The sequence below is a fragment of the Struthio camelus genome, chromosome 11 (assembly GCF_040807025.1).
Source record: "Struthio camelus isolate bStrCam1 chromosome 11, bStrCam1.hap1, whole genome shotgun sequence".
NCBI lineage: Eukaryota > Metazoa > Chordata > Aves > Struthioniformes > Struthionidae > Struthio > Struthio camelus.
Genome location: NC_090952.1, coordinates 13,135,388 through 13,207,005, shown reverse-complemented (window position 1 = coordinate 13,207,005; position 71,618 = coordinate 13,135,388). Strand labels below are relative to the sequence as shown.

The following is a 71,618-nucleotide window of genomic DNA, read 5'->3' as shown; positions in this document are numbered from 1 at the left end:
GGGAGATGCCATCTAATTAAATCAGAATTTTTAAGTGCCAGACAGCATGAAGACCAGTAACATGAGACCAAGATCTGTCTGTCTTGTAGCTGGAACGTGGAACTATGGTATGGCTTTAGGCCATATTTAATTGAGTAGTTAAATTATCTTTTCCAGACGAGAAAATAAATTATTGCTCATCTTTCCAATTTATTTTAGCCTCTCCACATTCTGTTTCCTGAGGGAGTATAGGACATCCCCAAATACACCAGGGATTATTTATTCTCCCTGCACGGTATAACTCTTCCCTTTAAGGAGAGTGGCTTATAAGCATGTGAAAACTGGAATGTATGTAATAACAGCTGTCCATTCCTTTTTTTTTTTTCTTTTCTTCTTTTAAAGGACATACTGTTGATCAGTGTGGTGGGATCACAGAGATCCAGATATACATTTATGTATAGCCGTACATTCTTCAGCCTCCGTGTGTGACCTCAGGTTGAAGACTGCTAAGCCATTTCTGGATGTGAACTCTTAGAGAAAGCGGCGAGTGCTGAAGGACCCAAGAGCTGGCAGCGTCTCTCGCTTAGTGGCTGTCCTGAAGGCACTTTCAGGGTGATCAGAGGCTTGTGTGCTCCTGGAAAGGCCCCTTTATGGCTACGACCTAAACAAACACTAAAGCGCCCAGGGTTTTTTCTCAAGAAGAGAGCACAGAAGAGGTTGGTATTGCTGCCCAGTTAACTTGTGGACCTTGCTGCTCTGGGATTTGCAGATGCCAAAAGTTTATAGGAAGTGCTTATAAAAGTCATAAAAAAGAAACACATTCAGATCAATTAAATGCAAAGATATTCACCTCAGAGGAGGTTTGCTGCACTGACAGAGAGAGCATCATGGTACATTTGCCTTGGTCCCTGGGCCTCTGCCATTGCTCCTTGTAGAAACTTGACCTAGGGCCAGCTGTGGCTCATCTCATCCTGCACAGCTGGACTGATGGGAACCTAACAGGGGACACACAGGTGAGGAGAAACCTTTCATTCTGGGCAGCTTTTCATGCTGGAGGTGACTTCTCCCAAGGCCTCCGATATGAGTCTAGGTGTGAAAGACCTGATTCAAAGCCCACTGAGAGGAATGGAGAGATTGACTCCCTTAGCTTCCCTACAGATCAAGAGGTAAGGAAAGCTTTTCTGCATGAAATTAAAGCTGATTCTAGATATAAGGAGGTGAGAATGACACATAAAGGCTATTGTACAGATTCAAGTGTTTTTCATTGTGTTTTTCATTTTTCATTAATTAAAATGCTGAATAGGAATAAAACTTAGGTCAGAATTATTCCAGTCCCACTGTGCCTTATTTTGGGCAAATGTGCACATAACATGCAGGAAAGACATTGCTGATTCAGATTTCTGCAACCAAAGCCAGGCCCTGTGTCCAGCTGGGGGCGTGCAATTGGGCAGAGAAGTTTTTCAAAGCTCTGGGACAGTCTGAAATCTTCACTTGGACTCTCAGCTTTTTGTAGCAAGTGATATTCAGGGAGACTGTGTCAGCTTCCAGACTGTTATTCCCCAGTCTGCCCAAAGTCAGCCAAATAACCACACAGAAATATGCAGTATTCTGCCCAGTGTGTGGGAGCAGAGTGTACAGTATTAGCGGAAAATTACAGTTCATGTCTCCCCATATATTAATATTGAATTGACATGATATCAGGTCTCCAGGCTGCATAGATGTTTTCCACAATCAAGTGTTCGCACACAGTTGCATTTGCCAAAGTAGCCAGATTCAGCCATGGGATAGCATATCAGCTTTTGTGCTTTACACTATCTGCAGGAGCACAGCTCCTTGATACTTGATCTGGTGTGAAGTCTTCTGGGACAAAGTCACCTCTTTGAAATTCTTGAACAGGTTTGAACCAGGTGGGTGAGCTGGTACCAGGTTGGTGCTTTTTTGTCACGTGGCTGTGATGTTTTTGATTGAGTGCTCTGAGCCTTAAAACTGAATTTACCATCTCGTAGAATCACAGCCTGCCTGAATTCCCAGTGACTGTTGAATATTTGTGAACTTAGTAACAGTCCTGTATATGTGGCAGAAAGCTGAATTCAGCCTCCCCACTTCCCAATAAATTCACAACTTATTTTCTGTTTGGCCAGTTCTCCTCCTAGCTGTGGGTCTCTTGGCCATATGCCAGCTCAGTAATCACATTCGCCCTAAAACAACTTCTCTAGAGATGCCTAAATCCTAATAGGAAGAGGACGGTGAAGTAATTCTATGTGTATATATAGCTTTTAAAGCACTTTAGGAGCAAAGGCTCTATGCTAGTGCAAGATGATCTTGTTGTTATTGGAATATTATTACATCTGAGAATAACTTAAGGGAGTAGAGAAAATGACTTTTAAAATTGTAGGTGGTCTATTTTTCCCCTTGGTAAAAGCACTTTGTTAAAAGGCAAATAAAAGATTACTTTTAACGAATATGGATGCTTTTATTGTATTTCCCTGAAATTCCAGGGGTTGTATAAGAACATGGTTTCAGGAGAAAAAGCTAACTGGAAAAGCACACCTCGCAAAGTTGATATATCTGAAATGTTTCTCTCCAGATATGTTAACTAGAGAGTGCTTCCACGCTACAGAAATGCAGCAAAGTTGACGTGCTTGATTTGAGTTTTAGCTGTGCTGATGCCTTTAGCCATCACAGATGCAAGCTCAGTGACAGCTGAAATTCTTTGCATGTGCCCAGAGGTGTTTAATAGAGAAACAGAGTCATTTCAACGGGCAAGGAAAATTTGCTTATCCGCTGAAAGTCCAGGTCCTTGTGTTTGACTGAAGTCCTAGTGGACACTTTAACGCCGTAAATTTGCTCTGTGAGCAGGGAGTCTCTCCTAATTGTCTCTTCCACTCTGGAATCCACTTGTCTGCTTTGACCTTGACCATGCTTTCTTTTTTTTTTTTTTATGTTGAAAATTCAGCAGTCCCTCCCACGAGGAAGAGGTCTGCTCTTCTTTGCACAGTCCCTCTTTCAAAGCCCTGCAAGCACTTCAAGTCAAGCAGACTGTACCTTCCAGGCGTTGATGGCAGGGACTCCTGGCTGCAGCCATGGTCGTGGTCTCCAAGTAGGAAGGGGTGAGAAAAGTCCAGCCATGATGGCATGGCTCCATGGGAAAGGATGGGCTCGTCCGCTACAGGGAATTTCCCTCTGCCAGCACCAATACATGCTGAGCTGGAACTCAGCCCTTCCACATTCCTAAACCCTAAATTCAGCTGTGATGAAAAGGATGCATGTTCCAACAAAAGGCAGTTTTATTTTGGAAATGAGTGAGTGTAGATGCTTTCTAAGCTGCCTGGAACATGTATTTAGTACATGTGGTTTCTGAAAGGACTTTACCTCTCTTTCAAAAAGCTTGTCTCTCTTATCCCAATTTAGGTTTAAGCCTTATAATGAGCCAGCCCTGAGGCACTGTCCTGTGGCAGAATCAGTGCTTTAAGGAGAGGCTGTACAGTAAGGATGCAAGGCTTATTCTGTGTACAGGACTATAAATCAGCAGTAGCTTCCATCTCCAAATGTCTTTTACTGTTTTCCCCTAAACAACTGTAAATGATGTTCTATGTTGGCATTTCAGAGACACTAAATAGTCTCTATTTTTGTATTTTCTTTAATTAAAATATATTTGAAGTATGAGTCCAGATCCAAATTTGGATTCAAAGGATTTGTTCTTAGCAGTGGTCAGCACTCATTCCCTTTCAGCTCTTGTATACGCTCTCTAACGGCAAGATGAGAGTTGTTTTATCTTCCTGATTTTGAATCTGATGGCAGAAATGTTTTTTAAAAAAAAAAAAAAAGAATAACTAAACCTTGACTGCAAAGGTGCTTTTCTCTGCCTCTCAGATTCTTCCTCTAGGATGGGATACTCTGCTGCTGACTCTGCAGCAGACTGCTGCTTAGAAACACATCTTGGTAGTAGCAGAGGCAGATCTGGTTCTTCTCCTGTGCTCTCTCCCTGGGCTGCTGCAAAGCCTGACTGATTTGGGAGAAGCTTAGATTTGTTTCCCTTTTTGTGGTACAAACTGAAGTCTGCTGGAAAGGTAGAGTGTACTCTCTTGTGCTAGTCACAGCTGGAATGGATGTGGTTAAGTGGAAGTGGGAGGGCTGCTCCCTACTGAGACCTTGGCCCAGAGGAGGCAATGGAAGGAAAAATAACAGGGTAACTGATCATGTTGCCCTAGGCAAGCCCTGGAGAATAGTATCAGAAGTTAAGACCCCCATGGGCTACCTGGCTCCACTGAGCAGGTGCTGAAAACCCTGCGAGGTGCGAGATGCAAGTTGCTGGGGCCTGGCTGACTGATTCCTCTTTGCACAAGGTCCATGTCCAGAGTGAGTTACTCTTAAAAATCCAGCTTAGGAGGTCTCCTGGAGTCACCAGCTCATAGAAGTCAAGTTGAGTGGGTGGTTGTTACTGCCAGCAGGGCTCCAGGGTGAAAATACAGCTATGCTAAAGAGCTCTTAATCACACAACAGAGAGAAGCATCACATGGGCTCCCAGCCTTTCATCTCTTGTTTAGAAGAACAACACGAGCAAAGCAGCAATCTGTGAACCTTCTGCTACATCACAAGGATCTTGTAAACCAAAAACGTGCAGAATTGGAGGTACTAATGGTGCTGTGCTCAGTACTAATGGTGCTGTGCTCAGGCCATGAGGGACACAAAGATTGGCCAGGCCAGCAGGCTGCAGCTTCAGTCCTCCCATCTCCTCTTCCCTGCTGCTCCAGGAGTCCCTGGGATGGATGGTGAAACCACTGATAGACTTCCCTGGGTACTCATTTGTAACAGGACGGTTTGGGTACCATTCTTGTAGGGTTCCTCTTTTCCAAATGTCAAAGCTGAGTGGTAGGCATTGTAAAGAGTTTATGCTGCTAGTTCCCACACTGGGGCAGGTGAGGTGTAGGCATGACTGCTTTCTGTCCCATTAGAGAAATGTTACCATGACACAATGCAATGCCATGCGAAGAAATCTGAGCTTCCTCAGGTTGTTCACTTAGCTCCACAGTGGTTTATACCTTATCAGGAGCTAATTTAAGGTAGATAGAGCACTGAGCTTGCACGATTGTATTACTTCTGGTGTCTAAGTTAATTTCTTGAAAAATACCTACCTATAGCATACACACCCCTGCTACTGCCTGATGACACTGAAGGGTCAACACAATGCCTCAGTCTGAACATCTCCAATTATGAAAAATAAATCTATCTTCAAGAAAAACTATTTTTTATTTCTGATCCAGGCAGTGTTCAGCTCCTTGGGCTGCTCAAAGAGATAAATGAAAGGCCCAGACCTTTATAGGACCACTTGTGGCCACCCCAGGAACCCTGGAACTCCCTAGAGGGTGCAGCCAGCTCTGCTAGGCTCTGCCCAGCTGCCCTGAGTGAGCCATGACTGGATCTGCTTGGGAAGACCAGACCACTGCACACCGGCCAAGGAGGGCTCTGCATCAAAGATAGGCCTTCACCACGTATCAAAGAGGACAAAGCCAAGGAAAACCCTGCATGGAGCAGCTGGTCAGTGCTCCTGCAAAAACTAGAGTTTCTCAATTAAAAATAGGGAGTAGACATCATCGACCCAGTAGGAGTGATGTGCCTTGTTAATAGCTCCGCACCCAGGGCATTGCTTCTGTGTCCTGCTTGTCAGCACTCCAGTTTAGTTCCTGCACTGTAACTCTATCTCTTGTTGCTAATGTGCCATCTCCTGCTGCCTCCAGATGAGCGTGCTGCTCGAGTGCACTCTTCTCCCCATATTGTGGCACTTCAGAGAAGTCCATGTAGCGACAAGATATTTTAAGTTGTAGAACTGTATTTTCTGCTGTGAAAGAACACTTACTTCACATAAAGGCTTTGACACTTTTATAGAAATGGCTATAACTGGATATAACTCGTATTTCATACGAGCAAGACTTTATTAAGCCTACGTCTGGGTCTCATTCTTATTCTATGCAAATGAGCAATAACAGCCCTTCTTCATTACTGGCCTAGTGCTTGGGCCAGTGCTATTAAATCCTGTCCCCTCCTCTTCAGTTTGCTTCTATCCGACTGCCGCACTAGGCCGCAACCTAATCAGAATTTGTAAAACCAGCCCAGACTTGTACTGAGATATGAGGCTGCAAAATTGAAACCTGAGCTGCAGAATATGATATTTCTTTGAGTATTAAGAGATCAGCAAGCCAAGGTATTTTTGGAGCCTGGTATGTTGAATGAGGCACCATTCCACCTTGATTTCTTGCGATTATGAAAAATTGCACAACAACCACACAGTGGAGGGGAAAAAAAAAAAGAAAAAGGTTCATTTATCTCACTGCTCTGATCTACTTACCCGTCAGGCGGTGTAACATCCTGCTTTTTGTAGGAAGTGGCTTCCACTGGATGCCATCCAGCTGTGCAGCATCGTCCTTGAACACGGCTACTATTTGCTCTGCTTTTATGCCAAAGGTAGCTATGGAAGAGAGCTGGCACGCTTCCAGTACTGAACAGAACCCCCTGGGAAAAGTTTAGAGGGCTCTCACTGCATCCCTTGTGATGTTTAGGCTTCATCCTTAGAAGATAAATCATGGTTCTTCAAAAAAGTTTTCATCTAGTTGGAGTCTTGTTTGGTGGTTATGTGGTATACTAGAAATTGAAAAGTAGTATAGCATTTGCCAGCAATAATGATCTTTCCTTACATAAAAGGAACTGAGCAGGGAAATGCCATCTCTTCCTGCCATGTGGGTACCTTTCTGCCGGGAGAGCCTTCCTCAGTCCAGGGTTTGTCACTCTGAATCTGTTCCAAAACAGCTCCTCTCTCAGACAAACAAACCACATCCCTCCTTGTAGGGACACCTTGCCCAGGGATTCAGTAGTTAGAGCCAAATCTCAGAGCCCCTAAAACCTGTGCTCATTTCCCACTGCCCAAAGGCTTCAAATCTCAGTTGGGAGAATGCTTCCACTCTCTCCTCTTGAAGCTGTCCTGCTTTTTAGGGGGTAACAAAATGTTCAGTAAAGCAATGAAGGAAAAAGGTCCCATGACCTTCAGTTGCAGGTTTTAAGCTATTTATTTGGAAGACAGAGCAGCAATGAATATGGATTTTATACTACACAGATACAGATCCTAAACTCTAGACTAAAATTCAGATTTCTCTTCCCTGGGTTATTTTACTCCCCACAGTCTCACTCTCTCTGTCCCAATCAATTTGAATTATTCCATACATGAATGAGTAGTCCTCCCAGCTTCACCTATTCCTGGCTATTTAGGGGCAGAGAGAGGTGCGGATTTGAACTTTCATCATGTACTCCAGAAACAGAACCTATTTCTCCCCTGTCTGGGATGACCACTCTAACAAGCAAAATTGGGTAAATGGGGTGGGGAAAATAGCCACTTCTCCATCATCTGTGTGCTCTGAAAATACCAACTGAATCAAGTCCTGAAGGAAAGAAAAGCAGAGGAACACCTTATCTGTGGATCTAGGTGGGATTTGTGCGTGGGCTGAGCACCAATGGTTCAGTTCAGTAACGCCTGAAATGCTTCTGGGCTCGTGGCCATATCTTGTTTTGGCAGAGATGTCTGGCAGTTTAAATGGTCAGGCGAGCCTGGGGGTGCACCTGTAAAAGACTTTGGAGATCATCACTTTGGACCCAGAACTCTTAGGCTCCACAGTCTTCTGTGGATCCAGCCTGATCTGATGTGCAGAGTGAAGAAATACATATTTGGGGGTTTTCTAAACATAATTTGGTAAGGAAAAGGCATTCCTGTGAGTTTTGTTTTCTTCACAGGGCAAAGCTAACAGTGCTTTCTTCCTGGAGCAATTCTAGGAATTGTAATTATCTTTTTGTGTATCAAAGGAGCAGCATGTTTCTACCTGGCGTGGTCTCCAGGGAGATGAGATCTTTCTTGGGAAATTGTCACCTTCAGGCTGGCTGCTCTCCCACAGCTACAGCAGCGCACAGGTTTCCCCTGTGGTCTGCTTGTAGTTTCCTGCCAACATTCATCCAAGGCAACAGCGGTCTTTTCACTGCTTTCATGTCCTTTGGGTCAGGCTCTGGCTATGTCAATAGTCCTTCCTAACGGGATAGAGTCTCCACATCTCAGTCTGTAATTTCTACATGATGACACTAACTTCTTTTTTAAAGAGTATTTGTATCCAAGCAAAACACATGGGTAATTCAGATAGAAGGTAATTACCTGTACTAAAGTCTACATTGGCTATTGGCATGCACAACTCCTGCTCTTCCCAAGCCAACATGCAGCCTTTGCCAGCACTCATAGGCACGATGTGGGGCAGCACTGCATGTCTGGCCGCAGAACCAGCCGTGCAAAGCCTCGGTGGTCCTGGGCGCAGGGGAGCGCCCCTGCGCTGAACGCTTGCAGTTCTTCTCGCAACTGGGTCCTCACGAGTATTGGTGTGACTTGTGACTGTGGTCAGGTATTTGACAGATCACTGCTGAGCAAAGCAGACATGGACTATAAAACTACAGACTTTGTAAATGAAAAGTGCATTATGAATTGTAAGATATTCTGTGACTAAGCTAACTCTTTTTTTTTCCTTCAACAGCCAGAAATAAACTTCTTTATCATGGGACATAGCTATATTTTCCTCTCTCATGAAATAAATTGGAAGCTTGGAGCTTGCTTCTATTGGGGCCCTTAAAACAGTGCTGTCAATGAAATGCAATTAAATAGAAGAACATAACCAGCCATCCTTCCTTGCCTGAATGAACTGGCCTTTAAAGTACCCCATAGTTGACTTTGAGGGGCTGTAAAGTGAAGTTGAATAGGGGGGCTTCCTAGCCCTGCTGTGGCACCAGTCCACTGGTGCTGTAGGCACCAGTCCGGAGCATGGGCTGGTTGCAGCTCCAAGCTGCGGGAGAGGGGCAGGCATGTGCCAGAGGCTCCCGGCTTCTCCTGACACAGCTGAGAGGAGAAGGGAAGGAGATGGGAAGGAGAGGAGCGGGTTTCTAGCAGCTGCTGCTCATTCCCTGCTGAGCAGCACCATCTAGAGGAACTTGTCTGCCCAGAAGAGCTCAGAAACCAGGCTGCTGCAGAGCCGGAGAAGAAGAAAACAACTTGCCCTGCTCTCTGCTGGGGACCTCTAATTTCTCCCAGGCAAGCGGTGGGGTTTTTGCTCTGCTGTTTAGCTGGGTCCCGAGGGCGAGCTTTTTACATGGGGAGGCCGTGGCAGTAGGATGTGCCTGCGCAGGGACTGGGGCTGCCTAGAGCCCTGGTAGGTGGCAGACGGAGTTAAAGAATTGATTTCTTTAACTTATTGCAACCCTGGCACTACAATTAATCAGGCCTGGGAAGCACAAATGGGAGGTAGTGTTTTGGCCAGGCACAGATGATTTTTGTTTTGGTCTGGTTTTTTTGTGGTCTCTACTCAGTTAGAGATCTGAACAGATCATCTCAGGCTCTCTGAAGTACCTCCTCTTTTCATCAGAGTCTTTCTGTCACTTGAGTTAAGTGTCATTCTGGTGCAATTCACCCCCATCCCCTGCTCCCAAGGCTTTAGGAAATCCAGGAGCTAGTAAGCAGAATCAGTACTGTTTTCACAGTATTTCAATCCCTACTGCCTGTTCAGTTCCCTCAGCAGAGATATTGAGGGCGATACAGGACAAGCACAGACAAGCTCTGGAAGCAAAGCAGCCAGCTACCCACCACACATTTCAAAATAAAGCTTTTCTGTCTTTTTAGGACCTCTTCTTCTCTTACACACAGTATTGACCTACAGTTTGATACAGTGAAGCTCTAGGATGCTGGCAAGTAGCAGAGGAAATCTTGATTTTTTTCTTGATTAAACCACTTAGAAAGGGTTAAAGAGAGTAGTGACATTACTTGGACAACTATATGCTTTTAAAGTCATGAGTAAGATCTCTCCTGTGAAGGATGGATTCACACTCCTTGTTGGAGACCACATTTGGGACTTCTTATCGTAAGGGTGCTTGAAAGAGAGGTGCTGGGTATGTGGGGAAGACCCTACAGAGGCAACAGACAGGGAATCCTCTAAAGAGTAGTTACAGCAGGGACCTGATTTGTATCCTCTCTAGGGATCCTCTGTAGGAAATGTGCTCACCTGCCATCTCCAAAACAGGTGGCCTGTTTGCAGCAGTACTTTGTTGGGTACCTGGGGTAAGGTCCTGCAAGGGGGACATTGTTCCATAGCTGCTTGTGAAGCTTGTGTTCCTCATGTCCCATGAGGCCACGCTGGTGGAGGAGAACAGACGATTCTCTGAAGCAATCAATGCTGGGTTCTGGGACATGGTGGGCTGAGGAGAAAGTCCCCTGTGGCATCATGCCTGTACCTTTATAGAACACACTTTATCGTACGCTAAAAGCACGCAAGGTCTGACTGTTTAACGTAGGGGAAGGGCTGGGTAAGTCAAAATGCAAGCCAAGTCCCTCTGCTCCAGTTTGCTGCAGAGGCTGACAAATGCTACTGTGATCAAGCATCAGTTGCCTTTGAATAAGTGGAAAACTAGCTTCAGTCCAGGTGCAGCTGAGAGGTTATCTGCTGGCTGTATCTTATGCATATTCAGAAAAAAATCAACAGCAGTCAGAGTCCAAGGGTAAAAAGTCGAGGCTCAGAGTTAACCTTCACCTCCAGTAGGAAGTCTCTCACTGGCCCATCAGTCATTGTAGTTTTGTAGGTTGTACAAACATTGTAGTTTTATATATAAAAGATGGGATTTTTATTTGTAGCCACAGAGGGTTTCAAATGTCTCAACTTCAGTGCTAAATCTGGGAGCTGACCTAATCATAGAATTGTAGAAATGCTGGTTGGAAGGGACCTCTGGAGCTCCCTAGTCTACCTTCCTTCCACTCAAAGCAGGAATCTAGTCAGCACTACGTAACGTCAGCCATGGCTTTATCTAGCCAAGTCTTGAAAGCCTCCAGGAATAGAAATTTCACCGTCTCTCTGGGGGCAACCTGTTGCTTGTGAAGGTAGCTGCACAACCTTCCTAGTGATGAATAGTAAATCTAGGGATTGCCTCAGTCCCCAGGGTTGTTTAACAGCAATTTCAGTTTCGTAGCTAGTCGGTAGATTTGGGATCACGCATCAAGATAATATCAGCTATTTCTCTAGCCCATTTCTTCCCCTGTGACCCTCCACATTTTCCCCCCACTGCTTTTAGGTGTTTTAAGACAGTAAGTACTTTCCCCTTGGATGACTGTCAGGTGTGTTTGTGTGTTTTCGATAGCAGCAACACTTCCTTGAAATGCAACAGCATGTTTGCTAGTTAATGCTCCCATGAGAAAGATCATAGTTCTGTCATAGCAGTGAAAGGAACACCCTAATCCTTAAGAATTTACTGCTAACAGCAGTTACATCATACTTGTATCCATTCTTCTATTTATCAGATTAGTTTTGAATGGGACCTTTCAAATTAGTGGAAAATTGGCCAGAAGAGATCTTTCTTTCTCTGCTAGAGGTTACTATGCCTTAATGCAAGATTTCATGAAATGCCCATCAAAGATGAAATCCCTGCTAACCTCAGTAGAAACAGTAACAAGCAAAGCAAAGAACAATGCGTGCAAGAAAGAGGCATAAGATTCAATGAAATGAGAATATTGTTTATTTAGAAAGTGATTGCTGTATCATTGGCAGGAATCAGTGAAACAGAAGCATCCGTCATCTAGCCTTGGGCTACTGTTGAGCTAATATTCAGATTTCCATGTTCTGTACACAGCGTACTCAAATGTGTACCATTCACTGCATCCTTTGCAGTTTCAAAACATAACTGACATGTAGGGATTCTTCTTGGAAGTATATTAAATTTTTTTCTATTTTCTAATAGGTTTATTTCCTAACTTTAATTATTATCTCTAATTTTTACCATGAGGGGATTCTAGACCACGGACATTTCACACAGTACCAAGTGGATCACTACTCTTGAGGCTACTTCTGCTACTTAAGAAGCCAGTTAAGTCATGGATGGGGGAGGAGTGGGGTAGCATTCTTTTGGTATTCTGGAGAGATACTTGACAGAGGGAAGGGGGTATTTCCTCAGTTTCTGAGGGGTTATGGGAGTGCGTGCCTGTGTGGGGAGGGAGGTCGTGGGGCAGAGCCAAGAGATGTGAGGTAGTGGAAAAAGTTACGACAGTGGAAAGCAGAGAAAATCTTGTTCAGTCTTCTACAGCTCCAGGTCCTTCAAGGCTCCCTGTTCTCTGTCAGCTTCTCAAAACACACAAGTCCCTACATGAAGACCAATCACAGAGGCAGCCTTGAGGCATTTGTCTTTATGCTAATATTGAGTGGACTAGAGGTGATGAGAAGGTTTCACTTGAAAGGAGGGCTCACCATGCTGAAAGGTTGAGACTGAGAAATACCAGACTACTCAACAGACAGGATACTTTTCCCTGTCGCATCTCCCTGTGCCTGCACCCTATCATAACCCGAGAGCCTGTGGACGAGGGTCCTCCATTGCACGCTAGAGAGCTGCTCAGAGAATGCCCTATATATCCTTGAGGGCTACTGAGGAGTCCCTAGTAACTGGCTTAGAAGTTTTTGTCCCTTCTTTGTTAGTCTCTGAAGAAAATCAGAAGATCTGTGAGGTTTTAATGCTGAAGTCCTCTGAGAGCATCAGTCACTTTCCCATGCGAGAGTTAAAGGCTGTGACTGAGTTTCTGCGAGCTCCCAGAGGAGCAGCAGACTGGTCTTCCATGTGTCCTGGGAAAGCATTTTTGAACCTGGTGCCCAGGGAAGGTAGTGACTTTCTCCCATCTTTCTGGCTTGCCTGGTCCAACTGGGCTCTTGTAGCCTCCACTAGGTTCAACAGCACAGGCTCCATGGTGCTGGGCACTCCAGTAAGGCTCCTCAAAGTACTCCTAAAGTGGAGCTGGCAACCTGCCATATAGGAAGAGATCTGAAATGAGCTGGCAGGTGCTGGTGGCAGGCATATGATCTACAAAGTGTCTAGAGCTAGCTCCGCAGATACCCTCTCCGAAGCCTTTACTGACCTTTTTGATTCCTGCCTTATAATACCTTTCATTTTCCAGATTTTCATACTTCAGATCCATTTAGCAGTTAAAAAGCCAACTGGTGTTTATTTGGTTCTCCACCCCATGTAGTCATAAATTTGTCATGAGGGAACATTATAAATCATTGAAAGTGTAGAGTCAAACCTTCCAATAGATATCTGGCTGCACTTGTACAGTTGCTACTGCTGAGTGACACCTGCTCTGTTTGCCTGTTCCCAGGAACAAGGTGACGGTCTGTGCTTTGGACAAAACAAAGCATTTAGCCTGAAAGCCCGGTGAAGTGAGCGATGTCAAGCCACTGGTTCACTCTGCCGCATCTGCCTGGTCACTTGCTCCTCCTTGCACCTAGCAGGAAAGCTGGGAGGAAAGGGAAGTTGGACTTGCAAATAAGGATGGATAGTTGCAGAGAAACTATAACCTTGTTACTCAGCAAGTTAAATATAGGCTATTGTGGACTCCTCTGAGCGTTCATCTGAAAATCAAACTGAGGGTCTGACTGGATTCAAATATCTTTTGAATTAGAAAAAATAACTCCTGTCAATGTAGCTGACCTTGGAGATTTTTATTGACTAATGAAGCTGCCACATGCAAAGGACAGAATTGAAACCACAGTCGTGGTTAAAATTTAGCTACTTTATTAATGAAGTTGAGGAAGTCTGGCTTACATCCTAAGCTGCTGGCATCCTGTATTGCTATAAAAATATTACCATTTGTTTTACTGGAAAATGCAAATAATATCACTGTCATACTGATGAATGGCTTAGCCTGTAACAGGATGGGGAAAAAAGGAGGTAATTGTATAAAATTTCATAAATTTTGTGGTAGGCTTGGCTCACGATGCTGGATCTCTGCAATGCTTTTCAGGACACAGGATGAACAGGGCTCATTTGCTGTATAAGTTGGAATGAAAATAAAATGGAGATTCTCACGAGCATGGAGAGGGGAAAGCAATTTTCATGCAATTGATGTTGTGAAGCTCATTGGAAATCCATTGTGGGCAGGACTGCTTCAGCAAAGGAAGGACATATTCTAAAACCCTCCCACGTAAAGCATTCCCATGTTAATATCATTAATTGTTGAGATATAATATTATTTACTGCCAAGTGGTGTCTTTCTTATCTCTGATTTAAAGCTTATGTGTATGTATATGTTTGTATCTACCTTTCTGTTTTTAGAAACCAACCTTTTTCTGCTTAGCTTGTGAATCTTGGGGTTCACCTAAAGTCATTCTTTGCTACGGGACTTAGGGGAATGTTGAGCAACAATTGCACAGCTACAGCTCATTTGAAGGTGCTATTTCCCTTCCTTTGGGGATAGGTACTTCCACTATAAAGCCAGCTATTTCAGGAACCGGAGAAATGAAATTCTGAGATGTCTAGAGAAGCTGATAGCTGTATTTCTGACATTTTTTTCTGGAGCATGGGAGCCAGTACAAATTCTGTCTTGTATGTGGCAAGCCACATAGCACGCTTTAATGGACATTGTTTATTTACCTGGTCAGACAGACAGAATATTGTGCCTGTTTTACTTTTATTTCTCGTTTTGGCTATCTGCACCGCTTGGACATAGCTGGCTTATAGATCTCCTCTGATATTATCATTTGATTGAACTCTGGTTTGAATGCACTGATGACTTTTTCCACAGCAGCTTTTCTTTCCGTCTTCTAAGGTTCACACCTTCAGACAAACATGCACAGCCCCTAACTTTATCTCACCTTTTCAGTGATCTTCAACAGCAGTAACAAAAAGCAGGAGAAAACAATAATTAAATATATGTTTATTCCAGCTGCTTTATTTTGACATAGCTATCCTCAAGACAGTACTTTTAAGTGAAAAATCCTCAGAAGATTCCCCCTTATTAAAGGAGAAAAATCTGTTTGGTGCACCCAGCTGTGACTTGAGAAATGTGAGTTACAGTCCCTCTTTTGCCACCACCTGGCCCAGTTTTTACGATTTAGACAGGTTCTTTAGCTTCTCCATTCCTACTCCCTTGTTGCTGTACTTCACATACATAGGGTATGACCCACTGTGCTCAGATAGGGGAATGAGAGTCCTAGAAGTACTTTAGCTGAATCTTGTTGGGATGCAGCTCCTCCATTAAGACTTTCACAAAGGTCTCTAGTCTTGGGAGCAATATCGCCAGTTGTTCACAGTGACTGGACAAAGATCCCCCTAGCTCCGCTCATAAACTGGTAGCAAGAGGTATGCCAGGACCTGGTTGGAGCCAGCAACCTGTGATTTCTAAATCCTTTTGAAGGAGTTTGGAACTTTACTGAGAGATTTTCCTGACCAAAATGAGGGCTATGTTTTATAAACTGGACTATATTCAGAACTCAGAATTTGCATTCATGTCTCTGAATGGACTTTGGAAGTACTTTTACCCCTGTACTGTCCTTTTAAGGACCTAACATTAGTGGTAGCGGACACAATTGTATTACTACAGGTCTGCCAAGAACAGTAGACTTTGAGAGAGAGGTTCATAGATCAGCAGAGGGGAAGAGTTTACAGCTAATGTGCATTAATTATAAGAGCTTTAAAATGACTGGTAGCAAAGCTGGAAAGCCCATCATCAGCCTGCTATATATTGGCTTATAACAGTGGTGGAATATGTGTCACTAGAGTTACTACCATGTTTGAGGGTACGTTCATGCATTTGAGTAACAGTAACAATTGTATTTTCACTCGCACCGTCAGCCATTTCTGACGGACCACAATCACAGCATTGAGATATAATTTTTGGTTTGCCAGTGGGAACTACAAAACACTCTGCTGTTAGCATGCAAAATTGGGTAAAGCAACACAGTAAGTCTCTCCCCATCTGAGAGAGTGAGTAACACTGGTCTCCCTGGAGTTTAACTGAAACAGAGAGCGCTCATTGCCACTAAAGACTGAAATCTTGTTCTAGAGAGCACGCAGCAGGGAAGTCATGTCACTTTATAATCATCGAGCTTATCAAGTACCCTTTTCAGGTATGTTGAATTTCTGCTGAGGGTAAAATGTGGGCAATATAATGGGACTAGATCCCTAGGCCCAGGCCTGGAGTGGCTGGGGAGCTGTGACTCTCCACCTGTCAGCGGGTGTATTACGGTGGAGAGAACACCAACAGCATCCTGCTGTTGTTGTCTGACCCCACGTGCTGGAGTAAGAAGGCTGTAACATAAGGACTTGGCTGACCTGATTGCATGCCAGCTGAAAAGCCTTTGACAACAGAAGGAAAGCCATGTGGGTATGGCTACAGTGAAGGACTTTCCTTTTTATTCTCCAACAAAAATAATATTCTCAAAGCCAAAGAGAATGGTTCATCCCAGCTGCTTCTGATGAACTTACTGGAGATCTGGACTCTTCCTACTTCTTCTGTGCTCCCCTGCAAACAAGATATGACTGTAAACCTGCCACTGAGGATATCCTTTGAAGGAAAAGGACTGTCATCCCAGAGCAGTGGTCTATGGGCAGAGCTAATATGCATAAAATCTTACAGTTCCCATTCCATAAAACAACATCCTTTTTATATGCAGACATTGCTCAAGCCATAAAATCCACCCACATTCTGTCTCTATAAAATGTGTCTCTAGAACTGGCCGGGAAACAGCTGCTTTTTCCAGTTTCCTTGTATCTTTTAATCTAATTTTTTAAATTTGGTAAGAGCGATGCCAAATAGCCGCTATTGATGAAGACATGTGTGGTTATTGAGGGAGAAAGGTCCGAGTCCCTGTTCTGCACCCTAGGAGTGCAGCGGCTCTTACATTCTGGCCAGAAATACCCCCTGCCAGTGTCACCAGCTGATCTCCTTCCGCTTGGGAGCAAGCGAGTGAGTGTTACCCCCATTCAGAGCGCTCTGTCGTAGGGCTATAGTAATTCCGTAATACCATAACGGTACGAGCGGTCATGCAGTGGAGAACCACGTTTAACATTTGTCATGCAATCCACTACTATTCAGATGGGTGGGCCCCTCTTCTCCCCACTGCCCCCAGGCACACCAGCCCTGGCCCCATCCTTCCCTGGCTAGAAATGGATATGCCAATCTAGAAACCTGCTCAGCTGATACAAGGTACTGCCTGGTTGTATTTGCTCAAGCCAACATCTTGCTTCCAGCAGTGCTTGTGAGCACTGCAAGGAAATGGGGCTTTTTCCATATTGCCTGGCGGGAGCAGTCCCAGGCCAGCGCTGCCCAGACCGTGCCTGATCATTGCCTGGGAGAGTACCAGCTGGCACAGGGCAAATCTCCTCCAGGGATGGGCAAGCTAACAAATAAATAAAATGTGGATGATTGCAGAAAGAGTTCAGGCTGGGGTTCATGCCTGTGCCTCAGCCCTGGCTGGTTTTCTAGTATAGGGGCAGATAAATCCCTATGAGACTCAAATAGTAAAAATAAACACGTAGCAAAGTAAACACAGAAGACTCCAAGTAAGTTCAGATGGCTGGTCTATTTGTTTAGTGCCTCTGTGTTCAGGCAGAAACATCTCCAATTTTTGTTGCTTTTCCTGGCCACTTAGAGCAGTCCAGCTGCAATGACTTTGCTGAAGATTTTCTTTTCTTGGAAATCAGATGTGTTAACTAGAAAAATAACCTCCCCTTTGTGACAGAGCCCTTTTGGCAAGGGTGGAAAGTGGTTTGTGGTCTGTCTCAGCCAAACAATCCTTTGAATTTTTATCTAATGATCTAGTGTGAAATTAGATAGATGTGACTTTTTTTCACACATATGATCAAGTTACAGTCAATGAACAAATATTCAGCTGGCCACCATAACTGCCCAGTGATGTACTCTGGATGCACTTAATGCTGTGAGGTAAAACACAGTCTATAAGCCTCTATTTTTTGAAGAGTACCCCTCAGACCTGCAAGACAAATTCACAGCATCAACTGTATAATCAGCAGAAGTATGGCAGAAGTATGTAATGTTACGCATGGGTTTAATTTCTGGGGAATGTACATATCATGCAAGATTTTGGTTACATAAAAGGAGAGTTTATCCCCTTTTCACTCAGTTTCAATACCTAGAGTTTAACTTGTAAATTGGTATGAGTTGATTTATATTTGCTTTCTCGCTCTTTCCATGTGGATGCCTCAGATATTTCACAATGCCTGTGGAAGGCAGCCACTTGCATTAGTAGCCCTGTGTATTCTTTGCAAAATGACAGCAATAATAGTGGGAGGTGGCAATTAGACTGGGAGACCTCTAAGCTCCACTAGCTAGTACAGGTATCTTTGCTCTTTACTCTAACTTATACTGGGACCTGCGATAATGTCAATAGGACTGTACAGGGCTATATACCCCTGCAAAGCCCACATACGTGATTTATTTGCTAATCCAAACCATTAACGTTATTCTGATTTTACTTCCACAGGTGCTCGTGGGCAAGTGTGCAACGTGCTGTGAATTTTGTTCTGAAAACTCTTGGACTAGAGTATCATGAAGAATTAGCCAATTCATTTATTTCATTTTTCTTTTTTTTTTTTTTTGAAATGTCTTTCTTCCTGGAAAGTAGAGGTTCACAAAATAGATAAGAGTATTTGTAGTGTTGCTGGAGTCATGATCCCTTAAAGAAAATGAAAGAGGAACAGTTTGGTGAGACGAAGTAACATCTTTTACTAGATCAACTGACATCGTTGGAAAAAATGGGCAATGTTCCAACAGAGAAGTCCTTATTATTCAGCAAAAGAGACTGAGAGCCCCTAAAAGTGTCTGTTTGTTTGTTCAGCTCTATCAGTCGGTATAATGAAAGATGTTATCTCTCCTCACAAATGCCAACTTTCTTACACAGTGCATTGTGAATGCAGTCACAGATATGTATCTTTCCCCCTGACCACGTCAAGCCATGACTTGAAATAAAGGCCCTATCTCATAGTTGTTCTCTCAGCTATACCATCTCCTTTGGGGCTCAGCCCTAACCATGTAAAAACATTCACAAATTTTAATTCTAAGCCAGTGGTTAACAGTTTCAAGCCTGACAATGCACAGCACTGCTTGTTTGTTGCTGGGAAATCTCATTTCGAAAGTCAGATCACTGGGGTCACTTGGCTGTTCTGCAAAATCAGGCCTTGTAATCTGAGTCTATTCCTGGCACCTGTAACCATGGTCCCTTCCCCGCTCCAGCTCCTTTTCTGATCTTCTGTTTCATAGCTTCCTTTTTTGATATATGACCATGGAAACAAACCTTGACTATATATATATATGTATGAATATGCACACGTGTGTGTGTGTGTATACATATATATTCATATATATCCTTGAAAAAATAGCTACATATTCACAAGTAGGTGGTTTTGTTTTGGAATAGTCTCTTTTGAGCGTTCACCTTTCTGGCAGTGCTCCTGTTGTGGGGATTCTTTTTCTCCAGCTGCCACTAGATGGTATTGCTTCAGCAGGTACCTTCACAGCTGCTCTGCACCTTTTCTGAAACGAAGACCCCCCCCAGAAAAGCAGCAGTCTCAGCCCCCCACAACATTGCAGAGCGCTCCCTTCTCACATGAAATATTCTCAGTCTGAAGTTCAGAATTAGCTCCTTACTCCAAAAGGGCCCAAAGGGACTGAATTCAGTAGTTAAACGAGGGGATGCATTAACATGATACTGTTAATCTTTTACAAGCAGACTGCCAGGCAATTCACAGAGACCAGCTAAGGGGGCTTCAGCATGAATGAAGTCGAGGAGACAGCAAGAAAGCGCCAAGCATCGGAGATGTGTGGCCAGAGCGACCAGACAGAACAGGCATTTTCATTGCATTTGCCACTTGCTGGGACAAACAGGAATCCCTTCACCAGTAGGCAGTACTGTCTGTGCGTGCATCGCTGGGAGCTGGGACAACGTCGCAGGGAAGGTATTGCTCTATACATTCCTGATTTCCTATATTCTTCAAGCATCCACTGGTGACCGTTGTTGAGGACAATGTATTAGGATAAATGGACCTTCAGTCTCAGTCAAATTAGCAGTTGTGTTGCAGCACAGTTTCTGTTTAAGGGCAAATTTATGTTAGCTCTATAATCCACAGATAAGACAGGTCTGCGGGCTGCCTGAAATTTCAGATTGCTTGAAGCATAAAAGCTGAAGCAGACCGACAAGACTTTTGGAGTTCCCGATCTTTTAAAATAACTGAAACAAAAATGTGAACAAAAAGCTGTTTTTTCACAGTCACAAAAATCTTGTAATAGGGTCTTGCGGTTCTCTTGAGTGCTCATGACAGAAAATCAGTTAAAGATGCAGGAAATTATTCTGCACAACTGTTACCAGTCTAGTGGATGAAAGAATCAGTGTAATGAGATACGAAGTGCTTCTGCATTGAAAAAGAATGAATTGAGCTGGTAAGCCTTGAGTGATTTGCTACCTTTTTACACTTGATAAACATCTTTATGGTAAGTTTATATGACATGAGACCATTCTACTTCTATGTTTCCTTGTTTTGTCATTCAACTACCTTATGTCATTGCTATTCAGCTACCTTATGTCATTGCTTCCCGTGCTGGATCTTAACAAACAAAAAGGAGTTGTCTTCTGAGCTACAGCCACTGCTGGAAAAAAAAAATGCTTTACTTCCAAAAAAATCCACCGTCTTGCCTAGATATAGAGGAGGAAGGACAGTGAAATGCCCAGCGCCTGCGAGCCGCCGGGAAGCACGAGGAAAGACGCTGGTGTGGCGGTAGCGACTCACGCGGTTAAGACGTGGCATGGCTGAGGGGTAAGAGAGCAACACGGTTTTACCAGGAGAGGGACAAACGCCCTACTGGCGTGGTATATGAAATTCAGTTAAGCGGCGAGCGTGGAAGCTGTCGTTTGGCAGCTTGCAGCCCTTTGCCAGCGCGGGTAACCGGCCCGGCCAGCGGTGTAGCGCTCTGGTCCGCTGCGGACAAGCGGGGGCAAGTCCGGCCTCGGGAGAGGGCGGCAGTAGCTTCGACAGGGGCGTGAACCGCCAGCCGGGTGCAAGCTGGCCCCGAAACGCTTGGCGCTCAGCCGGGCCGCGGGGCCGGGGGTCGGCTCAAGCCCCCACCCCCGTCTGTAAGATTCAAGCACCTATTTGTTAGTCTGGGCACCGTGTGATCTCTGATTTTGCCCCAAAATTCCATCTCAGCCTGGAAAAGGCTGTTTTGGTTAAAGCGATAGGTGTAAATTCGTGTTTCTCGGGCGGGGAGGGAGCAGCAACATGCTCTGGGAAAAATCTCCCGGGAGGTGCGGCGCCGGGCGAGCGCACCCCTGCCCCGGCGGCCCCCGGCGGCGGCCCCTCGGCCGTGCCCAGCGCCGCACTTTTTTCATTCGCACTGTTTGGCACCGGCGAGTTCATCGGCGCTGACGAGGTTTATTTTGCGCTGCAACCCTGCGGTGCTGTGGAAGCCCTTCGTAAAAACTGGGTGAGCTTTGCAGAATTTGGGTAAACTCAGCAAATTCAAGCTTGGCATGCAGCTTGGCCGTGCGCTGACGCCTCCGTTCCCGGCGCGGCGCGGCACAGGCGCCGCCGCTCCGCGCCCGCGGGGCCAGGCCGCGCCGCCGCCGCCGCCGTCACCACGGCGACCGCGGGGCGCCGCGGCGCACGCCGGGACCGCCCCGCCCCCCCCGCGGGGTCACGTGACGCGCGCGGGGTCAGTCAGCTGACCGGAAGCTGCGGGAGAGGGTGGGGGCGGCGATGGAGCGGTACGACAAGGCGGCGCTGAACGCGGTCCCCGCGCCCGACCTCAGGTGGGGGGACCGGGACCGGGACCGGGACCGGGACCGGGACCGGGACCGGGACCGAGGGGGACGGGGGCGCGGCCGGGGGCAGCGGGGAGGCGGCGCGGGCCCGCCCGCCCGCCCATCGCAGCCCGCGCTGAGGCCGCTCCGCGGTGGAAGGCCCCGCGGCGGGAGCCGGCTGCCTCCCGGGCCCGTGTGGGCGCGGGGGTTAAGTCGTGTCCCTGCCTGGAAAACACGTTATTCTTGTCCTACCCGTGCGGGTGGGAGCTGCCCAGCGCGCCTCGCCTCTGCTGGCGCAGCAGCGGGGGTAACGGTGGCCGGGGCCCCACCTTTCCCCCCGAAAAAGCTTGAAGCAAGTCATAGTAAATGAAAAAGTTGCGAACGTCTCTCTCAAGCTGCCTGCTATGCTACTTACATGCGTGAAAACTTAATGTGGCCTGATTAGCAAAAAGCGCTGTTGGCTTTAGTGTAAAAGCTATGTGCAGTTGCACATCAGTGTCGCTGAGTAATTCTCGGTGGGTGAGAATCGGTTTTTGGTTAAATTTCCACTTACTTTTCCAAAAAAGCATCAGGAATGAAATGTAATTTCAAGCAGTATGCTGTGGCACAAACATGTATGGATAAAACCTTCTGAGGCTGCTTATACAGAAGTACTGTGCAGGTGCCTGTGAGTTTTAAGAATTATGCACCTCTGACTCGGGTTGCTCTTGGTTGATATTTGCATTTCAAAGTCTTAAGGACACAGATCACTGACTGGTAACCTTTGAAGGTCAGAAGGGTATTGCTTGGCTTACGTGTTTACTTCAGCATAAAATAATGAAGGAAGCCAAGTGCAGTGAGTAGAACGTGGTAGAAGCATACAAATGCAAGCTACGTGTGGTGTTGTGTAGAAATAAAATCTGTTCTAGTGAATGAAGTCCAGGGAGTACCTTACCAAGTGCGTAATCCTTCAGTGTGCCTGTCTTGTTCAGCATCTTCTAGCTTTGCACCTACAAAGGGGAAAAAAACCTACTAATGTTTTGATATATTGGCCCAGTGTTCTAACAATTGCTGCAGTTATTCCAACTTTCTCTGTGGAAACTGAAAAATTGTTTTAAATAGAGAAATAATACGCAACAAAAAGGAACTATATATTCAGCAGTTAAACTGTTAAATTGTTCTGAGTACTTCTCTCTGTCCTAGTCTGTGGTATTTGTCTTTTTCCAACGCTTGTAGTTCTTTTTCCAGAAAGAAAAATAGGGAACTTGGAAAGATTTTATGCAGAACACTGTCATTCACACGTCTCTAATATTAGATTTGTAATGAGTATGTAATAACATACTGATAAAGATTAATATAAAACCTCTGCTTTTAATCCTAACAAAGTAATAATGGAGAGAAAAATCTAAATACTGTTGTTATTCTTGTCAGGGAACTTTAACTAGCAGAATTGTTGTATCATTTTGAATATTGTCATTTTAAGTTTCAGCTAGGAAACACATACTTGAAGTCTTCATTGCTTCCAAGTGACCCGATTCTTAAAGTGGATTGGCTTATTTCTCCTGTTCAGGACAAGTTAACGTCCTGTGTCAGGGATAAATGTTGTGACTTCTTTCTATGTATAACTTTTCTTGTTTATTTCAGAAATGAGGGTTCATTAACATCAACTTTAAGAACACTTCTATTCTTCACAGCTTTAATGATCACATTACCTATTGGGCTGTATTTTTCATCAAAGGCTTATATATTTGAAGGTAATTCTGTTTTTGCTGATTAGCCATACTATTCCAAAAAAAAGGAGGAAAAACAGCCTCTAATAGTGTCTGTTTCGTGTTTGTTCCTGTTTTGAATATCTATTTCCTCTTGTAGGCTAAAGGCACTATAATGTGTAATTGGAACTGGACAGTGATAGAAATGGTCAATACCTCTTTCCCTGCATTGTGGTCTGCAATTTAATATTCACTGTTGTTTGTTATAGGATGATTTGTACTGTATACAGAAGCAGCATTCTTGTTACCTGTAGAGTACGCAACACTTCCCTTCATCAGATCTTTGTTAGAATCATCAGGGTGTGTTTCTTGCAGGCATTCAAGATGGAACAACTTTATATATCCAGTTCATTTTTTGCTTTTTAAAACAGACCTGCATTTATAAGCACAAAGCATTAAGCTGTAAGCCTCATTGCAGGTACAGAGTGTGGCTGCTTGTAGAGCTTTCCTCTAAAACAAGAGGGGAAAAAACAAGAGTGCTTTTAGCTGCTTGTATGGAGTGGTTCTGTTAAACTGCTAACAACCAAGCATGCAAGATTTAGCCTTGATTCTGCAAGGCTATAATAACTTCCTAATACAACAGAAAAAAGCATCTCTTTCAGGAGGAGGGAGGAGAGAGGGAGAAAGCAAACAGCTGCCCCTTAAGAGCCGTTCATGAGTCTATAACTAAGTTCAAAGGTCTTTCAAGATGATTCTGCACTGGTGTGTTCTGCTATGTGTAGTTCTGAAGGTTGATGCTGAAAACTTGCTCAGTAACTTTCAAGATACTTCTTGGTGCTTTGGCTCTTTTACCTGAGGCATAGCATAGTTTGGCAAGCTAAGCCTTAGCTTTGCTTTGTCAGTTAATGGCAAGAACTGCCAGCAATGATAGGACTGTTTGTTGTTTTGGGGGTGGGAGGGTGGGGGAGTTTTTTTGAATGAATGAAGACAAGTGATATTTTAAAATGCTTCTGGTATCTGAAGTCTTAATATCTTTATTCCAGAAATAGTTACAAGGTGTGTAATTGCCATGGTGAATTCTTTCCTATGAATCTTTCTCAGTTCAGTCTTTTGATACAAGATTAGCTATAACTTTGGTCTGAAACATTTTTGATTTGATATTTTGGAGTTCCTAATAACATTCTTTACTCTTTGTTTTATTTCCTCAGGTACCTTAGGAATGTCCAACAGAGACAGCTATTTTTATGCTGCCATAGTCGCTGTAGTTACTGTTCATGTGGTACTTGCTCTGTTTGTGTATGTGGCATGGAATGAAGGTACTCGACAGTGGCGGGAAGGCAAACAGGACTAAAATGGAAATCATCATCCTCTGATACCTACAGACTGTAAATAGAATTTTTGTGACTTGAGTTAAAAGCATTCTTCAGTGTATAGTATACATGTGTGCAAAGATGAGGCTAATGCCTCAACTGTGTTTGGTTAGAACAAGACTTATGCTCATCTTAGATGTGTGCCAGTATTTTCTCTAATGCTGGTGAAAGTTGTACATTAGTCAGCCTCTGCTGGGTGGAGCTGAGGAGGTCTTTACCCGAAGTAGAATGAAATAATTGCGTATTTTAGAGGGGAAGAAAAAAATCATGCAGCTATTTTTGTCATTCTTAGTATTTTTCTGGTCTTCTATGGAAACAGTATTGACATGATGCAAAAATTATGTTTTTCAGTAACTAAATTACTAGTTACAAAAGCTACATAACTTCCTATCCAACTCAAATGAAAAAGGTGTGATTTCTCTTTACTCTGGATAGCTTCCCCATTTTCAGAACATACAGTCCAACTGAGCATTGTTTTGTGCTAATCGATCATGCTAATACATATAGAGTCTCATTTTGTTTTTGGTGTTGGAAGTGGAATAAAGGCAATGGCTAAACAGGCAGCTCTTTACAGTGGTATGTTGAGCAGAGGCTTTTTAAATGCAGAAATCAAAAAATGCCAAAACAAGTAGAGGAAGTCTTCAGAAAAACTCGCTAAGGAACAGCTACTGAAGTTTGTTAAAACGTCATTATTTTTCCATCAAAACTAAAAAAAAAAAAATTTTTTTCTGTGACTTCTGTGATTCATTTGCAGGAAAAGTCTACAGTTGCAGAGAATCATGTAAGAAGAAAAGGTTGTTTAAATAGTAATGTATGGTAGATGTGTTTACTGACCCTCTAGTGCATTTCTAGTTGTATGCTTGTTGTTTGAATCAAAAACACTAGAAGAGTTTTGTCTCCTAGGAGATGGAATTAGTCCTCTTAAAAAAAATGTGTTTCCAGGCTTAAAAGTCGTTGCAAAAATAGAACTGGTTAAAAACTCAGGTGGTGTCTCTTTAATGTGAAATGTCAACTTTTTCTCATTTTCAAATGTAATTTTTGAGTATGGCATAAAATGCAACCTTTAATTTCCTTTTCCAATGTTTGGGATGGGTTGCCATGTTACTGTCTTGCTCCTCTCTGCTCTTCTACAGTTAATCTTGATGATGCAAAGGAAATGGTATAGCATATTTTTTCTAGTGAATATTTTAAATTATGGTTGCCCCTGAACTTCTATGCAAGTTCTTACTTTTATGTAAGTGCATTGCGTGTGGTGACGTTCTAGACAAAGTAGCAGCTATAAGCCACCCTAATAGGCTGTGGAGGAATGAGTGAGGTCTGAGAGAGAAGAGAAGCTGTAGCCATCTGCAAATGTCCTTCATGAAGCAGAACACAAGAGTGATCACGTTATGGAAAACTTGCTTCTTTTCATAAATGTTAAATTGCATACTATGGAATGATACAACATGTTGATCACTTCTTTCTTTTTTTTTTTTTTTTTTTTTTCCCCTTTCCTTCCCTGTTGGCTGTGTGTGGGGACTTTCTGTAGTAAACCCATGGTGAGATTTTTATCTCCCAGGATAGTAACCTGAAATTCATTTTACTGTTGTGCTGCTGTTAGCAAGCTGTAGAGAAATTCCCCCCGCCCACCGCAAGGTTCTGGCAATGCATAGTATTTCCCTAATGCTGATGATTGCTTTTAAGCTACTGTGCTTTAAGTCTTTCTGTTCCTTTGAGTTTTCCAGGTTGTTATACTAGTTAACCATTTTCTAGAAGGTTTTTTGTTTAATATAGGACTTGGAATGTTTTTGGTACTTACTGCGATTTGTCCTTTGTAAAACTTAACCATAAATATGACAAAAATCAGCTAACTGTGCACAGTCGCTACAGGAATGTGTCGCCAAGACTCATTCCCCTCACTTCCACCCCATCCTAGGTGCACAAACATCCACAGGGTGTGCTAGAATGCAGCTGAAGCATTAGCAGTGAAGCTTATTGCTGCTTTGTAGCGTTGCACTGATACAAATCAGTCTTTAATTTTTCTTTCTGAAACATTAACTTTTCTCAGCCAGAAGTCCAGTGTGAGGTTGCTGCTGGCACACTGGAGAATGGTCTTGTAGTAACTTGAAATTCAAATTTAGTTTGTACAATGCCATATTGAGATTTCTCTGTTCTCTGGTATATGAGCTGTATATTGTACAATAAATGCTGCCTTTTAATACAGGATTACCCTGCAATACACGTTCCACTGCTGAGAATCAGTAAACAAATACTTCTGCTGAACAATTTTTGAATTATGTCTTTAATATTGCTCGTGTGGCACAGCTTATAGCAAATAGACCAGCCTTAACATTGTTTTCTAGCATTTTTACTCCATTTATAATGGAGTATAAATGGGAAAACTACTATTGTGCTTCATTAGCTGGGTATTGTGCTATATCTGTGTTATTTTTTCACATACCAGAGTGCCTAGACACTAAAATTGCATTTCCTAGGAATGATGAAGAAATAATTCTCATTATAATTGTTTAGTTACAAACATCTGAAATGTTTGATCACTATAACGCATCAGCAGTTAGGAGTAACAAGAGCCGAGTTTTAATCAATCCATAGGAAGATCTTTTCTTTCCAGGTAGTGCTTTGGTCCCCAGTATTCTCCCTGAGAAAATAAGGTGACTCATGAGTCTCTGGGCAGCAGTGAGGGTGTATGTTGCCAATTCTTGGAAGCTGAAACAATCACTCAGGTAAGTGATGCAATTAAAACAGTCAGGCAGTGGAATTGCACCATTACTAGAGAGCTCAAAGAACAGAAACTGCAGCCATATGTTGTAGAGTGTACATGGAATTAGATACTCTACTGGGATTCCTGTTGTGCCTTATCAATACTAAAATTAGTTATACTTCTACAGCTGTATTGCAGTCTCTTTAGGTTGAGTGTTTATTTTCATGTATCTGATATCCCTGTTAATGTCAAAGCTAATTCTCAGTCACTATTTTTTTGTTGTGTAATGATCACTGTGATTCTTTTAGCGTTTTTATAACACTGTATAGAGTTGTGGAATGATCAGTGTTCTGGTTACTTTGTTTTTTGTATAAAGTGGAAATGTAAACTTTATAATGATGTACTTTAAAGTGATACTGTAAGATTGTGTTCATTTTGTTACTATGAATGGAGTTGGGACAATTGTTATTAACAAGAAAAGTGTTGGGACAATTGTTATTAACAAGAAAAGTGTCGGGAAGACTTTGTCTGCGCAAGCTGTTCAATCCTTGAAAATCATCTGTCATTTAGAGAGAGACCATCATCTGTTTGTATAGACTGACAATTTTGCAGTTTAGCTAGAGCAAAGTATTGTACCTAGCACTGAGTGAATATTTTGAGACTGAGATTGTAGCAGGGAAATCTCTGGAATGTTTCCCAAAATTATAAATAGTAAAGGCAATTGTGGGCATTAAGAACTAGAAAATCAGTAACTTTTGAAAATTACTTTAACTTTATTCTGTACTACTTAGGATCTCTCTATCTGGCTTTTAAAGGCCTGCAAAAGAACTGTAGTGGGTATCCAGCCTGTGAAAGTGTGCAGGAGAGCAGCTTTGGTTTGTGGTTAAGGATGCCTGATTCAGTTCATCTGTTAATTGCTAACACTGAGTAGGAAGTCTCCAGAGAAAATAGTGGTGTTGACAATCATGTATTGTTAACTGGAATTGTATGTCAGATCTAACACTGGTTGATGTATGCAAACTTATGCAAACTTTAAATAATCTTTAAAACATATTTAAAATACTACCCACCTTTTATTGCTAGGTAAGAGAGGACCTAAGAATAACTATCATTTTTTATATATATATATATATATATGTATATGTATGTGTATATATATATATTTTTAGAAAACTGAACTCCTGTGTAGTCTTCACAATGCTGATTGATGCTGTGAAATTGGTATAGAGGGTGTGTGGGTGTTTTTGTTTGTTTGTTTGTTTTTTGTCATGCTGCACTAGCTAAATGACAAACTAGATGGCAGGCTTTTCTGTCAAATCCCTTTGATGGTAGAGGGAAAGTTGATGCAGTGCTGGCTGAAAAATGATGTTCTCCTGTAGTGCAGTGGTGGACAGTAACATGTTCAAGGTTATTGCACTTTTGACAGCTTTTGAACACCTGCCCAGTTATTCTGGCTAGATAAGCTATGCTTAGGTGTCTAATGGCCCACACAATTGGACAGGGTGCTGTGAGCCTTCAGGCGGGGGATCGGGATTGTGGCTAATACCTCAGTGAGTAAGAGATGGGAAAGGAGAGGGCCTTTAAAGAAGACTAAGCTACACATTGTTACAAATAATGTAATATGAGTATGCTTGAAATTTAGGTAGGCTGCAGCTCGTGGGAAGGGAGGGGAAGAAGGTTTTACGAAAGCAAAGGAATGCCTTGCGGGGAGATAGGGTAGGGTGAGAACGGGAATGCGCTGGCACAGCTTGGTGTTTGATGACTTAGGCACCATATGTTTCCGCTCAGAAGTGTTTATCCCGCTGTTCTCTCGGGGATTATGCAAAGTCATTGATCTGAAATATTAAATGTAAATCATACAGGATAGCAAGCCAGTTCCATTTTTAACTTTTGATTAAAGTTGTTCATAGGTAGACAGCTTTGCATCTCCTTTTGTGGATGATCTGGGGCACGTTTGTTCTGCTTTCAGATGTACAAACAGGCGTTGTTACTAGCGCTGGTGAGTCATCTTTTAGAGCAGGGTCAAGTCCTTGGAGTGTAAATATTTTTTTAAAATATCAAAGAGCAACTGCCACTCTAAGGTCTTATTAGCTCCAATCAACCGTTGCTTTAAGTGAGATGCACAAGCTTCTTGTTTGAAGTTCACACAAAACAGTGCTTTCTGTTTGACTGCTTGCAGGGAGAGGCTCTCTTGTGCTTGAATGGGGCTTGCAACAAGGAAATACTGTGTAGTTTGGGACCTCACAGTCATTCTCATATCTGAAGATACATGCTAATATGCTGCGAGTTTCTGTGATGAAGGGATGCAGTTTGACTTCCTTTGCTAGAAGGACTGAATCACAGTGCTGTGTAACAAAGCTGAGGCAGGCTTTAAGACAGAAATAAACTCCTGAGACTTTCATTTTATATTCAAATGGCATTTAAGATAAGAGTTTGGCAGAAGTGAGATTTTAATAGAAAGCAGCCTTTATGTAGATAGATGCAAAGGTTTTTGGAAGGCAGGGTGTCTGACTGGGAAGCTTTGTGGTAAAGGAAGACAGGGGAGAAAAGCCTGGAAAGCCATGTAGTTAACTTGTTAGCCCCCCTGCTTTCTGGCTGGGGCTATGCCTCAGCCCTATCTGGATCCTGCTGCAAGCGCTGAGCGTTGCAGCTGCAGCTCTGGTGGCTTGGCTGTTGGGTACAGCGCTCCTTCAGTGGCTGCCTTGGCATGATCTCTTCTAGGCGTGAAATTTCATCTCTTAGCAAGAACCCGAATCTGGGTTTTCGGCAACATTATGTATGAGAATTTTCTCACTGAGCCCATAAAGTTGAATGCCTGGGGCTGACTTTTAATGCTGTTTTGCCCTTGTGTTGCTGCAACCTTCTTTGGCCTGCAGGCTGTTAGCTGGTTCGTTCTTGTCTGCGGTGAATCCACGTGGCTGTCCTGTATTTCTAGGAGTGATCAGGTGCTTGGTTTCAAATGTGCTTTTACGATAGCACAAACTAATCATAGACCTGGAGAACAGCTTTTGATGCTTCTGGCTGGCATATGATGCAGTTTGGTTTAATTTTAATGTAAATGATCCAAGGCAAGGTTGTTATTAATTAAAACTGTTTTCAATTGAAGGATGATTTATGAGTGAGAGTTACAGCAGTCAAAGTTGAGCAAAAATTGCTGTGGGTGTGGGCCCATGCTACATGCACCACTGAGGAGCTATTGAATAACTTTGCTGTTTTCCATCCTCAAGATGGAGAGTTTCTCTAAAGTTGTGTGACCTATCCTTATTAATATGGCTTTCCTGATGCTGGAGATAGACTGGAAGTACCACAGTGTAGCTCTGTATCTGGAATGGTTCAGACAGCTCAGTTGAAGGGAACCAATCTTTGATGTGTAGGTAGTCTGGTGGAGGGAGGGAGGGAGTGGAAAGACCCACTTTCTTCTCAAACCTTTTGCCAGTCTGAGCCCTTTCCTAGAACAACTGCTGTAGTAATTGACTTAATTTGAAGCATCATGATAGAGCAGTTTTCTTTACAAGGTTGTGTTACTTCTTCAATGTGTTTTTTTTTTTCTCCCAGTATAAAGTACTCCTTTAGGGGGGGAAAAAGAAAAGGTGACTGTGAAGACTTGGATGTTTGAACTGTTTTGGTGGTTGTGTGTGTTAGGAACAACTGTATTTGAATGTGGAGTGGCTGTAGCTCATAGTCTGCAGAATCGGCCCACTGTCCCTGAGACTTCCTTTGTGGGTATCATATTAACTGTGCTAACTTGTGTGTTTAATAGCAGAGTTCTATGCTTGCCTTAATGTTTAATGGCTCCAGGAGGATTATTAGAAATATTCTTGCATAGCTGCTGTTGGATAGGTCTCAGTTTTACTTAGTAAAAACTGGAACCTTTCTTGGTTTTTATATTTGAAATGAAATTATAATAGTGCCACTTTCAGAATAAATATTGACAATTTACATGTTAAGCCAGCTTATTTATACCTAACCAGCATTTATTTCTGGCCTTATATGTTTGCAAGCAGCAGCAAATTCCTCACTTTTTTTTAGCACTTCTCCCTCTTCACCTGTTCTAGCAATTTGTGAATTGATTTTGAATGCAAGCAAATATTTTGTCATCTATTGTGATCCCTAGTTGAGATTGCATTGAACTTTGTAGGGAGAGCTGAGGTTTATATACCACTTGGTGGGGATGGTGCTTTGCTGCCCGTGTGTTTTCAAAATTGTTATCGCTATCAGCTCTGAAATTTGAGGCGTAAAAAAGGTAACGCTGTAAAATTTTCAGTGTAACGAAAGTTTAGTCAGCCACCTTTGTCATGGGCCTTGGGAGGGGTAATTAACAGCTCTGAGATAACATTGTTGCTGTGTTGTCATGCTTATTGGATGCAAAACAGTTCAACACTGCTTTCAAATGTAGCTTTATTTTAGCATATTATAAAATTTAACATTTAAATCAGCTGAGTAGAATCATCAGTGTGATCCAGTCTGTCTTCACTTCTCCATCTCTTAAAGAAAACTACTCTGAGCCTTTTGGTGAGGAAATCTTAGACAGCACCTGGGGAATGTGTGATGCAGCTCATCCGAGAAGCCTTCCCATGCCAAAAAGCTGTGTTTGCATTAAATCAAGCTTATGCAAGAGATTAACTTGGAAGCAGAGCTGAGTGGCTTGTGAACTTCCTACCTCAGGTCAGCTGTGCTCTAAGTGCATGGCCTGAATTGCAGTTTGATAGGATAAACAAGTTCTATGTATGCTTTTTATGGCCGACTTTCAAAAGGTAAGCAGGTAATTCTGTACAGTGCCAGAACTAATTTGCTACAGTTTTATTCAATTCAAGACAGAGCAATGCAATAATTTGACTAATTGTAAGACAGGTTCAGTTATCATATCTTAAATGCATACAATATGTTAACTGATTGACCACTGAGGTAGACACAGCAACTTATTTTGTGTTTGTCTTGTCTCTTTGAATTCTGCCGAGGTAGTTTTCTTTCAGTTTAAAACCCAGCAGTTTGCTCTACCTCAAAGATTACTGTGCAAGTTGAGGGACCAGTAAGAGGAATTGGCATATCTGTGGAAGCCAGTGTGCTCCAGTCTGCTGTGACAAACTGCTGAGGCTTTGCATCATTAGTGAAGTTCCCTTGTCTGTGATCTTGACTTTTGCAGAGTTAACAAAGTTGATCCCAGGTCCGATGACAATCCAAAATACAGAAAACAATGTATTGGTGATATCTGTACCAAGAATACTGTGGTGTGGATGGATAATAAGAGCTATACATCCATTATAGGGAATCAGATGACTCTTCCTTTTCTCATGTGCATTCCTAGCACTGGAAAAGCAGTAGTATAAAGCCATCATTTATTCTAAGTCTTTTGAAAAACACAAACTATTCTTAATACTTCCTCAAGAAGAAAGTTCTAGTTAAACTAGGTTTTTGAGACTTAGTACAATGTAAGCTGCTTTTTTTTTTTTTTTTTTTTTTATCCAAAAGAATTGCTTTTGGAACCTGGTGTGGGTGTTGATGGATTTTTCCTCCTCAGAATACCCTGTTTATTACTTTTCTGCAAAAAGAAAATTAACATCATGAAATACTACTTGTATGGCAGTATCCACAAGGTTCATTGCATTACAACAGAACATTTAACCTTCCCAGAGACTGCACCACTAAGTTTTCAGTTATAGCTGGAAGTCACAGTTGTAAGGGCAAGTGGTGCTTGCCCTTAAGTGCTGCTATTGATTGCAGTAATATCCAAAGACTCTAGTAGGATCCCTCTGCACTAGGTCTTTACAAATGCACAGAGTTGATTACCACCCCAAAGAGGCCGTTGTATAACTAGACAGTTTAGGCTAAAGGGATATTGAGAACAAACAAACACTTGAGACAAACAGAAAGTGCGTCTCCAGTGGAAGGAGAGAGGTGTTTAGGATAGTGTGGTTAGTAGACAGTAAATTCCTGGGGGCACTGGGGCTTCAAATCAGTGGATGTATGGGATGTCATCTAATTTTGTGTGACTTTACATGTTCTTTAAAGTCTGCGCAGCTCACACAGTAATGCATGCTTTCCTTCTCTGCCAGTTGTTCTGAGTGTTCTGAGTGTGAACTAGCCTGTTTGGCTAGTTCTTTTTTGTCGTTCAGCTGGCTGTAGACATCTCTGGGTTTCTTTCAAGCTTACCTTTTCTCCTCTGATATTTTCCTCCTAGTTCCTTTTAACATCTTCAAAAAATATATATGATGGTTGAAATTTGCTTGCCACCAGAGGATGATACTGTACTTTGTGTGATTCCATTATTTTTTCAATAGCATTAACCTTATGCTTTTGTCCTGCTTCACACTTCAAAGCCACCATTCCTTCATTTGCCCACAAAGTTGAGTTGAGCATGAGTTCTGTGGTCAAGGTCCAGAATACATACATGGTGGTACCTGGGGAAAGTGTTAGCATGAGACTGATGGAAAAATAAGGAAGGGAATAAATGGTAATGAAACTAAACTTATATATGTACACCCTTATTTTTCAGGTATGCCTTTGGGTATGTACGTGTCTTAGTCTTAGCTCTAAGTTAAGCAGTTTAGTCAGGCTTGAAGGTATTTCCTCAAGTTATAGTCTGCACTTGTCTTCCTCTTCCTCTTCTCCCAAAACATCATTTTGAAATTTTTCTGTATTTAAAGAATATTCTTTCATAATCCAAATGCTACATTTCACCTTCATTTTCTATCTAGAACAACTGGTGGATCTTTTTATTATTAAAGTGCTTTTATCTGCAATACACAATGGAAGCAAATGAATTGATTTTTTTTTGAGACAAGCTTGCTTTTTATCCTACAGAAGTGATGACTCATGAGATTCAGCCAAGCTTCATCCGTATTCCTCCTCCAGCTAATAAGTTAAATGTGAGTTTTGTGTTTATATTAAAAGGCAGCCTGTGCTTACCTCACCAGGGAGCTTGTTTGGACATTGAGTTCACAAGAGAAAAATTCCTTGCCGCTGTAGAACTGCATCTCTGGGCGTTGAGGATTTTTGTAAAGTGAGGAAAATGACATCAGGCTTAACTCCTTGCTCACATTTAGTGATCCTTGCCTGGTATGTTTGTAACTCATCATGGTGATACCAGACGGTTTGTTGACTGATGCATAAATAAATAGCAGAAGACAGTTTTGTAACATTTTGTCCTTGGGCATGTTAATCCTGCAGCTGATAGAGCGTACCAGGATGTACAAGATACTATATTGATGTAGGTTAAAAACACCCTTCAGTATGCTGACTGAAACAGTCCTGCAAATGTTTGTGCTGCTGTTAATAAGAGGGGAGCACGGCAGATAGAGATGAGTAGAGGTTACAGGACTTGAAGACAGTGTTGCTACTGAAGCTCCCATGCCATGAAAATGCACCCGTAGTTGGAGCTGACTCCCACGTTACTGCAGCCAAGCATGTTTACAGCTAAACTGAGTATGGCCATACTGCTCTGCGGTGTGGCTGTACCCTAAGTTACAAGTGAGAGGAAAGGGGAGAGCTAGATCAGTGCAAGTCACTGTATAAAAGGTATCTGAGTCTCCTGTCAACTTACGGGGTTTGCACTGGGCTTTCTTGTTACTGAGCAAAGGTCTTTTGAGTGTCCCCTGTGGCAAATCTTAGTCTAGAGCCTCCCATGTTTGGGTTTCTAGCCACAGAAGGCCATTCTTCTTATTCTTGTTGTGGGAGAAAAGATTCACTTTGGTAGAACTTGGTTCTTTCTTGCTGTATAGTAGGAAATAGTATTGTGGAGATTAGCCCATGGCATGTATCTTGGCTTTACAGGTGGTCACTGATCTGACAGCTCAAGTGAGGAAGGAAGGCAAGGCAGAAAACCCATCAGGATCCATATTTCTCTCGCATTGCTGTTACCTGGGAGATGGAGATACTCCATCTCTGTGGACAGAGATCAGTCTCTGTCAGGATGTCTCTCTGTACTTGATCTGTATCTAAGCTGTTATTTTGGCTTAGGATAGATGTTTTTCTACATTTCTTTTAAATACAAAAATATACTTTGTCAAGGACAAGATGAACAGTAGGTGGTGACTACATTGGGCCTTCTAAGGGTATCTGCTTCCAATTATAGCCAGTAAATGCCTTCAAACTACAGATTGGTTTTGCTGCAGTCTCAGCTTTTCTGTGGAGAAACTGGAGTGGGAAGTGTGTTTATCCTGTTGCTGTTTCAGCAAGGATAGCATGACCCCACTTAAGACTGTGAAAGCATCAGCCACGCTGGCTCCACCTGCAGCCCATTTGAGAATGAGCTCAGTTCAGGATTTCAACAAGATTTACCTACTTTAGTGCCTCTGTGTACATACATAGTTGTAACGTTATTTTAACATCATCTTTTTGTCTCTTGTGATCAACTTTGAGGCTGCCCACGGGCTTGATGCTGTGCACTGAGTGTGCGGGAGGGCTTGAGAAGCCAAGCTTGACTCCTGTAGGCAAAGGAGGACTCTGAACTTGTGTCATTTTTATAGCCTTAAGGGAGTTGCCTGAAAGAATGGAAAAGATGAGGTCTCTTTAAATGCAGAATTTCAGGATCTCTGCTGATCAGCCCTTCGCTAGGATATGGGTCCCTTTGTGTGAATTAAAATTCCCTTGACTGTGCAGAAAGGACTTCTTTATAGCCTCAGTACCAGTCTTCCCCTCTTAGCCTAAGGCACTCTAGCTGGTAATGCAGTATGGCATGCAGGGTGGTATAAGGAGAGCCCAAGAACAACAGCAGACCTGAAGGAAAACACAGAATACTGTGTAGGTTATTTAACGGAAAGAAATAGGAATAGACTTTCCCAGTGCTGGTTTATGCAGCTTTTTCTCTGTTAATAACAAACTTGGTATGGGTAGAAGAGAAAAGATGTGGGACAGATTTGGGTTGCTCTCACCCTGAGAACAATATTGTTACAGCCTAGATAGGACTATTCCCTTTAAACTCTTTGTGGCTGCTGTGCATCACTTGCCTCCCTCTATAGTAGCTTGTCATCTCCAGTAGCTCTGACACCTGCTTTCAGTCACAGGAACCAAGCCAGGGCACCTGTAGCTGCCTCTAGGCCATGTTTTAGGTGTAGCGCCAGGGGCCAGCACGCTGCTCTCAGAGATGGAGGGTCGGAAACCTATGAGTTGATATGCAACTTCTTGACTGTATGAAAGAGTTAAATCATCTCTTTGATACCTGGTGGCATGAGCCATGTGGAGGGGTTCTTCTCTGTTCTGTTGCATTGCCTAGTTTAATTTATTAATGTATTAATTCATTAGATCACCAGAGCTAGGAAAAACTCACTTGTATTTCTAAGGTTTTTTTTCCCCTCTTTTCTGCTTCTGGGAGTTCTAGCAATTAATGAAACCTATAATCATTAGCAAGTCCTTTTCCAGTGCTTTACGCTGTCAAAGTGTTTTGCCAACACTAGTTATGTTAATGTGAACTGGAGGTCTCTTTGTATGAAAGCACAAATAAAACTTCTGCCGTGGACCCTTTCTTACCTGGAGGAAGTAGAAAATATACTGTGCCCTCCCCGTGTCCACACAAAACTCCCTTTTGAGTGCAGTAAAGGGAGCAATCTCTTCATTTAGAGGGCTCCTAATGTTAGTTAAATGAAAAATTCCTGATAGGGGCGCGCAGGATTTGGAGACTTTCTCAGTCTCTCAGCCCACCTCGATGCGGGGTGGTTCTGGCAGAACAGGCAGAGAAGCCAGATCCTAGATCCTATATGTGAATCTAACTTGCTCTCCCCACAAAATCTGTTTATAAGCAGCTCACGCAACCGCGAACAGTACTGGGGCAGTACTGAGGCTGCTCTCATTCAGGATTAGGGAGAGTTTGAGGAACCAGTTGCATTACAAATTGATTACTCTGGAGAACGGGCCTTGCAGATGGATGTTGGGGTTGTCCATTTAACCTCACGCTCCTGGGCAAACAGGTATTTGACTTCTGTTAAATAACTGAGCAAGATGCTGGCTATATACATTTGTAAACTTTTGATCCTTCTATGATATAAGTATTGTGTAAGCTGGAACAGAGCTTAACTCCTGAATTGGTCTCGCTTACATGTTTGATCGTTCTTTGATCTACTGTAGGTAGTGTGTGAGGGCAAAGCAGTGATGTGGATATGAATTCTCGATCTGGGACAAGTGTTTTGTCCTTTCTTTCCTGCTTAATTATTCATCAGTTTCACAAGAGCAAGCCCTGTTTTTCCAAGGACTCCTTTTTCAGTGAAATCTGGAGAGGTAAAGCAAGAGAAGCAGCTTTGCAAAAAGAAATCCATGCTCTGAACGTGTGCCTGCCCCCCCCCACCCCCACCTCTGCTATTCAATCACTGCACCCTGTCCTGTGTTGCTAATGCTATTTTGCAGATATCGGGATGACTGGTATGTAACTAAGTGAAGAAGGTTGAAATTGATTTTCCAGGAACATTAAAAACTCTGCACATAGCTCTCTCCTCCCTGCACCATTCCCTGGGTTGGGAAAGACTGGCTGTAATTACAGAGGCTGTCGCATAGACTTGTCTGTTCTCTCCTTTGGCCAGAGCTACAGGCATTTTTCTGCATGAGTCCAGCTGTGGCCGGGCTGTCTGCAGACTCCTGTTAAAAAGTCTTTGTGGAGATTTTGCAGCACCTTTGTTTTCCTGGAACTCTCCACAGAAAATGTATTGCTGTCAATGTAGTTCTTGACAGAAGAATCTGTGGAGGTGTGACTGCTTTATTGGTCATACAGGGCAAAGGTTTCAGCTTTACATCCCACAGAATGCTATGCAGAGTACACAAAATGCATTGTATCCCTCTGACTTACGAAATACTATCTGTAAGAATAAAAGGTGAAAGCAGCCCTAGACTCTTAGCTTTGTGTCCTCCAACAGAGGAAAACGCTTCAGGTAGGGCAGCATATGGAAGAGGAGATTCCACTATGGCAGAAACTTGAATGTGGACTATATGTTGAGGTTCAAGAACTGCATGCTCTGGTGGGAATTCATGCTCCTGGCTTCCTACTTCAGTTAGGATTTTGGTTAGAAGTAGGGCAAACCAAGCCAAAAGCTTAGGTGAGACTCCTGTACTGAAAAATGTTAGGTAGCTGAGGAATGTCTTTATATACAGGTGGTATGTATTTTTTTTTCTCATCTTCTCTGAAGACAACTGCAAGTGAAAAAACACTTTATGATTGTTTTAGGGCCAGCGGGCCAAGAGAAGTCTTAACCTTCTCCCATTCCTGAGACATAGAGACATCAAGGCTTTCAGCTGTTTTCAGTTAGCATGGCCACTTCAGCATTCCCAATACAGAAGACAATTTCTGTGATTTCCAAACCTCCGCCATTCAAAAAGTAAATTTTAAAGTATACTTTTATGAAGATAGCATCTGTGTGTATAAAAATGTCTCATTTTGTGGAAAAGTGCCTTGCACAGTCCATATCTTCCAGTTTGATGGTGTTCGATATAGGATGTTACTAGTTGCCTCGTTCATTTGTAAATGCGTGCTTGTTAAGAGTTTTTTGGTTTTTTGTTTTTACTTTTTTTACAAAATGCAGGAGCTGTTTAAACACTTGTAAGAGATGAGCATATTTTATTATGAGCTGAATGAAAATCCTTGTAACTTGTTACAACCTCAAAATATAAATGGATTAGAATGTAGTCTGATGAGAAGCATGAAAGTGATTACTAAACTGCAGAAATAAATGTACTAAAACTCTAAATAGTATTATAATCTTCTAAGGGGAAATTGCGCTCTCATTCATTTATAATGGTATTGTGGTTGGCTTTGTTTTAGTCCAACTTTGAGTCAGTGCCTCCATGAAAATCTCATGACTTGCCTTCTAAAATGACATCAAAGACGAAGGGAGAAAAACAGACTTGACAAAACCAGGTCACTACATCAGCAAGAGCAGAGTAGGCTGAGCAGCTCTGCTTCCTAAATCAAAACTTCACTTCAGGAGCATTGCTGTACTCCTATTAACGTGTCACTAGTGCTGTTCTCGGCAGTGAGGGACAAAAAATGTCACAGTAGCAAGTGAAGGGCTGAAGTCCTTGGCTAAAGTCTGGTGCCTCCCCTTCCATAAACGCTACTATCCTGCAATGAAGGTATGGAGATGCATGAGGCAACCGTTGTGGTAGTGTCCTGGTCCCAGCTAGGCTTTGTAGCTAGACCCCACCGAAGTTAGCGATGAGGAGGAGTAGCCAGTCCTTCGTGCCTAATCAATACTGGTGGAGGAACTAAAAAGTTCTGCTAGCTCCATGCTTCCAAAAAAGGCAAGGATCCTTCAGTAGTCCTGACTAGGAGCTTCTAGGGAAAGGGGAGACTAAGGGTCTTCTAAAGCATAAACAAACCTGATTTCTGTGAATCATGAGAAAATTTACTGGCCTGGTGGCCATCTCAGGCTTCCTTCAGAGGGGAGGGAACTGTCAAGAAAGCATTGTGTTCCTGTTCTCCCAGGCTTCCACCTTGTGTATCCCTTAGCTGTCCAGCCAGGAACACAGAGAGGGATTTGGATTTTTTGATTTTTTCCTAAACTGAATGCCTTCCCTCCTCCTTTCATATATCTGGATTTGGATTGAAGTGACTAGGGAAAGCATGGATGAAAGGCATTTAAAATATTACTGAAGAGTCACAAGGGGCTGTTTAATTTCATTGAAATGCTATATTCTATGTATAGACCAAGCTGTGCCTGGGAGGATGTCTCATCCCACTTCAGGCCTCTCTTCACCCCTGCACGAGAGAGAGTGTAATTCTACTTCTGTAGAGTGAAAGTCTTTGAGGGGAGGAGAGAGGCTCCCTGTGGGCCACACAGACACTTGTGGAATTGCCCTATAGGCAATGTAACTCCTTTCTACAAAATGTAGAACTCTGTAATGGTGAGAGAAGGAAGGTGGGATGGGAGTTAACGGATGTTTGCTAGCAGGACTCTTTGCTTCTGAATCCCAGGTAACAGTGTACTCCAGCCATTTTGGTAAATGACAGTATATATACTATATATTTAGTATATAGCCAAAATGTACCGAGATAAGTATGTATCTGGCATGACAGGGGACTCGGTATCTTATATGATATTCTATAACATACTGCTTCTTTTACTTGTGCTTCATGCAAAGGTGGGGTGCTGAGATGTGCTAGCTTTGCTAGCTTGTCATCGTCCAAAGAGGATGAAAAACTGCAGGAGGAAAAAAGTGCATTTTGTATGTTTTAGGGATTTAAATAATCAGCAGTGGCAACAATGGCAAAGTGCCAGGGCTTCCCCCTGGGATATGTTCCTTGAGCAAGCAGTTTAGAAAGAAAATAGAAGGTAGGAAGCTCATACAGGTTCCCGTATGTCCAAGAACAGCATCTATTCTTGTGAACAGGCCTCGCCTTTTGTGTTGCTTATTTCCATTACTTATTGTAGATGAGGCCTTCACCTGTATCTTTGACCTTACAGGTGCAAGGCCAGATTCTTGGTGTTACTATGTGAATAATAGAAGTAGAGCATTAAGTCTATTACTAATTTCACTGAATCCATCCAACAGCACACATAACAGATGCTAAATGGAAGCTACACTGCACTGGCGTTGCTGTTTGTATGGGATACCTCAGGCAAGATTTACAGAAAACAAAGAGCTAGTCTCTGGCGTGAAATGTCACACAGAGCAATTTGCCTCCTAGAGGAGCAGCTACCGAGCGCTGAAAATCCAGAGTCTGCTTCTGTGCTCCCGATCCAGCTCTTGCCCACAGCCTGGGTGCGTTTTGTCAACTGAAAGACCCCATCAACCCTATTCTGTGTCTGTTAACATCTATTTTAGGATCAGCTAACCCAGGAGTTAGGGTTGGCCCTCTTCCCCCCAACAATGTCTTCCGAAAGCACTGAAAACACTGCAGGAGCACAGAGACAAGGGGACACCTGGGGACGTGGGGGATCCCTGTCAGAGGTGAGGTGATGATTCTACTGGGCGCGTGTGAGCGCTTGCACGCGAGCCGGTGTCTTCCCTGCCCTGACCCAGCAGGTCATCTGGAGCGGTAAACTCAAGAGAGATAAAGGGAGACTTTCTTTAAATATTAGGAAGACCTGCCTTGGTTTCAGCTGAGTTAATACCAGTACAAACTAAATGAATTCTACTTTCTTGAGCTTTTCTGGGTAGGGTTTTAAGCAGGGCATATTAATAATGATTTTGGCTCTTTGGGATTTTAAATGGCATTCTTGCTTCTTGGTGTAAACAGAAGGTGGTAGTGTAGCATGTGGGAGGTCTTTAATCTTGTCTTCTAAATTTACATGTTGTAGGATTATAATTTTTTTAAGCTTTTTATTTCATCTTGAGCTCTGGCAGAAGCAAGCAGGCACATAAAGGTGTTCAGAAAGCATTTTAATGTGGCTTGTTTCCTGAAATCTGAGCAGCCAAGCCCCTCCACGCACCCTCCAACCACAGTCCCACCCTCCCATCTGCATTTCATAAGGGTATTAACGCTGTAATTAATAGGAGTTGTATAACAGTACCTAATTAAACTCTGATCATATAGTGTAAATTTAACTTGATTATCGCTAGCCTCAGTGAACTCTGCAGGAGATTAATCCCAGTGATTCAATCAGCACAGAAAGCAGCAGCACCAGTTCTGCGGAGGACTAAAATATTAGCCTACAGAAATGCTGTGCACTTCAAAAACCTGTGAGATTGTGGCACATATACAGTGATAACTGCAGGTGTTAGCGAGGGGATTACCGTGCAACTGGGATCTCACAGTTTCAAACTGGTTAAAACCCGTTAGAATGCCAGCAGGCTCCTATGGCGCAGATCTTAAAATCACTGAATAAGGAGTCTGTGAGAGGATTATGGCTTACGTAAGAGTTTAATATCTGTACTGAAGCTACAGGTCTTGTATGTTTGTAGGGCTGAATACTGTGTCCACCAGTAATTCATGGATACAAGTACCTACCGGGCAGCTATAGGCTGCATTTTGTATTAGAAGAGATTTCAAGTATAGGACCCAGTCCCTGTCTTGTGGAAGCTGATGGGGTTTTGTCCATGGGAACAGAGCTAAGGCAATAGATGTTATTTATTTATTTTGATTTCTCCTGATTAAAATGCTGAGTTCTTCACTTTTGCACATCGTGCTGAAGAATGTTTCCATTTTCCTCTGCTAAAATACCAAATGAGTCTTTGGTAAAATAATCTTTTTTCCTGTATCTAGTCCAGAAGTGCAGAACATGGTTTTTGTCCTGTCTTTCACTGAGCACATCTGTTTGTTTGTTGCTAATAATAGTTTAATCAATGGGGCTGATTCCTGCGTATTCTCAGTGCGACAGCAGCCCAGAAGATTCAGATGACAGCAGTAAAAGGTCTTTTGTATTTGTCACTTTTTCCAAGTGTTCTATGCTTAATTAAAAGCAAAGAGAAAGTTTTACTCTTGTTTGCATGAATGGTCACATCAAACAGTACAGGAAAATCTAGGCCAAGCTGCTTTCAGCAGGCTAAGGAACATTATACTATTGCACTGTGTCCTTTCATAGTAGCAATATCTCTTAATAAACGTCAGGGACCTTTTGAACTTTCTTTGATGCGGTTAGTTTTTCTTTTCGTTAGTATCCCCAAGCCCACCTTGCCCCTCCCCGAGTCACTGTGGAGTGGCTGTTGTTCCGAGATGCGTCTGTGTGGGATGGGAAATGAGAATTATCTCTCAGTGGAAGTGCAATTGGTACATACTCATTGCCTACAGAAATGGTGCCAGTTATATAACTGTCTCTATGAGTAATAAGGCAAAACTCTGTCAACTCTTCTGCAGGAGATTTCAGAGGGTTTGGTGCTTCTGGCTGATTCAAAGGTAAGTCAGGAATATGTTTCTCATGGTGCTGCACGTGTGCGTGTTATTATTTGCATTACTGAAAAGGTGCTCAAAATTATAGACTTAAATGTATTTGCAGCCAGTGATACTGCTTTGTGCAAGCACAGTCACTCTGCATAGCTAGCACGTTGCCTGAAACTCCATTGTTACAAGATTATTTTAGGATATTAATGCTTTGTGAAATAGCTCTAGAACCTGTTTGTACTTTTTTTTTGATTTCCTGTAAGATGAGCATATATATCTGAAATGCATAATTAAGAATATATTGTACTTGAATTTAAATGATTTTCCCTTAAATTTTATAGTGGTAATAACACTTTGTGAGAGAAGACTATGCTAAGGCAGTGAAATGCTACAGATAACAATCGCAAGATGTTGAAGGTACTTAGAACAAAACTTGCTGCTGTTTTGCTATTGATATTTGCACTCACAGAGTTCTGCCTGTTTGCAACTGAGCTGGAACGTTTCTGTGTTTGTCCAAGAGAGAAACGTTTGAGTTAACTGATAAGCCCAGTGTGTACATCCAAGGGCTGGATACCCGTGTCTGTTGTGATTTAAGATTGCAGCTGTAGGTCTAGAAGTGTTTGCCAGTCTGACAAAGTAGCTGACTTGTGTGATGTACTCTTGCGGAGCTACTGTGCAAGTGTGTGTTTCAGAGAGCACAAAGCAGTCTCGGTTTGCAGCAAGATGCACAAGGAAGGAGACTCCCTGAGCTTTTGGGGATTATACTGTGGAATAGCTTGCTCTGTGTTTGCCCAGAGTGTGTGCGAGTCCCCGATGAAACTGCTGAGTCTCTTACCAAAACGGAAAGGCTGAGGGAGGGGCTCTGTGTGTCCAGAGTTAGGAATCCGATTAGCTATAAGCTTGAGGGATGCAAACAGTGAGACACAGAAGTGAAATGAACCTAAATAAGCAAGGGACTCTGAATTATTCACAAACAGAAATATTTGCTCCTGAACGGTTAGGTGCCCAAATTCAGAGCAGCCCCAGGCTATGGGACTGGCATTGCAAGGGTAAACGTTGTCCTAAAATGAACCGTGTAGCAGAAAAATCACTGGGTATTAGATAGAGGCTCACATGCTATTAGCACTGTGAATCTCTTGTGCTCCATTTTTGTCATCGTTTTGTTATCATCTAAAAGCTACTTGATGTCACAATTTCCGTCACTTTGGTTTTTGTGTTTGTTCCTTGCAGTGTTCAGATGGAATAACAATACGTGGGCCCACCTCCTCTTTCATCTTGCCTCCTCCTTTTACTTCACTTGGGTCTAGTGGTCCCATAGATCAGGCCAGGTCCTGTCTAATTAAGTGATTTGTGTGCGAGGGGGTGGGTGTAAGCAGCAGGGCTGGAACCTGAAGGCTGTTTTTCACTCCAGACTCATTTGACTCTGTGAAGACTTGTTGCCAAGCCATTTTTATGGTGAACCTGTGGGGCAGTGGGGTAGTTGAATGTGTTCTGGCCACTCCATTCCCACCCACAGGGACTACAGAGGCAGAAGCTTTATTTTATGAAGAGACTTTGAGGTGTTTAGCATAGTCAGCACACTTGTACTACAAACTAGGTTGCTTAGCAAGGATCGTTCAAGGAGGTTATGAATGGGGCCTACAAGCGTTCACCTGTTGGAGGTGTGTGCTTGCTTTAGGCTACATCGTTCCCTGCCCCAGGGAGGAGAGTAGATGAGTGGTAATTATAGTACCAGATGTCAAGGTGTCGTTCATCCTTCTGACTCCGAACACGCTCGTGAGATCATAGGTGTAGTTTCAGTGGTGTACCAAGAAGTACCGGCAGTGCAGAATGACAAGGATGTACACAGTGCAATGGGCACATTAACATCTGAGTTTAGATTCCCTTCTGGATTCAGCTGGGCTCATTTCCCGAGTCAAAAATGAATCACAAAATTGAATATGTGATTAGTATTTAGATATAGAGCATCTATCTTTTGATGGCCAGTTCCCAGCTAATCCCTGCCAGAGGCAAAGAGCAAATGGTTCCATCTGCAGGTTGGGGTCTAATTGAAAGAGGTTTAATGGAGCAAGTCTGTATCCCAGTAACAGTTGCTTGCTGACAAAACAGAAACAGAGCAATTCGGATGACCAGACCACTGAGCAGGCACACACTGGTGAGAGCTTATATCAAGGTATTGAACTGCAAGTTAGTTCAGATTGTTGCTTTTTTTCCTTGGACAAGAATTGAGCCTGGTTTTGGGTTGGGTGTTTTGTTCTGGTTGTGTGGGCTTTTTGCTTTTTTGCTTTTGTTCTGATCTTTGAATCCAAATCAGAACCCAACTGAAACATGGTCTGATTCCTAGTCCAGGATAGTGGTCCAGCTGAAAAACGGTATATTTTTAGACCTATTCCTCACAGGGACTCCTGGGGCTGAAGCGCAGTGCCAAAGTGCTCTCTCAAAGTGTCCATACTCTCCCTGCCCCTCCTTTGCCAGAGGGTGCAGGATGCATTTTGGCTGTACACTGAGCTGTGCTGCCTGAGGAATTCTCATTCAGATCAGGGTCTTTCACAGCTGCATAAAGTGAGCTCGAGCTGAACTCATCCTAGTCAGAGAAGACCAGGCATATTTCTGATTCCTCTTCTCTAGAAATGGAGAAGCAAGTGATGCTTCATCACTGTTTTCCTTTGTAGACTCACCAGGTCCTGTTGGGCTCATCTTTCTTCTAGCAGTCCCTCTAGGGTACTTCACTGTAGAGACATGTGTGCTCAGACATGGATGTTCTGGGGAACCCCCTCCTTGCCCTCTGTTACCTGTTCCCTGCCATTGCGTTGGCTCCGTTCGTGCTATTGCCCATCACTTATGCCAGGGTTCAGAATGAGAAGCTGTGATACAATGTTGAGAATCTGAGTGGTGCAGTATTCTGGCAAGGGGGCAGGAGGTGTCTGGGGAAGGGCTTTAACTCTTCAAACTGTTTCATCCACTTTTATTTTCTCCATGTGAGCTAGTTATAGCTAGTTGCAAGCTAATGAATCAGTTTGATCCTGAACTTGGAAATGACCCAGAATAGCTTCAGTCACAGCCGAACTGAAAAATGCACCACTTCAACCCACCTCCCTACTTCTCAAGTAGGGTGTAATTGAATAAAAGCAACACAGGAGTGGCCAGGAAACAAAGACTAGTAAAAGCGCATAGTTAGTCATAAAAATCATTACAACAATTGGAAGTGATGGGTAGTCCTGTTGGGAACTTACACATAGATCCCAAATGCTAACCACACTTTGAAGGCTATGCTGCACTCTCCTCAAGCAGCAAGATAGGCAGCCAGACAGGCAGCAACCTCTGCTTTCTGTTTCCCGGACTGAGACCAGTTTGTACTGCAGGTATCAGCAATCCAACGGATTTACATGGAACTGTAAACACACCAAAGAGAGCAATGGTGTCAGGCCTTCAGATACTGAAAACTCCCCAAGTATTGTGTGCATAGTTGGGCCTGCGTGCCACTGGTAGAAGGCCACAAGTGACCACAGGCTGCCTAGTCGCATAGCTGCCTAGTCTTTTATACACTGTCATTGTTGTATTGGTGGCTTGGTAGCTTTTACAGCCCCATAGCTGAGCCCAAAGTGTCCTGATTGGTTCCAGGGTGCGAGTCCTGTGCGTAGCCAGGAAGGCAATCTGCTCTGGTGGGCTCTGAGGGCTGGTGACCCAAGCAGATCTGGCAAAATCTGCAAAGAGTGAGACTCTTGCCCTACATAGAGAGCAGATTTCTCTCTATGCGCATGCCTATGTTTAATTACCATTATGAAATGGTAATAAAACATTTAAAATATCATTATAACATTCTCTGGAGCTGGGATTTGCAATTCAATTTTAAGTCTCTGTTGTTGGTTAAACTGCTCTGTTTATCTGCACTTTACCATTAAACTGTTGTTCTTTTTGTGAACTGTGTTCTGAGCAGACAGATGTTGCTACTGTTGTTTGTCACTGACTTTTCTGGATATGACTGTATTAACAGCTTTCCTGAATGTGTCTTATGGTGGAAATTTAGCCTGGTTAAAATTTCTAGTGACCAAATGCCAGAGCAAGAGCTTTCCCCAAGGAGTAACTAGCTTCTTGAAGGAGTGTTCATTTGATGTAGACAAGGGTAATCGGGACTGTTTTATCTTCTTCACCTAGGTACGTGTTCTAGGAAAATCCCTGTGGAGATAATTTACTGTCACTGAACTCCTCTCTCCCTGATGCAGCCAAAAGAATAGCATCTCCTCTGAGAGACAGCAGAGGTGCAGTGTTGCATTACAGTGCAGTACCTAATGCTGAACAGCTTTGCATCTGGTTTTGTGATGCTTTATTAGTTGATAGCTATCCTACCAAAGGTACCAGCAGGTAGTTTCCCAGGGGTTTCTTTTGCTTCCTTTAAAACAGCATGAGTTGGCCTGAAGCTTTGGCATTTGGTTTCCTGTCTCTTGAGGTTTATAAGGCTGGAGTTCAGCTGGGATAAACCAGCACAGCACTGGAGATGGTGCCAACATATGCTGGTGGATGATTTGTCCCTCAGCACACACCTCCCACCAGTTGTCAATCACCAGAATGAGTAGTTTGGCCCTTTATTTTGGGTCAGGGCGTGATTCCAAAGGAAGCTGATTACAAAGTTCAGCTACAGTTACAGCACTCATGAGATCTCTTCTCCTGTGTGCAATAAATATACTTCCTCAGCCACAATGCTGTAGTGAAATGCCTGCTTTCACAAAATTGTAGGAGCCTAGTTCTCTTTGAAACCTCTGTCAATGTTGATCTGAAAGTGGCAAACAAACTGAAGGTGACTGAGGAGATGGAAACAGAGCACAAGATTGCATAAGTGTATCACCTTAGGAAACCAGATGAAACAACTTGAGAGTTTTGCCAGCTTTTCTAAAAGGTAGGTTTGCTCCTAGACACTTATAAACTTCTAAATTAAGCGAATGCTTGAAGCAACTTTGCTGCATTATGAAACATGTTCAGTGCTCTGTCTTGGATTCTTCCTGGAGACAACTGTCTGCTACATGTTTGGACATCAGGCAGTCAACCTCTAAAAGCTAGTAGAGAGTCGTCTTTGGCTCATTTATTGGGGTTTGTGTCTGGGGCAGGGATATGTGTTAAAACAACAAAAGCAAAGTGGAAGCAAGTAGATCCACATGTGTAATCATCAGATGGTAACAGCGTTTGGTCAGGTCTGGGATGAACTGGACCAGAACTGGAAGTGAACAGTTGCATTTCTCTTACCAACACCCAGGTAAAGCCATTTATGTTGGTGCTGGCCAAAAAAAGGGAACACATCTTTCAGGAATCGTATGAAAGCAACAGGAGTGTGATTTTTTTTTTGGAATATCCACCTGCCTGAAATTACTCCAGCAACTCTGTTGTGGAGGAGAGTGTGTGGACTTGCACTGCATATTTCTAGGAAAAATCAAAGCAGTATCTAGTGTTCAGATTAGGAGAACCTTAAAATGTGTGTGGTAGACACTTTAATAACCTGAAGAACTTTGGCCGTGTTAACCCAATTCCAAGGTTATAAATAACCATAAAGCCTTGAATGAAGGCGTCCGTGATAAGTCAAGGGTTTTTTATACTTAGCCACAGTATTTGACTGTGCAGAGAAGAGTGTTTCAGATAATGGGAGGTATTTATGTTTCCTGTTGAAACTTTGACACTTTAATTGTGTGCTCTTCATTCTGCCCTCTTAAATCTTGTTGCCTTTTTGTTGAACTTGAGAACTGTAAATGTTTGCATACGTTTGTTGCTGCGAGGGTAAATGAAGAAAAGTCCTTGAAAAGTTTTTGGGACAAGCAGTGTAATGGCTTGTTGCATGAGGGAGGGAATGGGAATCTCTTAGTTCAGAGGAAAACTCTGGGAAAAGCAAGTTGGATTGCTGGGAGCTGAAAAGTGCCCAGGGCCTGTGCAGAGGAGCCTCAGCAGTGGTGGAGCTTTGGGAAGGTCTGCACAGCCTGTGCCAGTGTCTGTGCCCCATGAGATGGCACCCTGTCACATCCAGCTTGACCTCAAAAGTCCCTTCTCTGCCTCACCTTCCTCTTCAATACCCCAATTCCATCGCTGCTGTCCCCCTGCCCCCGCTTTGTGTATTTACCCTCCCGTGGTCCCATTGTCCTCCTGATGATGCCTGGGCACCAGGCATGCCGGGGTGGCTCTGCTGCCTGCTCGAGGTGCTTCCTAGCCAGATGAAAGCCTGTTGCTCCTGAATGCCAACAGGATCTGCGAGAGGAAAGGGGCTGGCAAGCTGGGGGACCTCCCTGCTTTGCCCTGTGACAACATTTGAAGGGCGTGGGATCACCTCCATGTTGTGCCAGCAGCCTGGCAGGACACATGGACTTGCTGCAGGGCAAGCCCCCAAGGAGGTGCTGGTAAACCAGACACTGCTGAGCTCCTGAAGGGCTCCAAGCTGAGCTGCCTAGTGAGTGGCCTCTCTGAGAGACTGTCTGCCCTGGTGCAGTTTCTTGTGTTCAGATATCACATGCATTCTGCATTTCTTCCCCTTTGTTAATACCCTTGGAGTAAGGCTCTGGGCTCTAGCAAGAGCATGGCAGGGGCTGGTGCGGTGGCAGGGCTTGGCTACCACGGGCCGACATGGCCTTGTGAGCCTAAATAAGAGGCATGTAGGCCAGAAACGTATCCTTTACCGCAGGCAAGCGGTGTTGGAGCCCTTCTCATGGCAAGGCAGCAGGGGATCCCCGTCTAATTGCTCCACAGTTGCTTTGGTGTCCAGGGACGGAAGCAGTACCCCACCTATCCCCTGTTCCCATCCACAATCCTCTTCTTACTTTTAGGGCATTGCTCATAGTATGGCCAACCCCTATCGCCGAAGGCTACAAAAGGAGAAAGGTCAGAGGTGTGAGAATGCCGCAGCAGTGACACAATGTGAAGCAGGGGTTGTTTGTGTGAATTTGGAGGATGAGGTGTGCTGGAAAGCAACAGGGCCCTGCTCTGAGTTGGGTACGTGGGCTGGACTGCACGTGGCAGCAGAGACCTGGGACATCCCTGGGCAGAGCAGGGAGTGCTACAGGCTGCTGTTGGGGCTGGTAGGAGCTGCCATGTGTCTCTAAGGTGTCCTCTCATTGCCTTCCGGAAGCAGCCAGCCTTGATGCTGCTTTGGGCAGGGACGCCCGTATTTCTCTGGCAGAGAACTGAGTATGCACCTACATTAAAAACATTAGAGTAGACAGCCTGAGTGGCATAACTAGCTCCTGGCTTTGTGAGCAGCAGGCAGGGATCCCCAATTTTCCATAGCATACATCACTGACTGACCATTTTCTCGCCCATCCACAGGTCTTCCTTGTCACATCAGCGAAGTGCCACTCATGGTAGCTGCTGAAGCCTTGAGCACCAATTTTTATTCCCCCGGGAACAATCTCACCAAGATAAAGCTGTTTGATTCACTTAGCAGTAAAATGACTCTCTGGTGCTTATGAATCTTTCAGGGTATTAACATGGGCTTAAACCGCCAGTGTTTCTTGAGCTTAGAAGTGGCTCAGAGCTGGGTTTGACTGACAGCCCAGCCACTTCTTGCAATTTAAGTTTTGTGATGCGATTATGGTGAATCCAGTTCTTCCTCGGCCACCATTCCGACCCTGCACCCTTTAGGGTGGGCTGAGCCCCGAGAGTTTTGCTTCAAGCATCAGCAAGTGAAGCTCTTGGCATGGAGATCTCTGGACGTGCTCTGAGAAGAGGGGAGCAGGGTCAAAGCAAGGATCAGAAGAACTGCCCCAGCCTCAGAAAATAAAGTTTTTCTTTTTGAGGGGAGGTGAGGAAAGAGGGAAAATGTTTTCAAACATGCTAATAAGAAAAACCACAGTAAATAACAGAGCATTCTTCCATTTCATTGTAGCTCTTGGAACATTTCCCAGGATGTCTTTAAATAAGAAAGAGCTCATTGTTAGATAGTGGGATGTTCTTTCCCCACAGGTGTATGTTAAAAACACTTCATTTTCTTCACTTGAAGAAATTACTGCAGAATTGCTATATCTTGGCATTATTGCAAAGAACTTTGTGAAATCATTCTCTTAGGTTGCATTAATTGAGAAGTGCTACATCCACTCAGGGCCACAGTTTCAGTTGTACAGTAGGGGGAGGGAACAGTGCAACATGCAGTCTTGCTGCCTTGCTGTGTGTAAAGGGGAACCATAGGTCTGGTGGGGGCTTTTTCTTTTTTTTTTTTTTTAACCTTTGTCATCAGCAGTGAAATTGGAACTTTCTGCTCTTCAAACTGTGCTGAATGCCTTTTAAAATAGAAACGAGTCTTTAGTAAGCATGGTATATTTGCCTAAATCTGATCTACTCAGCCAGTTCTTTTCTAGTTCAAGTATTTTGCTGCAGGAATTAACATATACCTAATTACTACTAAACTTGTTTTAACATTACAACACAAACATGTTTGCATAGGAGTTGGTGATCTTCCCCTGTGTGCGTCCTCTTTTATTTGCCTGAAAAAGTAGTCAGGTTCTTCCTGCTGACACTGAGCACCTTAAGGAAGGTGCAGAGCTCTGTTGACCAGAGAAGGAGTGCTGATGCTTTGGATACCTTGAGGAGCTGAGCCTAAGGAAGACTAATAAATTGCAATGTTTTAATTGACCTCAGTATGCTTTTGATTAGACTGCCATTCCCTGCAGACTCCCATGATTTGGCCGTATAAAAGGATGAGTAGAAAAGATAAATACAGGGCTTGCTTCCATGCTTAGCCATACCAGTCCCTCAGACTTCCTAATCTATTGAACTTACTTGCTTTTCTGATCTCCACTTGGCTAGAGTCTGATTTTGAGTTTCCATAGATGAGTGGATCAGGCAGCCCTCTGCCCAAAGTACTGCTTCAGCTGGTAGAAAATAATTTACCAGCAGTATGTATGTTAATAAGCTGATTTTGTAAGGAGATGGAGCACCATGTCTGAGCTCCTGTGACAGGGCTACCTGATGATATTGGACAGTGAGCAACTGTCACTTTTGTTAAACCTGTCATATTGCAGGTAAGCTGATTACAGCATACAGTTGAGGTGGACAAAATGACAGTCTAATCCACTTTACGGCCCTCCCCAAAGTCAAATTTGGAGTCTGCTTTCCTTGAGATCACAATTGTTCCTTGGAAACCATTGTCTCAGAGGCACAAATAAAGCTAAGGAGCAGGATTTGTGAGGAGCAGAAGCAACATGGAATTTGTTTAAAAAAAAAAAAATCCTTGTACATTGCTTGAAAACATAATGCACTGATTTGCAAACAACCTGAGAAGCAGGAATAGAGCCTTATATAGAAAAGGGAAATGTTTTGGGTCCCAGCTGGTAGAATAGGGCTCTTATGAAAGCTCTTTTCCTGTGGGAGCTGTGGCAAGTGGTGCACAAAGAGGATCTTGGCCATCTCTTTCTGTTCCCTGTGTAGCAAGATGCCAATCCATAGCTGAAAGACCCTGCTGTAACTTCACCTGTACTATAGGTAATACAGCCCATCCACTTTGATATAGCTTTGTTACAGTTTGGGGAGAGTAAGAAAGGTGTGGGCACCCAGTTCTGCTTATACTTTCCTTCATCTCTTGCTGGTGTTCAACTATAGGTCCTTCCTCCCCCTTGTTACATCTGGTATGACTACCCCTTCATACTTATGTTGTAGGAAAACGGACAAAACCTGCTTTCAGAAATGATCCTCTTGGTTTTGGCCCTCGTTTGGCCAAAACCCTTAGCAGATCCTTAAACGTGAATAGATAACGCTGTTGATGGAGTTGCTGTTTGATATTAAACTGCTTACATCCGTTTCTGCGTCACATCCTTAATCTTTGGGAACCTTTGCGCTACAGAAATGTTTATAGATGCAAACATGAAATTGCAGGTATAGTTTCCTCAGATGATGCTGAACCATATGGGCATAGTGCCTGAGCTTTATGGAACAATAAAACACAGTGTTGAATGCTGTGAATAGTTTCCTCTCTGCAGATCTTTATATCTGCTCTTAACAACCTTTCCTCTGTGGCATTTAATAGAGTTTAAGAATATCTTCATTGTGTTTTCTGTGAATTGTCCTGTTGTTTGTGCAGTGCCCAACATGTAGAGCATGTTTGCTAATAATGTCATCTTTATTGTAGTTTTATGAAAAGCTCCAAATGAGGTTGGATGGCTGTATTAAGCTGAGACAATAGATAATGCTTAGCATTTGAGAGCTGTCGGTCACAATGTGCATTTAGAAATCATGAGATCGTAGAAAACATGTCTGGAAGGAGCTTCAGGCGGCTGTTTTGTGTGCTCCCCACAAGGAGACCCACAACAGTCAAAGGAAGATATGGGCCTAAGTGATTGCTGGAGTTGAAACATAAGAACACAGGACAGGAAAGTGGTTTTAAATGATAGCAAGAAGAGGGGATGGGAAATGGTTTAAATGCCTTATTAAAATCACTTAGTGATGGGACTACAGGTTCAGCACGGAGTTCCTAGCTACTAGCCCACCAAAGCCAACAGCAATCATGAGCTTCTGAGACATAAAACCGAGGTCTCTGCTATTTCCTGCAGATATTGGGGTGCTTGTGAGACTCCTTTTGGCTGTCATAAATTATGCGTACTGTGACGGAGGATATGGTTTCGTTTGTAACTGATCTAAGACCAACAAAGGTAGTCCTGTTGTCTTTTGCTTCCTGCCATCTCCATTGCATGAGCATGGGCATTTTTGTAGCAAAGTGGTTAAATTTTTTAAAGGATCAGCTTTCTCTTCCACCATTGATTGCCCATGCAAGGGAAGCTGGGAACAGAGAAAGTGTCTCTTCAATGGCAAGATGAGCTTGAGCTCGTCGTGAAACTGCGCCCTGAGGGCTGCTAAATTGGGCTGTTCCTAAAAGACAAGTATTTTAATGTATGAGATATTTATGTCCTTTCTTGAAGTGTTATAATGAGGATAAAGTGATAGCATCAGGAGAATGGGGTCACAGAGCTGAGCTCTAGAGAAACATGTCCTCTGGTGTTTGCCTCAGGATGTGTTTGGGTTGCTGACTGCTAAACATAGAAGAGCTGAAGGTGCATTATCACTCTTCTGAATTTCAAATAGTTTGTTGTGTCTTACTAGAGAGCTCATCATTGGTAGCTCTAACCAGCTGTAATATAGAGGCTGTTGAAAAATACAGGTTTATTACCATAATAGCATTTTTATTTTTATCTGCAGCAGGAAAAATTTATTGAAATTAGTTTTTAGCCCCTGAAAGGTGAAGACACTTCTAATTGGACTGGTGTCCATGAGTCCATGTAACTCTATTTTTAAGGTAGAAAAATGTTTACTGATATGTTTTTATATTTGGGTTGGGTGTTCTCTGCAGTCTTCAGCCACTGGGTTTTTATGGAGGGTTTCAACAATTTGCAGGAAGTGATGGACAGTCTTGGATTTGAAATACTTTTTAGATGGCTCTTTACATATGAGGTCTACAAGGATCAACACGCTGCATTGCCACTGGAGAGATCCAGTGAGGGGTTTATGCCTTTAAAGCGCTCCCAAACCTAGCGCACCTTCCAGATGGGAGGTCTATCTACTAAGGGCTTGAGGGCCTTGCTGAGAAACCAATGGACAGTGCTGGGAAACGGCCAAGAAGAGGGCTTCCTCAGAGGGTTTTAGGCTGCGTGCAGTCGGACTGATGCGTGTTTACCGTGATGGTTAAACTTCCGCTGTCCAGTTGATGTGGAGGCTACTACTTGGGTTTAAAGTTAAGCATCAGACTTGTATCTGGGACCTGAAAACAGAGTTCAAAAGAGACAGAGATGCAGTCCCTAAAATCCCTTCATGGTCTATTCTCAGAGAAGGTTGGTACCTATTTGCTGCCCTGTTCCTAAAACTCATGTTCAAAGAAGGCCAATGGCCAGGAATACTGTGAGTGAAAAGGATTTGGTGGGAAAGAGCTGAGAATAAATTCCCCAAAGCAACGTAGAAACAGAGCTCTTCTAGGTAAAAAGGCTTGTTGTTTTTTAATTCAAGCTGTGGGGTTTTTTTTAGTTTAAATCACACATACAAACTGTGACCAGCTATAGAAAATAGTTTTAAAACCTGCAGATTTAAATAGAGTGGGTTCTTCTCCATACAGAAAAAAAGCATGCAGTAAAATTCATAAAGATGTCATTCTGCCCATGCCTGTGGAATGGCTCAATAATCAATACAGAGATCATCTTTTTCTCTGTGAAGCTTAAAAAAAAAGCTTTTGAGGCTTCCTCTTCTCAAGCCCTTGTTATGTAGGTATTTAAAAATTATTTCTAAATACTGCTGTCCTGCTGAAGTCTTAAAGGAGCCTGATCCCTACGTTTTACTGTGCAAGTGATTGTTTTCCCAATAACCTAGGATTCTCTGCTGCACTCCAGAGTGAAAAATAGGAAGGTGCAGACTTCAAAGAGCATTAGTAAATTAAATTACCGAGGTTAGAAAGCTGGCATTATGTCCCTAAAGATAGCTCATCTCACAGGAAGGTGGCACAGAAAAGCAAAAGAGGCCCTAGTGATTGTCTTGGGCAGGAGTGAGTCTCGGTTTGTGTGGGTCTGTTTATTTCGGACACTGAACATTCAACGTTTCTTGGAAACTGCCCAAACTGAACTGCCGAAAAAGGGCCAAAGTTACTTTCCAGGAGTTCAGCGCTACTATGACCTGTGGTGCAAGTGAGATCCAGTCATGTGCTTTATTTCCCGGTGCGGCAAATCCAGCTGTTTGTTGCTTGGCCTGCTCTACCCTGGACCAAGGGTTTTGTTAGAGGAATATATTTTTAAATAACATTTCCACCGTCTAGACCTTTGTCACTGTTGGAAAAGAACTTATTCTAAAGTGACCACTGATTGTGTGTAAGCTACCGCTGGCATTTGCAAGCCTAGCTATGTTTACACAAGCCAGAGTTTGTTCTTGCAGATTGGAAAGGTAGGCACTCCGCTTCTGCTTGCACTCTGAATTTTACTTTAGGGTGTTTTCTGTTTGTTTGTTTTGGGGGGTGGTTTATATAGATCTTCTTAAGTTGGATGCTATTGGTAAGGCTTTTTAGTGAAGATGCTAATGGCAGTTGAGCCTTAGAAAGTTGAAGTTAGGAAACTGAGCCTGAGGAAGTGGAGCCTTGGAAATAACACATGATAATGACAACTTTGCTGCCTGATGAATGAAAACTATTAAAACATAAAAGTTGTGAAAAGCTAAACTGAACTTTCCACTTGCATAACAAGCACTTCATTGAATAGGGACGAACCTAAGCACCAGCTCAAGTTTCACTGAGGCATTTGTTGAATAAGAGTCTAAATTAATAACATCAAGTAGATAAAAGAACTGGTTCAGCTATGTAGGAAATTCAGAGTTGTATTTTTTAAATGAACAAGCCCATTGCATTGCAGCTCAAAAACGAGACGTTCGTGTTGCATTCACCAACACTGAAATTTGGTGGGCTGTAATGGATTTGCATTGTGAATGGCTCAGTGACAGTGCTGTTGAAACAGCAAATAGTTTTGGTGTCTGGAAACAGGGAGAAAAAAAGCCCAATTAGACATTCTGTCGTGAAATAGCTCCAGACAAAGCACTGAGCACGCGGCAGTGTGTAGGAGAAGAAAGTGCATTAAGGCTTCTATATCTGTTTTGAATGAGTCATCAAAACTTATGTAAATAGTAATTTTTTAAGCTGTATTTATCTTATGTAGAAATCAATAGTAATGCTTCTGTCTTTCCTAAGCAGCAGTGATGTATCAAGTTATACTATTTCTGTAAGCAATTACTGTTAGATTTGTCCTTTATCCCCGTGGATCACAAAAGACCAACTAAAAGCACTTCCCCAAGACCATTACTTGGAAACTTAAACTTTTTGTATGTGCTTCTGTATGTGCTTTGTCAGGGAGTCCACATGAAGTTTAAGATGCTGTGTTAGCATAGTTGCAGTTTCCTTGAAATTTGTTAGAACCCAGTTGTAGCTGGCCGGGGAGTTACTGGCAAGTGTCAAAAGCTGATGTGACAGCAAGAAAAGGATCTCGGATTGTATAAATTTAAGGCCAGAAAAGTGCCATGCCCATCTGCCGGGCTAATTTACGTGTTTTGGGAATGCTTATGTTTTGTACCCTCTTCCAAAGGTAAAGATGCTGCTCTTTCAGATGTCGTTAAGCCCGGCACAAGCCTTCCATTTGCTTTAAAAGTAAGTATGTGTATATATTAATAATGAGAGGGAAACTAACATGACTGAAACTTCATGGGATTTTAGCTACAAACCTATGTTTGTTGAAGTCAGAGGTAACTTTGCCATTAACAAGGGAGTTAAGTCACTATACAGAATAACACTTAGTTTGTAATCGCCTTAATAGAATAGGGTTATTTAAAACAGTGTTCTGTAAATGTCCAACCAGGTTTGACTGTGGTTCCTTATGGTGTTTTTTAGGGAATAACTAGGTTTTTGACAAGAAAAGCTATCTTTTAGAAATCTACCTGTATCCAGAGTTTTTGTACTTAGGAAATTCAGTTAAGGGTAAATTAGTAACAGTCCACAACATACCTACTTTTCTAATGCTTGGATTTTGAGAGCTCCAGCAACCTTTAAAAGGACTGGCTTCTCTGAAGGATGGGGGACTTCTTAATGTTATGTACATTGAGCTTTGGAGACAATTTTGGATTTGGACCATCCTTCCAACTGCTGACGTACTACCTATGCTATAAACTTCAAATCACTCGGGGAAAATCCTCAGGTCTTTCTGATCTTGTGCCAAGATCATCTCGTGCCACACAGATGTGACCAGCCACCATAACAGTGAGCCTAGAATCAGGCCCGAGGTGTAAATTTTATCCTGTTTTTCTCCTTTCTAATGTTTTTGCGTAATGCTTGAGGTCTGTATAATTCGAATCTATGGATGCCAGCTTTTCAGCCCTGGAATCCAGGCGGGCAAAGGGGAGGCTGCTAGCTCTGGTGCCCGAACCTGCTTATCTCTTGTCCAGGATGCAGCGAGGTATTTTTTTCCAAGCAAATATTTACTAATGTGTGTGGGGGGGAAGAGTTCATATACTCTTTGTTGACATTTTGTCAATACAGATTTATTCTGCTGTGTGTTTTAGAAGTTTAATTAGCATGAGCCTTTCAATATGTGCTGGAAAGTAAATAACAGACACATCTTTATTTGCTTAGCAGAAGAGTAACACTTCTTTAGAAAACATGAAAGCTTTTCCTAGTGTGTGCGACTGTATTCACCAGTACGCCTTGGGCCAACCCACAGTGCACACGCTTCTTAAATCCCCTATAAGCCCAAATATCAGGCTTAGAGGAGACTTAAGTGCTGTACAAATCTTTTGGTGATCCTTTGCACAGGGGGTGCATTTCATCCTAACATCTGAACATAGTGCAAACAAGCAGACAGACACAGGGCCAAACTAGATGATTGACTCCATTGGTTTGACTGTTGTGCAGAACCATTTATAGAAAACATTTCAGATGCAGAGGCTGAAGCTGTTTTGCAGATTTTGTCATGTTTGTAATAGAAAATATCCAGCATGAGCAGAATACCCACATTTGAACAGTTTTGATTCGGAAGGACTTCTTGGCTGAGAACTTGGCTGTCCACTGAATTGTAAATTTCAGCTGGCAGTATTTTATAACGGGAGTCCTGATGTAACCTTTCGCAGAGACTCACACTTTTAACCATCTGAGTAACAAGCCCTTATTAGCTTCCCTGGAATGGCTCACGTGCTCAGAGCTGGTTATAGGTGTATGTGTCTTCGGGGTTTGGGGTCAGACCTTTAAAAAAAAAAAAAAAAAAATTCTTTGAGTTTAGAGATCCTTTTAATGTGATCATATCATGGCTCAAAGGCAAGGCTTATGTTTCCTGAACTGGTTCCCCTGGTCTGCCACAGAAATTTTTGTCATTGCCTTTGGTCCCTTCATTATAGCCTATAACGATCTGGGATAACAATGCTGTTGTTGTTCCTTGTTTTCCAAGAAGAGTTTTCATTGTTTCGTAAGCAGCTAAAATATGCGTAGGCACTAACTTCACTATTAAACACGTAACATTTAGAACAAATCTAACAAGAAGAAGCAGATTTCTTGTTGGTGATGAGCCCTATTGGAGTGGTTGGACCAAACTGAATGCAACAGTCAAATTTCTCTTACTTTTCTCAATATTTCTACTATTTACTCGTAATTGACCGCCTCTTTCATTTTGATTCCTTTTCTGCTCTTCAGATACCATTTAAATGAAATTTCACGTGAGTTAAATGCTACAGAAATTCTACTGATTGTTGGTCAGTTCAAATTGGACAAGTCTTTTGTTATTCTAAGGCATCAAATTGCAAAATTGTCTTCTAACACCCTAATGTAATGAATATTTTTCCAGGTCCTCGTTATAGAGAGGTAGCATAGATGTATATTTTCTCCAAGGTTATGCAAGAGTATGCATATTATTTACTAATTGTTCTTCTTCTCACATACATGTTTGCTGCTCTCCTACTGTGAATAGTTTATTACTGGCTGGTTTGTTTGTAGTCATCACCCACACTTTGATATAGAAATTGCAATGGGCAATGTTTTTTCTCTGGACCTCTTAATAACTCTTTTTTTCATCTGCCTCCTGATTTTTCTCTGCCTATTGAAATTTCACACATTCTGGGGGGCTGGTATCCCAGATGTTTTCATGACAATGGTGTCTTTATCATCAGGATTTCATAATTAGGCAATTATTTTTTTTACAATGGAGTCCTTCAAAGATTTTTGTGTAATGAGCAGTTAGATATTATAATCTGCTAGAAATGCATTTTTGTCTAAGTATAGATTAGAATAGATTTTAATTTTACAATTTTAGAGATCTAAATTAGACATTGTAGTAAAGAAAAATGACTTTTTATGTCTATTAGAACACTTCCTTTTGTGTTGTGCTTATGCCAGCCAGTGTGAAATATTTCCATATGTTTTTAATCTTAGGTTAAGTTAAAACTGCTGGTAAAAGATGGTGGGAAAATGACTTGTGATGGCACGAGAAAATGCCTATTTTTAAGATACCCTCCTGCCCTCTCCCCTCCTGCCCTGCAAAAAGAATGTCAAAATGTCAACAAAAATAAAATCTTAGTCAGTTTGAGCTAGCTGGAAGGTTGAATAACTTGAACACATTTTGTTCTGATTGTTTAACCACTTTTTTTTTTTTAAACACACGTAGCTGAAATGTTTGAACAAGTTATTTAATTTCCACCTCTCCCCCATTCTATGTGTCTATGTGTTCAGCTGAGAGATGCAATGGAAGTAACGGCATGCAAAAATGGGCATTTTCCAATAAAAAATCATTTCCCTAAAGAACTCCCTCTGTAACTTCTCTCACTCTGTCTTAATACCATATTTGACTTCCCTGATATTTTGTTCAGTAAAATATTAAGCTTTTTGAAAACTGTAAGCCTATATTTAGTCTTTTGGTTTATCTTTTACTCCTTTTGTTTCCATTAAACACTGATTTCTCAGGATGTTTGGGAAGGCAGAGTTTCAAGCACCACTGCATTGGTACGTTTCTCTTTTTCTTTACTTCTTTTGTTGCTAATACAAAACTATCTGAAAACCGTACTCAAGTGCCTCGTCCATCTCCTTCTGGGTTTTGATGGAAAAACTCCCATGGGCTTCAGTCAAACAAAATACTTGAAAGATATTCACAGTGTTTTTCTGGACTGGGGCCCCGTTAAGTTCTTTCTTGTCCTGAAATGCTAGTGACCATGCTGAGACACAGTGGAGCTTACTGAAGTCTTGTGACTACTGTCTCTTTTTGCTGGGCCTCTGAATAGCTCCACTCATGGCCTCTACCATACTCTGCAAGGGCTGCTTGAGTATCTCTCCGCTACCTCAAGTGAAACGTAGGCTGCTGAAATACTCTTGAAGTCCATTTGCTCCTTTTTGCTTTAACATAGATCCAGTGATCCGACTCTCATCTGACGTGCTTTATAAGAACAGGAGCTGCTGTGATTTCTAATTTTTTTTGGTCACTGGAACTCACAGGAATACAATGTGAAAATGTGATGAATCCAGCTGTGAGAGGGATACTGACTTTGTGCCTGGCATTTGTTGCCTGACCCTTTTGGGGCCAGCAAGTGTGAAGTGTGGAACTGTCTTTGGATGGTAAGTGCCATAGAGTAGCTGCTTTTCTTGTCTGCGAACTATTCACAGTGTGTCCAGGCACGCTTCAACCAGGGATACTGCTTTTGTCATCATAAAATGAAGAAGGACCTTTTAAGCAGGGATGGTGCTTTTGTCACGGTAAATTGAAGAAGGACCTTAAATAAGATGTAGGTTCAAATTCCCAGCACTCCATGAGTTGTCTCAGAGGAAGGACAATCCTTACAGGATTGTTAGATACAATCCTGTGTATCCTTAAGAATACCCTTTTCCCCACATATTTAGCAAAGGATCAGCTTGACTGCTTTTGGGGTTGGAGAAGGGTGAGGTAGGTTAGAAATCTGGGGGGAATCAAGAGAGGAAAAGGAAGATGGATGCCATACTGAAAACTGGTGGTGTTGACGACTCTAGCCTTTGTCCTGTTGAAGGGAGAATAGGAGCGGAGGGCCAGCGACAGAGCAGTTTTTGCTCTGCGGAGATCCTCGTCTTCCTCAAGGTCCTCAGGTCTTCAATACCTTTAAAGACTGAGCTATATGAGCTCTGAATATCACATCAGGTGAGGCTGAGAGAGCTGGAGTGTAAATAGCTAAAACCCAGCTATGGAGAAAACACCGATCTACCTTGTGCACTGTTCTGTTGGACAATTTCTTTACACATGGCTATGATGATGGAAGTGGCACTGGTGCTGTAGGAAAAACTTTAGGTTCCTCTGCATGTCTATAAGGTAGACTCCAAAGTCCAAACTCTGTCGCATGGAACATGCATGTTCAGATGGTATCTTTGTATGACTTGAGTTTAGAAACCACCCTTCCTATTCCTGTCTAGGCTGAAACGATTTTCATGACCCGAATGAAGTAAATGATGACCACATGTCATCTAGCTCTTCCCAACCAGACCCACTATTTGCCTCTAAGAAGTTAAGTAAGAGATGACGTCGGAGTCTGAGCTGGGGGTGGCTTTCATGTGTGGTGCTCAAAAAGTAGGTTACTGGGTCAGGAACAGCAAGTTCTGACTGTTTGCCAGCTTGGCCTTTTTTTCCCCCACAATGTTTATACTGCTGTGACCTGCCATGCTAAAATGAGTCTAAAATGAACACAAGCAGTGCTTTAAAACAGTAAGATATATTTGATTGAGCTTGTCCTTCTGTACTTGCATCAGATTATTGGTTTGCAGCATGCTTGCTTTATGGTGGCTTCCTTTTTGGAAAGAAAAAGTAAAGCTAATTGGAATCCTGTTGCTAGAAAAAAAGGCTGTCCTCTTTTTTAAATTATTAGCTTGAAGTCAAACACTCTTCTTTCCAAACTTGCCAGAGAGTGCAGAGACATGGGTTCAGTCAGAATTCAGTGCTAGGAGAATACGGTCATTTGCTCCAGGATCCTGGGTTAGGGAAGGTCCTTTGGGATATGTTTGAATCTAGCTGAGGATATTGAATTTTAGAATAAAGGAGATTTGATTCAGGCTCTGTTCTACACTGTTCTGCACTCAGCCATCCACGCTGCTTTGTCCAAAACTGGTTCCTCCCTCCAGAGGAGTCTTGTCCTTTTAAGCATCAGAAAAGGCCAAGTTTGTCTCTGTGTGCAGTCAGGCATGCAGGCTGAGGGCAGCTCCCAACAGGATCGAAGCTCCTGAGGAGAGCAAAGTGCCAAGCCAAGTGTGGGAGATGTGATGGGGACCACAAAGGGAAGCAATTACAGCAGCATCTCCCCAGGCGGGCGTGCTCGCTGTGGCCGAGGGGCAGGTGAGTTGTAAAGGCAAAGCTGACTCACGTTGCAGGTGGCTTGGTACCAGGCCACACAGTCCCCTTCGCGCTGTACAAGGTTGTCCCTTGTCGGTGCTGAAGAGGGTGGGTGTTGCAGCAGGCCGCGAGCAGACAGGCCCTCTTGTCCCTGCGCTGCGGTGGGAGCCAGTGCTGCGTGATGGGAGCCGAAGCAGCCACAGTGACCAATTTGGCCGCAGCCTAGCGTGAGCCCTGGCCACGGAGAAGAGCCAAACTCAGCTCATCTGCAAGTGCAGAAGGCGAATTCAGTTACTTCATAGAGGTCAGATCCAGTAGCTGTTAACACTGGTAGGACGCAGCTTGAATTTCCCAGATTTGCAGTTGGACATAATGTTATACCCAAAGGGAAGTTCCCTAGATTTTGGAGGCATGCTTTTCTGTTGATCGGTGTCCACGTCCAAATTTGTAAAGCCTCATCCTACCTCCCTCCTCCCCCTTATTTTTAAGTGCAAAGAGTCAGAGTACACAAGGGATGGATGACCTGGCTTCAGATGTTTGAATAATCTTACCAATAAAAATATTACTAGAAGCAAAGCCTCAGAATATGTTCAGTGGCTGGCTGCCAAAGCTGACTTAAGAAGAAACTATGTGGGCTGTTCAGCCAAATGATTCATTGAGTTTTCAGTGAGTCTGAAAACTCATCTAAAAGAAATTAAAGAAAAAAAAAAAAGAAGAATTTGAGAGAAGATTGCACCTCACAAAACCTCTTGCTTAAATGATATGTTCACAGAAAGCTTTCCACTGCCAGACCAGATGTACTAGGACAGAGAGTGAACAGCATCACTTAACGCTCCTTGCGGAGCTAAAATGGCAACTAATCACAACGTATCAGCAGCGCACCCAGTAAATGTTCTGTGCAGCCTGCAAAGGCCACCCTCAGCATTATGATTTTTCACATGCCTCTTCATGTTTCTTGCCCCAGGCTTGAAAATATCCGACTTTCTGCAACTTGGGGAAAAATATGTTGCTGATAGAAGGGTAGGGTGGATAATTCATCTGATAAACCTGCAAGTCTCCATTTTTCAAGGTACAGATCCAGCTCATTTTCTGACCGTTTAATGAAATGCAAGTCAAACAGCATCATCTCTTGGGAGGCATGTCATTTATAAGAGACTATCAACCTCTCGGAGTTGCAAAGGTTCCCCACTGGCTGTGGCTCAGCAGGGTCCCAGTTATCACTGCTGACTTACAGTTACCTCTCTGCTGGTAATCAGTTCAGTGACTGCCGGAGAATATATGTTAAGTCTCACCCTGAAGACCCCAGTTCTGTGAGGTGCTGAGTGTTTTGTGCAGGAAACAGCATTACAGCAGGCATCGAGGAAGCAAGCAGATCACCCACCGTGTCCCCCGTTCTTTGTTAAAATGCTGGATCAGTTTCTTGGCTGATAGAAATGGGCACAGCTTGGTTGCCTTCAGAGGTGCTGCACTGATTTGCGCTGGCTGAGAGTCTAGCCCGACATCTACTCAGAGCCAAGGGCTCCAGAGCGCTCAGGAGAGGTGCACGTACACCATAACCAGCATTAATTCTTGCTGGCTTTTTTTTTTTTTTTAATGGGATTGTACTGATGATCATAACTGGGCCTGGAAGTTGATCTAGATCTATATCTGTCTCTGTGCACCAAGTCATTTGTGTGTTTTGCAGTCATAACCCAGCTCAGTTCTGTCTTCTCCCTTAGTGTGAAGTGTTGCTGGGTTAGTGAGGGGAAGTAACGGTCTGTTGGTTAGGGAGAGCTGTCACACCGCACGTGCTCAGCACTGGTTCTGCCCTTGCATTGCTTTGCTTTATGATCTTGCCCTTGCATTGCTTTGCTTTATGATCTTGCCCTTGCATTGCTTTGCTTTATGATCTTATGCAAAGCTCATAGCTGTATCTGGCCTTGATTCCTCTATCTGCAAAACAATGACGACAGCACTGTATAACTGCTTTTACCAAGACTTCTTTAGGTGGAAAGCAGTGTTAAAAAAACAGAAATCTCTGTTCTTCCTCCCTGCTACCCAAATAAGCTCTCCGGGCCAGTATTCTCACTTCAACAGCTGTAGCATGAAAGTAAAGATATCAAAGGATGGTATAAGGGTTCTGCTTAGGAACTTGCAAACTGTTATGGCAATGGAATGTCCTAATACTGCTCTGTTTCCAGTCAAAGGAAATACATATCCCCCCATGGATGGGATTCTGACCCATGAATCTAGTTACGTTTAATAAGATGTAACAGTTGCTCTGGGGACTGATAATAGGATATAGAATCCTTTATCTCTGTGTCACGCGTTGAAATCCAGACCAAACCATTAGCAATTAAAACTTCTTACCCTCTGATGTCTGTTCCTTGGGCCCATGCAAAATGAGTCTCGGCTCAGTAACCATTGCATAAATTTTGGGGGATTGAGGTTGGGATTGTTTTCTGGGGGGCTTGGGAGGGCCAAAGGTATGGAGAGATGTTCTTTGGAAATCTCAGTCCTGCTATTTGCCTTCATTAGCACCACGGTCAGCTGTCTGTAGACAGGCAAGCAGCCAGAGAGACGTGAAGCTGTGTCATTTTCCTTCCCTAGAGATGGTTTTACAAATCAAAGCTGAAATATGTTAGAGCAGGGCCCTTGGGAGAGCAGCCAGCACTGGCTCTACTCATCCTGAATTTGTTTTGGGACTAAATACACAGTTGCGTTCCCTTGGCTTGTTAATACAGCAGCTATTTGTGAATATAAAAATAATAGCTTGCAAAGAATGATGTATGTGTTTCCTCTCTCTCTGTCTCACATATGAAAAAAGCAAAAATATTTATTTTCAGGAATTATTTGAAAAATGGGAGAGGGTGAAGAAAAGCTATACTTACTGCCACTAATTCATTTAGACACAGACATGTTTTTATTCCATTAATTGTGCTGAGGTTTTATATTATATACATTTTTCCCATTTATTTATACCTGGTAAGTTAGTTGTGGGTTTTTTGTTTTTTTGTTTTTCAATCTGAGAACACTCTGTAAGTGTGAAAGGCTCTGCAGTTACAATCCACCCTTATAAAGGTTGTATGAGAGGAGGTATTTCTTTTTCTGTCATCAAGGCAAGGCTATAGTAATGTTTACACGCAGGTATTTGTATTTGAGAGAATTTTACAACAGCAAAGACCATTTTTATTGACAGTTGGTAAACCACAGAATTTAAACTCCCTCAGAGTTGAACCCAGATCTGATTTTTACCTGTGTTTTTACTTACCCCTGCTTGAGAGGAGGGGAATCGGTGCTTCTCAGAGGCCAGAAAGTCCCGTCTTTGTGTTTGAGTGCCATCAAGTGACTCTGGCTGGTTTCCCAGCTCTGTCACCTACAGCAACTCAGCTGGAAAGATCAAGGATAATGCATGGCGCTTGGCTGGCAGGTGGCTGCCCATCCTTGCAGCCCAGGAGCCTGACCCCAACCTCCCAAGACCAGGCTCCTTGAGAACCATCTCCCATGGCCCTTTTTATGGAGCTCTTCAGGATTCCTCTTGCTCCTCTGGGCTCTCATGAAGTGAGGGAAACGAGGTTTTATTGCTTTTGGAGGAGAGCGGCAACAGGAGAGAGAGGAAGCAATTTGTACACCAGTTGCCTGGAATATGTTAGCAAAAACTGCTGCTCTTTCAAGCAACTCTCTAGTCCTCCCCCAGTGGATTTAGATTCTGGACAGCACCAAAATTCTGATCTCTTAAGTTCTAAATACCAGATTTCCTCCAGATGAAAACTTTGTAAGAGAGAGCGATTGCTCCTCTTTCCTCCGTTTTGGGTAAAGACATGTACTCCCAGCAATGACTCCCATGTTGCCAAATGGCACACTGGAATAGCGGGGTTGGCAATCACCTAGTTCCCTTTCCTCAGTATCTTTGGGAGCTTTGAGTTCTTTTGCATCAGGGTTGACATCCCCTCTTAGATGAGTAAGAGCATATCCATCTGGGCATCCTTTATCCAGTGAGAAGGAAATGTCAAGAAGAATCAGTGGGCCAAATAGCTGGCTGATGTATACTACAGCTCATGGTGGTTCACACGAGTTAAGAGCATGGTTCAACAGTGCCTGCAGTACTTTGATAAACTCTGTTATTGCTTAAGTGTTACATTTTTATCATTTCTGGTTGTACAGTTTTGGTCCAGAACCTTTGACTTTACGAGAGCCAGGCAGGATGTGAGCTGGGGATTTGTCCCTTTCCTAGGAGCACATAATACAGTGGGACATCCCCAAATTGGCAAGTGGTTTCTTTCCCTCTTTCTGAGGAGGACCTGGGATAGCCTGGGAAGGTAATAGGTAATTCAGCCTCTCTGAGTTTGTAGAGGGCAGTTTATAATAAATTCATTGGGGCATCCCTAAGCATCATCCTGATACTCCTGCTCTGAGCTCCCAGGTTCAGGAAGAAGTATGAGCTCATGTGCAGTGTGATGTGCTTGCATGAACAAACCCTGGCCTACCTTAAACTCCCAGGAGGGCTTACAGAGTCACCCAAGAGCTTTTGCAGGTGTCAGCTTGGGTGCAGCCGTGCTTCGTAGCTCAGTGCTGGCCATGCCAAATCTGTGTTGCTCCTACACCAAACCCCTTAATTAGCTTTGTATTACATTTCTTACTAGTCCTGTTCCAGGTGTGTGGTGCTGAGACACCTCTGAACTCTGCTCAGCAGAGCCCTGCACTCGAAGTAGTTAAACTATTTCAAGAAACTAAGTTGAGTCTGATCTAAAGACCCCAGGCAGACCTCAGCTCTGTTGCCTCTACCACCATGGCACAGCTGATCCAGAGCCCAGACTGACTGACCCTGTGATCACGTGAGGCAACACTGCTGAGCCATGTGCCTGGAGAAGGCAATGAAACTTGCCTCTGCTGTTCTTCAGAGCCCAAAGGTGTCATCGGTCCTCCTAAACCCATGTCCGCTCTGGTTGTTTGAAGCGAGAGTGAACTGATGCCTGAATTAGCTGTGATATGAGAAGTGGTCTGCAGAGTTTAGATGAGAATAAAACTAATATGTCCACAGGGAGAATTCTTCACTGAATATTTTTATTTCAAATTTTGAAAAGTGCCAGAAGAGAAGAGATTGGGAATATCTACTTTGAATGAACTGCAGAATTGAACTTTCTTTCTTTTTGGGCTCACGATATGCTCATCCACACAGACGTTTCTAAGACTGCTCCACTTAACGTTTTTCCATTTTTGTCTTTAATAGATAGTCTGAGCTAGTGATGGGCAAAGATGCCATTAAGATAAGTGCCTGTACTGTGCATAGAAGGATCACAAGCATCCACTTGGATACCCTTAATAAAATGTTCAGATCTTATTAGAGATAGAAGAGGGCTGCTACACAGATCTCAGATTCTCATCTGCTCTTGAACTGCTTGCCTCTCTGTAGCTCCTCAAATGCTCTAATGTGCTAAGATGTCTCCAGATGAATTAAAAGGACAGAGGCAAACTCGAACATTAGCCACATTCTCTTGATTTTACCAAAAAGTAATTGTTTTTGCAATCCTAAATTCTTCTCATGAGTACAGAGTGATCAAGGCAAATGAACAGGCTTTTTTGGTCACCACAGGAAATGGCTAACCTTCCAAATACCAGACTGAGAGCACAGTCCTGAGAGCCCACAGCAGACTATTTCTATGCCTGTAGCTTAAGACTATGTAATTTTCCTCTGTGAAGCACAAAGTTGAGAAAGTTGGCTGGAAATTGTGCAAATCAACCTGTCTCAGGGAGTATTTGAACGTCGCTGAGCCTCCTACTGGTATTTTCATTTGTGGACGCTCCTTCTGGGGCTTATGGTCATGGGTCAGAATCGTAGAATAACTTCTGTTGGAAGGACCTCTGGAGGCTCTGGCCTCCTGCTCAAAGCAGGGCCATCTTCAGAGCGGTGGATGCTCAGGCCCTTGTCTCGTTGAGGTTTGAAACTCTCCAAGGAGTATCTACCATCTCTTTTCCTTATTTGCCAGTTGCAATTTCTCTTGCTGCAGCTTATTTCTGTTGCTGCTTGCCCTTTTGCTGGGCATTGCCAGGTTTAGCTTCGTCTTCCCAGTAGTCCTCCATAGCCAGTGCTTCCATACCTCAGGCCTTGCAGAGAACTGGCTGGGCCATGGCATAAAACTCATTAAATAAGAGCATATGTGCCTTGGCCTCAGTGGGGAGTGCAGCAGGGTCTCTCAGAAGCAGGAGCGAGAGAAGCCCAACTCTTCTCTGAACAGGGCAGCGAGGACAGCTAGTGCTGTTCAGTGTCAGAGCAGGGGAAAGCACAGTGATTCATTCTTAGAGCGTAAAACATGCAAGAAAAGAGAAATGTTTCAATATCGTTACTCTTAGTGAAAAGATCTATTCTGTTCTAGAGGGGTGGTTTTGAGTCTTTCCGACTATTGTTCTTAATTACCTGCTAAAGGACCCTGAAAGGAATGTGCCACCTCCTACCTTTGAGAAAAACTGCAAGGGAAAAGAGACTTGCTTCTCGCAGATCGAGGATGCTAGGGAGATCTGTGTTTTGCCATCGCAGAGATGTTTGTGCCTTTCCAAGCCCGGGCCTGCATGCTAGGACTTCGTTAGTCACCATTAGGCATTTAGTCACCTCAACCCCAGATGTGCCCAAGTCCATGATGAGTGAGTGGTGAACCCAGTTCTGTCTGCAGACAAGTGGGGAACAGCAAGCTCTGAATAGTCTCTTCCTGTGGTTGTGCTGAGATGAAAACTGCTTTCATCTATATTTTGTATGCAAGTAATCCTTTTCTGTTCTTGTCTCTCACCCCTTTCAGTTTTGTCTTACGAGATAAAGGGGTTAGAAGTGGAGTCAGCATTTGGATGGCAGGCTTTCTAGGGAGACCACATGGCTTTCGGAAGATGGAGCTGGAGCTGCTGAACCCTGTTCCAGTTTAGAAGCCTCAGCAGAGCCACGGGCACGACGTGCTGCGGCTCAAGGGCAGCTGCCTGGAGAGCGCTGGCCACTTTCAGTATTTGCTGCCTGAGCAAGGGGCAACAGCTCCGGCTCCGTGGCCGAATCCTAATGTGAATAATTACACGCTGCCTACCTGAACTGCAGTTTTAATGAGAAAGCTACTGTTCTTCACTTGCTGTCCTAAATCGTTGGGCAGTGCTGTTCTTTGCTGTTGAATAACTGCTGCTTTTGCTCTGGCTTTGCTGGGCTTCAGGTAGCAATGAAGCCATCCCTGTGTAGCTATCTGTCTTTTGGAATTTTACATTACACTCTGGGTTTCCCTTGGTAGAAAGGCTCTGTTTCAGTATTATAAGATAGTTCATTCCTCTCTGCTTTGTGGCTTGGGGTTTTCCATAAGCAGGACACTTGCCACTGCTTCTCTTACACAAACAGCCAGGGGTTACTTACCTACCCACATCTCTCTAAAAATAGAAGTCTATGACTCCAAAATACTTGGACACATTTTCATTAGTATATACAGTGTGCTTTCTCCCAGCTATCCCGGCGTATTAATAATGGCTCTGCAGCTTTTGCGTTGCTGAAGCATTTAGGAAAAAATCACTTTTTCCAGACAGGGGCTGTTGATATTTCTGTAGTCTGAGATCAGAGCTGCAATCCTGCTCACGCAGTAGGTATTGAGCACCGAGACGGGGGTGTGCAGCTCGCGCACCCATTTCTTTCTGCAGAAACTTGTGGCCTGCTCTGCGGCAGGGAGGACAGAAACATTAAGGGGGCCACGTCTTGTGCTCCATCACTGAGAAGTGACTGCAGGGAGGGGAACGGGGGGAATCAGAAAATGTGGAGATACATTAAAGCGTAGAAAATGGTAGAGAGAGAGAAAACGAAGAGAAAAAAAGCCCAGAAAGATGGCATCTTTTTGTTGCAAAGGGATTAGCTGACAGTTCACTTTCATATGTTTTTTAAAGTATTCTCTGGGAAAATACGGTTCCTGATCAATTACAAAACCCTCAGGGATTTTTGAGGTCAGAGCGCCTCCAGGAAAGGGGAAAAATGGAACAGAGCAGCAGTGCAGTTTGCAGATAGCTTTGTTACTTTTCTGCGAGAAATGTGACCAGAAGATTTTGGCGAGTTTTGTTTTTGGCTTCAAGTAAAAATGTTCTTTTGTTATTTCTACATGTGACGTGTTAAAAATAGGTTCTTTAAGGCTATATAATGGGGTCAGTTTGGGATGATTAATAAAAATAACTATCTATATATAATATAGAAAGGACAGGGTCCACAGCAGGCATGTTTTGCTTGGACCCACCAGCTTCACGCTGGCAGGGATCTGTCCTGGACGGGCTTTCTGCCCCACAGTGCATGGATGAACCTGTGGGTCGTTTTTCCCTTTACCTTTCCAAAGGTTCAAGGCTTGGGCAATGGAAATTTCCTTTCATGGCTTGCGCTTTCTTCTGTGCCCTTCTTAGCTTTTGCAGTAATGTAGCCACTAGGTATTGGGAGCTGGCGAGGTACAACTCTTCTCCGTAGAGCAGCTCTCTCTTGCTCTTTTTCCTTCTTTAATTCTCTGCTCACCATTGAAAAGGTTGAGTTGACTCACAGGTTGATTCCTAATGAACTGTGGAAAAGCTGCTGTATCCATTTGTCTCAACGTTATAATTCAGCCCTTGCTCGGGCTCTGCAGTCCTGTTGCTTATTTGCATTTTTCTGTGTATGGTTCTTTCCATTTCCACACGTTAATCTTTCTTTGTTAAGATTCTAACCCACGCTGAACAGACAGGAGGCACAGATGGCTTGATGCAGGTTTTTTGT

General features: G+C 43.1%; 1 protein-coding gene across 1 annotated transcript; it reads left to right on the top strand.

Moving 5' to 3' along the window:
- The first annotated feature begins 21,499 nt into the window (after positions 1-21,499).
- Positions 21,500-60,621, top strand: VMA21 (vacuolar ATPase assembly factor VMA21). The gene is made up of 3 exons (XM_068956761.1): positions 21,500-21,620; positions 23,235-23,344; positions 24,508-60,621. The coding sequence occupies exons 1-3, from the start codon at positions 21,568-21,570 to the stop codon at positions 24,648-24,650; spliced, it is 306 nt and encodes a 101-aa protein (XP_068812862.1). The 5' UTR covers positions 21,500-21,567; the 3' UTR covers positions 24,651-60,621.
- Positions 60,622-71,618: the final 10,997 nt, after the last annotated feature.

Excerpts from the sequence above, each read along its gene's own strand:
- VMA21 (XM_068956761.1), top strand. The coding sequence starts at position 21,568 with ATGGAGCGGTACGACAAGGCGGCGCTGAACGCGGTCCCCGCGCCCGAC. Across the intron at positions 21,621-23,234 it reads GTCCCCGCGCCCGACCTCAG|AAATGAGGGTTCATTAACAT; the intron begins GTGGGGGGACCG and ends TGTTTATTTCAG. Across the intron at positions 23,345-24,507 it reads AAAGGCTTATATATTTGAAG|GTACCTTAGGAATGTCCAAC; the intron begins GTAATTCTGTTT and ends TTATTTCCTCAG.